Genomic DNA, 72,089 nt, shown 5'->3' with positions numbered 1-72,089 from the left:
TGCGCCCGTGCACAGGGGCGTGCCCCAAAATACCCCCACGCACCCTTTTCCATGGGCGCACACTCCCCATCCCCCTGCCAGCCCGCAGGTGTGTGTGCGGGGGCAGGGAGGCGCTGGCAGTAGAAGGAAAGGGAGCCGCGGCTGCCCCTGCCTCCCCACGGTGCCTCCGGCCCCCTCGCACCCCTGGTCTCTTGGCCCTGCCCCCCGCCTGTCCGATCCGCCCCTTCCCCTCCTCCGCCGCCTCCTGCCTTGGGGCGCGACTTCTCCTGCGGTGGTGGCAGCAGCTTCTCCTCCTTATCCTCATCCACGCTCCTGGCAAGAGGGATGGAATTGGCCAGGACATGGCAGCCCCACTCTTTGGGAGGGCAGGGCTGGAACAGAGGGGCAGCTGCGATGGGGCTGGTTCGGCAAAAGTGCTCCCAACGAAGGGGCTGTGAGAGGGTTTTCTCTGCACACTTCAGGAATGCCCACCCCGCCCCTCTTGCAGCCCCCTCGCTGAGAGTGCTTTCATCCCGGACTTTCAGCAAGGGGGCTGCAGTAGAGACAGGGCAGGCATTCCCAAAGCGCTCAGAGAACGCGCTCTCGCAGCCCCCTTGCTGACAGAGAGAGAGGGAGAGAGAGGGAAAGAGAAAGTAAGTGAGAAAGAGAGAGAGAAATAAATAAAGGGGGGAGAGAGATAGCAAGAGAGAGAACAAGAGAAAGAAAGAGATAGAAAGAGTGAGAGAGAAAGGAAGCAATAGAGAGAGAGAAAGAAAACAGAGAAAGAGAGAGATAGAGAGGGAGAGAGAAAGTGAGAAAAAGAGAGAGAGAGAAAGAGGGGGAGAGAGAGAAATGACTCTTTATTTAAAGCATATGGTAAAAAGCACCCAAATAATAACAGAGAAAAAAACCTCCAGCTGTTTGTGTGTGTGTGTGTGTGTATGTGTGTGTGTGAGAACTCTTGAACCATTTCCAATAGCTCATCTGTTATTGGAAATGGTTCAAGAGTTCACACACACACACACACCACACACACAAGGGGGGAGGAGACAGGGATGGAAAAGAGGAGAAGATAGTAATAATAGTAATAGATTTTGGTTTTGTTTTATTATTAATTTCTTTTAATAAAAAAGGGAATTTTTTCTTGTTTGTTTGTTTGTTTGTTTGTTTGTTTGTTCGTTCGTTCGTTCGTTCGTTCGTTCGTTCGTTCGTTCGTTTATTTATTTATTTATTTATTTATTTATTTATTTATTTATTTATAAGTAAACTGCTCCAAACTCAACTGCAGAAAATATGACTTTAGTAACCAAGTAGTTAATGCATGGAACTCACTACCTGTATGATACCTGTAGTATCATCACCTAGCCCCCAAAACTTTACTCTTAGACTATCCACTGTTGATCTCACACAATTCCTAAGAGGTCAGTAAGGGGCGTGCACAGGTGTATCAGCGTGCCTACCATCCCCTGTCCTAATGTTTCTCTTTTACTAGTATCATGCATATAAACATTATTATATCTTTCAATACTACCAATAGGTATTTGACTAAATAAATAAATGAATGAATGAATGAATGATTAAATAAATAAATGCATGCATGCATGCATACATACATACATACATACATACATACATACATACATACATACATTTGTTAGAGGATATAGCAGATAGGGGGGAAATGGAGTGGAATTTATCCTGGCAAACTTAGAGGGATGGAAGCTCAAGTTATTATTATTGATAGGATTAGTAACAATAGAGGAAACTACGTATTATTCTTAATTGCCAAAGTTCTATGAAACCATGTAATTTCTGATGCATAATGAAAGTCAGGCTGCCAGCCAAAATCTTAGAAAAAAATGAAAACAAAATGTGGGAATAAAAGACACCCACTTCACAAACACCTGTGAGCTGCATTCACTATCAAACTACCAAACTACCAAACCTATGAGATGCCCCTCTCATACATGTCAACTGCTTAAAGTGCTTGGGCAAATGCAACTTTTTTGTCATAAATTTTCAAGCCGAAAAGCTGAAATAGTCTCCTATCTTTATTGCATTTTAATTTCTCTGCCTTGAGCACACCTGAAAAGCTATTTGCACATAGTTGAAAATCCATTTTTGGATATGTATATCCATATTTTTGCTTATTCTTCAAAAGTTGTGTTTGTTAGATTTTGTCAGTGCTTTAGGTATATTCTGTTTAGCATTTCTTTTTGTTGACGTGGTTCTCAAGGCAGAAACATTTTCCTTGAAACAAAGAAACAAACAAATACACACACACACACATTTTCAACTTGTATCTTTCACGGTCTATTTATATATATTTGAATGTATGAGTCCTGTCATTTTACACAATATTCTAAATATTTGCTTTCTTCAACTATTTATATTTGGCAAATTAAGAGAAAGCAAGTTTCATTTTTCTGATTTTATCCCACAAAAGTATATAGCCTCACATAGTTTTATATATAACATGTGATAAGTAAATGAAATAATTGTCTATTCTGAGTTCTTAGTTCTTTTTTGATTAATTTCATAAGAGCAAACACATTACAAAAATCTTATCACAATACCTTATTTTGTCAATAACCACTACTATGTTAAAGACGGCATAAAATACAAGATGCAATTATATCCTTTATTTATTTATTTATTTATTTATTCATTCATTCATTCATTCATTCATTCATTCATTCATTCAATTTTTATGCCGCCCTTCTCCTTAGACTCAGGGTGGCTTACAACATGTTAGCAATAGCACTTTTTAACAGAGCCAGCATATTGCCTCCACAATCCGGGTCCTCATTTTACCCACTTCAAAAGGATGGAAGGCTGAATCAACCTTGAGCCAATGATGATATTTGAACCGCTGACCTACAGATCTACAGTCAGATTCAGTGGCCTGTAGTACAGCACTCTACCTGCTGCGCCACCCCGGCTCCTTGTACCACCTTATGAAATGTAATTGTCTGAGACATATTGCTCAGTGCAATCTTAAATATACATATTCAAAAACAAGCCATAAAGGCTTTATTCTAAATCATGGTTTCTCAAATATATTTCAATAAATTAATATTACTTGAGTTTGTATATTAAATTATGAGTCATGGTTACAAATCTGTAAGAAGCTAGTTTCATGCAAAACATCAAACGACATAATGGTTTCATGTATTAAGTATCACACCCTATTTCTCTAGCAATATAATTCATATAGTTTATGTAATTATAATTTCATTTTTTTTTCCTAGGTAGATTAGTTGAATATCAACTGACCAAGACAGCAACCAAGCTTTATGAATAGTCAAAGGTTATCAAATTTCTCCCTATTTTGTTATTGTTTTGTGGTTTTGTTACATTCAAATGTATATATTATCAAACATCTATTCTGCAATGTCTAAATAGAGTGCAAAATAGCATTATAGAGACTATTCATAGCTAAATGTAATTAAAAAGATCCTAGTAGAATGGACATTTGAACTTGGATCTACATAGCTTTATAGTAATATATATTGACAGTAGAAACATAGAAACATAGAAACATAGAAGACTGACGGCAGAAAAAGACCTCTTGGTCCATCTAGTCTGCCCTTTTACTATTTCCTGTATTTTATCTTAGGATGGATATATGTTTATCCCAGGCATGTTTAAATTCAGTTACTGTGGATTTAGCAACCACGTCTGCTGGAAGTTTGTTCCAAGGATCTACTACTCTTTCAGTAAAATAATATTTTCTCATGTTGCCTTTGATCTTTCCCCCAACTAACTTCAGATTGTGTCCCCTTGTTCTTGTGTTCACTTTCCTGTTAAAAACACTTCCCTCCTGAACCCTATTTAACCCTTTAACATATTTAAATGTTTCGATCATGTCCCCCCTTTTCCTTCTGTCTTCCAGACTATAAATATAGTAATGGTTGCAGCTATTTTCACAATAATTTAATTCCCTTCCCAACCTTAGCATGCTGGTTGTGGAATTCTGGGAATTGAAGTCCAGAAGTTTTTAAAGTTGCCACGGTTGGACACCCCTGCTCTAGGCAGATTCTAGAGGCAGAATCAGCAACAGCAAAGCTATCAGGCCATGGATTCCTTTGTCTGAGACTGTTTCATTGCAGCCAGGACTCATGGTTCATCTCAAATTAAGCATGAATAAAAGTTATTTTATACCAGAGAAAACCTGTGCCTTCTACAAGTTATGGATACCATTATTCAGGGAAAATCTAGCCTCTTTCAGTACAGGGAAAAATTCAGTGACTAGGATAAAAAAATAACTCTTTATCTTGTTTGGATTGAATTTCAGTTTATTGTTGAAGATTTGTTGTTGAAGAATAGACCAATAGCGTTTGATCAAAGCAAAAACTCAATATTTCATTTATAAATGAAATTGATAGTCACTTATATTTTCATTAACACCAATAAAATTGCTAATGAGTGTATGAACCTTGTTAAATAGTTTAAATATATCTGTTGTATAAATTGAATGACAAGTTGGCCATGTCACTTTTGCTTGGGGCAAAATTCATACATTTTTGAAGCACTGTTTTCCTAGTGGAAAATCACTCAAAGCCATGAAAAGCCTTAAATTTGAGACCAACACATAATGCATGTTAATTTTCTATTAAATATTCAAACTCGCAAAAAGTTCCAAAAATTGATAGAAATAAGCAGCCAGTCATTTACATGCATTTTGAAATTTGAAGGAAATATTTATTGTAGGTTTCTATGAAACAGATTTATTTTGTTTTTATTTCTATTAAATATCTATTAGATTTTAATCCCAAAGAGCATACGGAGTGGGATAGGATGGATAATATTTTTTAACAAATATTCTCGCAGCATAAAAAAATTGGCAGCCTATCAGAGTTGGTTGAAAGATAGATACAAACTGGAAAGTTTCTGTAGTTAGTCTTTTTTTAAAAAAACTGGCCCCTAACTGGGCTGCCTGAAAGGGCTAGCCAAGAGACGAGGGATAGAAGAATAACAGAGAATGCCAAGAAAAAGAGTAAGAGAGAATGCCACAGAAGCTCTCTTCACAAGTGATTTGGAAGAAGCAGTGTTGTCTCAGACACAACTTTCCTTTTGTATTCTTCTACTGTCCTATTGGAGCTCTGTGCTTGAATTATAAAATAAGAAAAGAAAATAGACAGTCTAGACAAAAATTATAAACATACCATTTAGTGCAGAGATCTCAAACTCAATTTACCCAGGGGCCGCTGAAGGTAGAGTCTGGGTGAGGCTGGGCCTCATCAGGTTTTTCACAAGAAAAGCTCTTACAAAAACATTCCAATGTTATCAAATGTCTTTATTTTTTCACCTTATTTTGTGTAAAAAAATACAAATAAATTAACAAATTCATAAGAAAAAAATAAATAAATCAGTAATAAATAAATAAAATGAAAATGATGATGATGATGATAATAATAATAATAATAATAGTAATAATAATAATAATACAGCAGATATAGAAGACTGAAGAAACCACATATAGTTGCTGATGAGAGAAATGTAATTATTTATATTCAGATTCAAATGTCTATATTAACAGTTCTTTAACATTTAACGGACAACGGACACATTTTGCTTTCTTAAATAAATAAATAAATAAACAAACAAACAAACAAACAAACAAACACACACACACAAATAAATAAATAAATAAATAAATAAATGTCACTTGACAGGTCAGAAATGCGCTCTGCTACGGTGTTGGAAGAAAGGCTGATGTTGCTAAACTGATCTTTCTTTTCTGGACAGACAATACTTGCAGCCTGTAATATGCACTTTTTTTTACAAATTCATCTTCTTTGAATGGCTTTCCTACTTTAGCAATCATCTCACTAACCATGCATCTAGCTTCGACTGCTGCATCATTCTCTTTGGTTTCTTTCTTAAAGAAATCTTATTGCCTCAGTAGATACTGTATGTTTTAATATTAGCAACCCGATTTGCTCTCTCATCTCTCTGGCATTTTGCATACTCCTCAGCATGTCTAATTGTGTAATGACATTTCAAATTGTATTATTTGTGCACCACAACTTTCTCTTTGCAAATAAGACACGTCAGGATGCCGCTGAGCAAAACAAAGAAATATTGCACTTCTCACTTTTCCTGAAATTGTCTGTGCTCATCACCAACCTTTTTCTTCACTGCAGGCTTTGAAAAAGACATGTTTGGGGCTGTGTAATATATAATTCCACTTGGTGTCACTGTTTCAGTGTTTAGCGGCTAAACTTTAGCCGATGCGTCTTTTCCGCTTTTTTTCTGTCCCGCTAATAGCAATTTCTGCCTCCACTTCTGAGCCCAGGGTAATGGCGTAAGTTCATAATAAGCCTGGCTGATGTCCCGCCTCCGAGAGCAATACACATCACCGTGATTGGTACATTCATTCAGCTCCGCAAACAACACTGAAAAGTGCCATTCGTATCAAACTTGGGCCGCACTAACATTAAACTTTGATATTGAGGTGGGGCCACAAACTATTGTCCCACGGGCCGCAGTTGGGCCACGGGCCGCGAGTTTGAGACTCCTGCCCTACAGGCTTTATCAGCCACCTGCGGACACATTGTGGACAGCCACAACCTGTTAGATATCAAGTTCTTCTTCGAACACATAGAAACATAGAAGATTGACGGCAGAAAAAGACCTCATGGTCAATCTAGTCTGCCCTTATACTATTTCCTCTATTTTATCTTAGGATTGATATATGTTTATCCCAAGCATGTTTAAATTCAGTTACTGTGGATTTATCAACTACGTCTGCTGAAAGTTTGTTCCAAGCATCTACTATTCTTTCAGTGAAATAATATTTTCTCACATTGCTTCTGATCTTTCACCCAACTAACCTCAGATTGTGCCCCCTTGTTCTTGTGTTCACTTTCCTATTAAAAACACTTTCTTCCTGAACCTTATTTAATCCTTTTAAAATGTTTCGATAATGTCCCCCCTTTCCCTTCTGTCCTCCACACTATACAATTTGAGTTCATTAAGTCTTTCCTGAAAAGTTTTATGCTTAAGACCTTCCACCATTTTTGTAGGCGGTCTTTGGATCCGTTCAATTTTATCAATATCTTTTTGTAGGTGAGGTTTCCAGAACTGAACACAGTATTCCAAATGTGGTCTCACCTATACAGTGGGATCACATTCTCTCTCTTCCTGCTTGTTATACCTCTAGCTATGCAGCCAAGCATTATACCTGCTTTCCCTACTGCCTGACCGCACTGTTCACCCATTTTGAGACTGTCAGAAATCACTACCCCTAAACCCTAAAACATGATGGACGAACATCATTAATTCATGAATTACTCTGATGAATGACTCTGAATTTTTCCAGAACAGATATTACTGGCCTCACCTACATGAACAGGTCAGTTGCACACATACAGAAAGGTGACAGATTCCTTGATCCCCAAGAAGCTGCCTTCATTCTGTTTATGCTACTGATTAAATTAACATAAAAAAATACTACATAATGAGTCCCCAAAACAATGGAATAAAATAAAACTGGAAATTTGTGTACATTGCAATTTTAATTTGATAATAAAAATCTTGCTTTTTTAAATAAGGAATGTCAATGTTATCATTTACAAAAATATGCATTCAGAAACGTTATTTTCTGACTGCATATTTATCTCTACAGTATGTATTTTATAGAAATATTCAAGAGGCAGGAAATTGTGCCTTGGACAATTTTTTGGAGAAAAATTTATCCTACACTGCTTTTGCATAGATGGGAAACTAATTTTCAGGACAGGGAAAAACTCACTGGAACATTCATTCTACTTTTAGAGTGGTGATTTTGGTTACTGTTTCAGATCTCTCAAAATCTTATTTTTAGGACACTTTAGAGAGGCAGAGCTTGACTGTTATACAGAGAGATCCTCTAAAGATAGGACTTGCTAGGGACTTATATAGATAGAATTGTATAGATTTTTAGGATATTCATAGTTTGGGGTGCAAAGTTTATTTTCCTTTTGGCTACTTGAACGATTAAAGATAAGTAAGGCAATGGGTCCAGATGGCATCCACCCCAGAGTTCTTAGAGGACTCAGATTTGTCATTGCTACCCCGCTGACTGATTTGTTTAACCAATCCCTGTTAACAGGAGATGTTCCTGAGGATTGGAGAATGGCCAATGTTGTGCCTATCCACAAGAAGGGCAGTAGCGAAGAAACTGGTAACTACAGGCCAGTTAGCTTGACATCAGTTATAGTTAAAATGATGGAAACTCTACTCAAAAAGAGGATAAATCAGCACCTAAAAAACAATAATTTATTGGACCCAAATCAGCATGGCTTCACTGAAGGCAAATCAGGTCAGACTAATCTTATTGATTTCTTTGACTATGTCACAAAGGTGTTGGATGAAGGTGGTGCCGTGGATATTGCCTATCTGGACTTCAGCAAAGCCTTTGATATGGTTCCACATAAAGAGCTGATAGATAAATTAGTGAAGATTGGACTTAATTGCTGGCTAGTTCAGTGGATTTCAAGCTGGCTGAAGAGTAGACAACAGAGAGTTATTATGAATGGCGAATATTCTGAGCAGAGACAGGTTACAAGCAGTGTGCCACAAGGGTCTGTTCTGGGTCCTATTCTTTTTAATATGATTGTGAGTGACTTAGGGGGAGGTTTGGTAGGGAAGGTTTGCCTATTTGCCGATGACTCTAAAGTGTGCAATAGGGTTGATATTCCTGGAGGGGTTTGTAATATGGTAAATGATTTAGCTTTACTAGATAAATGGTCAAAGCAATGGAAACTGCAGTTTAATGTTTCCAAATGTAAAATAATGCACTTGGAGAAAAGGAATCCTCAATCTGAGTACTGTATTAGCAGTTCTGTGTTAGCAAAAACTTCAGAAGAGAAGGATTTAGGAATAGTGATTTCTGACATTCTCAAAATATGTGAACAGTGCTTTCAGATGGTAGGGAAAGCATGTAGAATGCTTGGCTGCATAGCTAGAGGTATAACAAGCAGGAAGAGGGAGATTATGATCCCGCTATATAGAATGCTGGTGAGACCACATTTGGAATACTGTGTTCAGTTCTGGAGACCTCACCTACAAAAAGATATTGACAAAATTGAACGGGTCCAAAGACGGGCTACAAGAATGGTGGAAGGTCTTAAGCATAAAATGTATCAGGAAAGACTTAATGAACTCAATCTGTATAGTCTGGAGGACAGAAGGAAAAGGGGGGACATGATCGAAACCTTTAAATATGTTAAAGGGTTAAATAAGGTTCAGGAGGGAAGTCTTTTTAATAGGAAAGTGAACACAAGAACAAGGGGACACAATCTGAAGTTAGTTGGGAGAAAGATCAAAAGCAATGTGAGAAAATATTATTTTACTGAAAGAGTAGTAGATCCTTGGAACAAATTTCCAGCAGACGTGGTTGGTAAATCCACAGTAACTGAATTTAAACATGCTTGGGATAAACATATATCCATCCTAAGATGAAAATACAGGAAATAGTATAAGGCAGACTAGATGGATCATGAGGTCTTTTTCTGCCGTCAGTCTTCTATGTTTCTACTCAGTCTTTATAACTGAGTAATTATTGTCTTAATATAATCAATGAAGAAAGTTTAGATGTGGGAAAGAATGAGATAAATATAATGTGATGACTATAAATGCTGTTCTCATGAGTGAAAAGCTTATTTGCATGAAAAAACTGCACAGCAACAATTGATAGTTGTGGGAGCCTATAGTAGGAAACATTTGCTCTTTCCTTTCAAGAATAACAACTTTCCCAGTTATTGACTCCTGTTTGAGATAGATTGTATGTGGGAGACATCTCCTCTTATCAAAGTAAAATGCTTTGGGTGGGAAAATTTTCCATAAAGTGAGTGTCATAGCAGAAAACCCCTCTGTCTATGACTTACTAAGTATAACTCCCTAGTTGATGAGACATGTAGCAGGTTTTCTCTGCTGAATCTGATAGGGCTGAATCTGATAGATGAAATTGAAGAGAGTTAGTCTCTCAGGTATCAAGGTTCTACCATGTAGAACTTGAATTTAGCATCTTGAATTTAGTCATAGCTGAGAGAGATATTACAGACCAACCTGGGTGCCTCCATTCTTTTTAAAAATTATTTGTAAATTACATAGAAACATAGAAGACTGACAGCAGAAAAAGACCTCATGGTCCATCCCTTATACTATTTCCTGTATTTTCATCTTAGGATGGATATATGTTTATCCCAGGCATGTTTAAATTCAGTTACTGTGGATTTACCAACCGTGTCTGCTGGAAGTTTGCCAATGCAATACTCAGATTGAGGATTCCTTTTCCCCAAGTGCATTATTTTACATTTGGAAACATTAAACTGCAGTTTCCATTGCTTTGACCATTTATCTAGTAAAGCTAAATCATTTACTATATTGCAGACCCCTCCAGGAATATCCACCCTATTGCACACTTTAGAGTCATCGGCAAATAGGCAAACCTTCCCTACCAAACCTTCCCCTATGTCACTCACAAACATATTAAAAAGAATAGGACCCAGAACAGACCCTTGTGGCACACCGCTTGTAACCTGTCTCTGCTCAGAATACTCGCCATTAACAATAACTCTCTGATGTCTATGCTTCAGCCAGCTTGAAATCCACTGAACTATCCAGGGATTAAGTCCAATCTTCACTAATTTATCTACCAGCTCTTTATGTGGAACCGTATCAAAGGCTTTGCTGAAGTCCAGATAGGCAATATCCACGGCATCCCCTTGATCCAACACCTTTGTGACATAGTCAAAGAAATCAATGAGATTAGTCTGACATGATTTGCCTTCAGTAAAGCCATGCTGATTTGGGTCCAATAAGTTATTGTTTTTTAGGTGCTGATTTATCCTCTTTTTGAGTAGAGTCTCCATCGTTTTATAACTATAACTGATGTGAAGCTAACTGGCCTGTAGTTACCAGCTTCTTCTCTACTGCCCTTCTTGTGGATAGGCACAACACTGGCCATTCTCCAATCCTCAGGAACAAATTAATTTCTTTCTTTCTTATGAGCATATGCAAAAGCCATTTTCAGTACTGTGTATACAGTTGCCATCTTGTTTTTGTCTTTTCTTTTTTGAACTTTTTTATTTTTAATTTCTTATGAGCATGAGCAGAAGCCAACTTCCCAGTATGTGCATGTGGTTGCCATCTTGCTTTTGGCTTTAAAAAAAAAAAGCTTTAAAAAACCTTTTTGGCAATGTGAATGCACGTACCCACAAAGCATACACGTGCCCTCGAGACGCAGCCACACAGCGTGGGAGAAAGCAAACCAGCAGCAAAGTAAATTAGAACCCATCCCTGGTACAATGGTTTTCCATGAGACCATTGAATATGTTTGAACATGTGTTTCATCATCTCCAGTAAACCTCCAGCACACAAGTAATGCCTCCACAGAGTTGGTGTTGCAGTGTCTAATGCAAGTTTGAAACTTTGCTGTTGAAGGTGACAGCTGAAGAGCTACTTATACACATCTCCTTTCTCCTTGGGAAGGAAAAGTACAGATTCAACTAAGCAGTTGCAAATCCATGAAGTAGTTTACTAAGATACACTCTTCCACGCACCATACCTCAGTTTCTTCAGATATTGAGGGAAGAACAGGTATTTTCTATATCTTCCTAATTCCTAGATGAACCAGTGGTGGGTTGCTACCAGTTCACCCCGGTTTGGGTGAACCAGTAGCGGCGGTAGCAAGAAGTTCCACCCACCCACCCAGAGTGACCTCATGGACAATCAGCACTTGTGCAGAAGGTATGTGTATGTGCAGAAGCACCATGCATGAGTGAAGTAAGTAACCACACATGTTCACAGTTCCAGACTAGTAGCAAAGGTAAGTGAAACCTGCTACTGAGTTGAATCACTCAATGAGAACAAAGAAGAGCACTTACATTATTTTTATTCCTCTCATAAAGCTGTCTCCACTCCGCCCCCATGTTAGGCACTGTAACATCTAATTTCCATGTGTGAGTATGTTTTCACAAATGAATAATGATCTTATGGACACATATTAAAACATGTCTCCATATGGCTTAAAAACTACATCTATAGAACCTCAGTGATCAGATATTGCTAGGCCTGAGCATCCATGGCTGAGAAAATAGGGCTGATTGGACAGCTTAATCTGAATAGTTGCAATTTTGCCACTCCCTTTCTCTCTGTGGGGTAGAAATGTTTGTTTCTTTGTTTGTTTGTTTTGTCCAATACACAATAATACACAATGAATGTTATAGAGGATATAGTAGAGAAGAAATACAAGATATAGGAGAGACTATAGGACAGGGGACGGAAGGCACTCTAGTGCGCTTACTGACTCTTAGGAATCTGGAGAGGTCAACCATGGATAGTCTAAGGGTAAAATGTTTGGGGGTTGGGGATGAATATTCCGGTTGTGCTGGGGAGAGGTAGATATGGCAGGAGTCACGGGGTGAGCCATCCTGGAGGAAAAAGAGATCGCTGCCTAAAAGCGATCCCTTGTTCCGGCCCCATGACCTCAACCCGGGATCCTTGTGATGAGTGTAATCCGGGCCCTGGGCTCAAGCTGCTGCTACTCAATGCCAGATCGGTCGTGAACAAAGCTCTCCTCATTCGGGATTTGATCCTGGATGAGGAGGCAGATCTGGCATGTGTTACTGAAACCTGGCTGGGCCTAGATGGAGGGGTGCCTCTCTCGGAAATATGCCCAGCCGGGTTTCAGATATGGCATCAGCCTCGACCCCAGGGAAGGGGCGGAGGAGTGGCTATTGTAGCCAGGGAGAGCCTCCATCTGTGTAGACTAGTTGCTCCTGAGATTGCGGGTTGTGAGTCACTCCTTGTGAAGTTGGACTTAGGGGTTCAGGTGGGCTTGTTACTCACGTACCTGCCTCCCAGCTGCGTGTCAACAGCCCTGCCTGTGCTGCTTGAAGAGGTGGCCGGGTTGGCGGTGGAGTTCCCCGGACTCATTGTCCTGGGGGACTTCAATCTACCATCATTTGGCAGTTCCTGTGGATTAGCACAGGAATTCATGGCCACCATGACAGCCATGGACCTGACTCAAGTAGTTCAGGGTCCGACTCACGAGGGTGGACACATGGTATTTCTCTCGGAGCAATTGAATAATGGTCTGAGACTAAGGGGCTTAGAAGCATTGCCTTTGTCATGGTCAGACCATTTTCTACTGCGGCTTGATTTCCTGGCTCCAATCCTCCACCACAGGGAGACGGAACCAATTAGGAGATTCCACCCCAGATGCCTGATGGACCCTGAGGGATTTCAGAAGGCGCTTGGGGTTTTACCAGATTCACTCATCTACAACTCGGCAGAGTCTCTTGCTGAGGCCTGGAACAAGGCTGCAGCCGAGACTCTTGACTGAATTGCTCCACTGCGACCTCTCTGTGGCACTAGACCCCGTAGAGCCCCATGGTTCAACTAGGAGCTCCGGGAGTTGAAACGCCAGAAGAGACGTCTAGAGAAGCAATGGAGGAAGAGTAAGACTGAATCCAATCGAACACTTGTAAGAGCTTTTGTTAAGACCTACAAAGTGGCGCTTAAGGCGGCAAGATGCGCGTACTATGACGCCTAATTGCATCAGCGGAATCCCACCCGGCTGCTCTGTTTAGGGTGACCTGCTCCCTTCTATATCAGGGGGGAGTTGGGAAACCTTTGCAGGGTAGTGCCGAGGATTTTAACTTGTTTTTTGCTGATAAAGTCGCTCGGATCTGGTCAGAACTCGACTCCAATTGTACAGCATTATCGGCAGACAATGAGTCAGTCGAGGTGACCAGGGCTAAATGTCTTTGTCCATCTGTCTGGGGGGAGTTTGACTTGGTGACACCTGATGAAGTGGACAAGGCCATTGGAGCTGTGAGTTTCGCCACCTGTTTACTGGATCCGTGTACCTCCTGGCTGGTTTCGGCCAGCCAAGAGGTGACACGGAGCTGGGTCCAGGGAGGGGGTCCTTTCCGGCACTTTATAAGGAGGCATTTTTGTGCCCCCTCCTCAAGAAGCATTCCCTGGACCCAGACATGCTTATTTTCCCTTTATGGGGAAGGTTGTTGAGAAGGTGGTGGCGCTCCAACTCCAGCGGTCCTTGGGAGAAGCCAATTATCTAGGTCCTCAGCAGTCTGGTTTCAGGCCCGGCTACAGCACGGAAACTGCTTTGGTCGTGTTGATGGATGATTTCTGGCAGGCCCGGGACAGGGGCTTGTCCTCTGTCCTAGTGCTTCTTGACCTCTCAGTGGCTTTCGATACCATCAACCATGGTATCCTTCTGCACCGACTGGAGGGGCTGGGAGTGGGAGGCACTGTTCTCCAGTGGTTCTCCTCCTACCTCTCCGGTCAGTCGCAGTCGGTGTTAGTGGGGGGTCTGAGGTCGACCTCTAGGTCTCTCCCTTGTGGGGTGCCTCAGGGGTCGGTCCTCTCCCCCCTGCTATTTAATATCTACATGAAACCGCTGGGTGAGATCATCCGAGGGCATGGGGTGAGGTATCATCAATATGCGGATAATACCCAGTTATACATCTCCACCCCATGTTCAGTCAACGAAGCAGTGGAAGTGATGTGCCGGTGCCTGGAGGCTGTTGGGGTCTGGATGGGTGTCAACAAACTCAAACTTAACCCAGACAAGATGGAGTGGCTGTGAGTCTTGCCTTCCAAGGACAATTCCATCTGTCTGTCCATCACCCTGGGGGGGAATTATTGACCCCCTCAGAGAGGGTACACAACTTGGGCATCCTCCTCGATCCACAGCTGACATTGGAACATCATCTTTTGGCTTTGGTGAGGAGGGCGTTTGCCCAGGTTTGCTTGGTGCACCAGTTGCGGCCCTATTTGGACAGGGAGTCATTGTTCACAGTCACTCATGCCCTCATCACCTCGAGGTCCAATTACTGTAACGCTTTCTACATGGGGCTACCTTTGAAAAGTGTTCGGAAACTTCAGATCGTGCAGAATGCGGCCGCGAGAGCCCCTGTGGGGCTTCCCAGATTTGCCCACATGTCTACAACACTCCATGGCCTGCATTGGCTGCCGATCAATTTCTGGTCACAATTCAAAATGTTGGTTATGACCTTTAAAGCCCTACATGGCATTGGACCAGAGTACCTCTGGAACTGCCTGCTATCGCACGAATCCGAGCGACTGATAAGATCCCACAGAGTTGGCCTTTTCCGGGTCCCGTCGACTAAACAATGTTGTCTGGCGGGACCCAGGGGAAGAGCCTTCTCTGTGGTGGCCCCGACCCTCTGGAAGCAGCTCTCCCCAGAGATTAGGATTGCCCCCACCCTCCTTGCCTTTCACAAACTTCTTAAAACCAACCTCTGCCGTCAGGCATGGGGGAACTGAGACATCTCCCTCTGGCCTATATAATTTATGAATGGTATGTTTGTGTGTGTGTCTTGTTTTTTTAAATAAGGGGTTTTTAGAGAGTTTTTAATATTAGATTTGTGATACATTGTTTTTTGCTATTGTTGTGAGCTGCCCCGTGTCTGCGGAGAGGGGCGGTGTTCTGTCAGGCTCTCTGGTAGAATCCTCTCGAAAATTCACAGGTACAAATTTCAGACACACACATTTGAAAATTCAAAACAATGTTCTTTATAATGAAAGTTCACTTAAACTAACCTCCTTGTCTTTTGTAAACTACTCAAGACCCAACTATACCGCCAGGCATGGGGGATTTGAGACATCTTTTCCCCAGGCTCCTTATAATTTATGTTTGGTATGTATGTGTTGTTTGGTTTTAATATGATAGGGTTTTAGTTATTTCTTTTAATATTAGATTTGTGATACTATAATATTGTTTTTATCATTGTTATGAGCCGCCCCGAGTCTTCGGAGAGGGATGGCATACAAATCTCATAAATTATTATTATTATTATTATTATTATTATTATTATTATTATTATTATTCTACGGAGTCAACAACTCAATTACTAAAGTCGTATTTTTTACAGTCAAGTTTGGAGTGGTTAATATTAAGCTTGAATCTGTTGTGTGCTCTTGTGTTGTTATGGTTGAAGCTGAAGTAGTCTTTGATAGGCAGGACATTGCAGCATATGATCTTGTAGGCAATACTTAGATCATGTTTAAGGTGTCGTAGTTCTAAGCTTTCAAGACCCAGGATTGTAAATCTAGTTTCGTAGGTTGTTCTGTTACGGGTAGAGGAGTGAAGGGCTCTTCTGGTCTTTGGACATTTTCATGGTTGTTAATGTGAGAAATGTGGTATGGGTTCCAAACAAATGAGCTGTATTCTAGGATGGGTCTGGCAAAAGTTTTGTAAGCTCTGGTAAGTAGTGTGAGATTTTGCTGATGTGTAGGACAGAGCATTTGCTGGTTGATATTTGGAGTTGCCATGTGTTGGACCAGTCAGAAACTGAATCTAGGTCTTTTTGTAGAGTAGTTGTGTTTTCAGTGGTGTTGAAGAGTTTTACATCATCTGCAAAAAGAACACAGTTGCTTGTGATGAGATCGCAAAGGTCATTGATGTAGAGAATGAAGAGCATAGGTCCCAGCACGCTACCTTGGGGGACACCATTTTTAACAGGGACGGGTGTGGATATGGCGCTTCCTATTTTGACCACTTGTTGCCTGATTGATAGGAATGCCATAATCCAGCTGTGGAGGGATCCTGAGATGCCATAGGATTTGAGTTTTAGAAGTAGTTTGTCGTGGACCACTGAATCAAAAGCTTTGCAGATGTCAATATAAATTGAATCTATAGTTTTTCCTTGGTCAAGATGAGTTGTCCATATGTTTTTGTAGTGGAGGAGCTGTAGGTTGCAGTTTTTTTCTGAATCCAAATTGTTTGTCAGAGACAAGATTATTAGTTTCTAGGTGGAGAGTAATTGATTGGTTTATAATTTATTCCATAACTTTACATGGGACGCAACATAGCGATATTTGTCTGTAGTTGTCGACAAGAGAGGGGTCTCCTTTTTTGAAGATGGGGATGACCATAGCTTTTGACCATAGTTTAAGAAGTGTGCTGGTTCTGAAGGATTTTTCGGAAATTATGCTCAGTGGTTCTGCTATAGCAGAAGAGAGATTTCATAGGAAATCTGCTTTTATTTGTTTGCATATGCTTTTATAATGGCTTTTGAAGTTTACTACTTGTCCTTTTTTGTTTTTATGCCAGAGAGATTTTTTTTAATTGTAATTTTCTTATTGAGATGGGGAAGTTATTTTTCTTGGTTGAGGTAGATGCAAATGGTATGTAAAGTCTGATGATTATTTTCATCTCAAACAAGAATGTGTTGTAGAGGTCATCCGTAGAGTTGCAGTTAGAGAATAAAGTTTGCCAGTTTAATGTTGAAAGATGGGCATCAATGAGTTTGTAGTTCGCTTTTTTGAAGTTGAATTTCGGAATTGCGTTATTTGGGTGAATCTTAGTGTGGCTTAGGTTGAGACTGAAGTTTATCATGCTGTGGTCACTGTTGGAAAAAGGTTCTTTTATTTCTAAGCCATATATTGTATATTTGCTGTTGCAGAAGATGAGATCCAGATAGTTATCTAATCTAGTATTGTTAGTTACTACTAGGTCCCAGAATGTCCAGTTAATATGTGGTAGGTTGTGGTCACCAAAGAAGATGATGGTGTGTGGGCAGTGGGTAGCCCACGTTAGTAGAGCTGATAATTTATTTGCATGTGCGATGTCATAGTCAGGAGCTCTGTAGCAGAGTAAGAAGCGAATTGTGGTATTTAGGGATAGATCACAGACAATAGTTTCAGGGAGTAATAGATCCTGAGGAACTTTGATGTTTTTTAGGTTTAGAGATTTTTTGTAAAATATAGCTACCCCGCCTCCTCTGCGGGATTCACGGTCATAACGCAAGACAAGATAGTTCCTTGTTGTAATAATAGAGTCTGGGTAAGATACATTAAGCCATGTTTCACAGACAAAGATAATATCAAAGACTGAGGAGTCAAGAAGAAGGAGGAATTCTGACATCTTATTGACTATACTTCTAGCATTTAACAATTTGCATTTGAGATTGGTTTTGTGTTGGGAGCAGGTTTTGGGTTGGTTAGCGGTAGTAAGGGGCGCACGTTCCTAGTCTTTGTTTGTGGTGTTAGGGATGACATTTTGTTTTTGTTGTTGTGGTTCTGGTTGGTAGGTGTCGATTTGTTGTGAGCTGGTCGGTTGGAAGAAGTAGGGTGGATGATGAGAGATGTTAGGCTGGAAGATGTAGGGAGGATTGTGGGTCCTGGATGTGATGCATTCTGTGCGAAAGTCGATGTATAAGTTAGTTTCACCCAGGTCAAGGCGTCTCTTTAGTTCCGCCCTTAGTTCATGTGAGCGGATGCGTTGAAGCAGCGAAAGGTTGGTCTGGATCTGAGTTTGTTTAAACTGGTGTTGTTTCTGGATATGTGGTTAATGGTCTTGATAAAAAGCTGTTTCGCAGGTTCATTTTTGGAGACAACTCTGCAGAATCTTGGTGCCACTGCATCATCACTGAACTTGTGCTCTGGTCCATTTCTGGAAACTTCTAATATATCTTCTGGGGTGATTGTCTGAGAGATTGATTGTTGTTGACGGATAATGTTCTGTATTTTTGTTATATCAGGTTCATCATTTTCTTCAAGGCCAAAGAGGATGGCATTTCGGCATTTTTGTTCTCTCTCCATTGCATCTTTGACAAGAGTAGAGATGTCTCGAGAAGAATTGGTCTGTCTTTGTGTTATGGGTGGCAATTGAGGTAGACTTGTTGAGTTGTAGACAGATGGAGCTGGAGTGGTAGAGGAGATTGGGTTTGGAGGTTTAGTGTTTAATAGTGCCTGGATATTTTTTTCAATGGATATTAGGCATGGTTCAATGTTTTCAATGAATGTTTGATGGATTTTGGAGGTTGCTTTCAATGTATTGATATCTTAAGAAAGGCTATTGAGGATCTCTAATTTAGGGGTACAGATAGAACATAGGTAGAAGAATGAGTTTCCATGGAGAAAGGTGGCAATATGATCAGTTATTTTCAGGCAAGAGTGGTGTGTAGAATTTTTGCAGGCTTGGCATTTGATGTATTTATCAAAATCATTTATATTGTCTTTGCAGGGAATTTTGCTTGTATCTTGTAAATGAAGATTTTGAGGTTGTTGTTTCTTCTTCACTGGCATGACTGTTCTCTGGGATTGTAGCACTGTTGTTTGTAGTTTTATTGTTTTATGGTATGGTGAGTAGAGGGGGGCAATGGAATGTATAGAGCTGAGGAGCAGAAATGGAAGTTTGCTGCTTGAGGATGCTTTGAAAACCTGGCTACCCCTTTATGATGCTTATAGATCCGTGGATAATCACGTGGGATGGTGCTTTGTATTTTACAGTAATGGTGGAGAATCCACGAATTGATTGTTGCGTTCAGAATAACTCTTAACTAATAAATTTTGGCTTGATTATTCCATTTATTAGTGTACTTTTGCAACTTCAGTCAATTAGCCTTGATTTATTTTGATTTAAGATTATTTTGCTTCTTTCGTCTCCTAACACTGGATGTTTGCAGAGCCGGGGCTGTCCTTTCCCACTTTCTTTTTCACTTTCTTTCAGTTGCCTGGGGGGAATTAGGGCTTCAGAGCAGTCCCAGTTGGGCTGGGGAAATAATAGCAGCCACTACTAACAGTCCCCTGTGACTCACTCCTTTCTATTCCTTTATTAGAAGTTTATTTACTTTGTGGGAGTCTTAGTTACTCTGTTTCTAGGATCCACCAAACGGATCAACTGTAGCTCCAAGCCTCAGAATGCCTTGCTTGCTGCTTCGGCAGGCTGGAATCACTTTCGTTGCAATCACAGTGGAAATGGTGTGGAAATCAGCTGGGAAGCTTCTTTAGCAGGGAAGTAATTTAAATCAGCTGGGGAGCGGCGGAGCTAATCAGGTTGCCTCAGCTGGATAGTGGCAGGGCTACACAGGTTGTCTCTCTCTCTCTCTGGTAATGTACACCCTCTGTTAGGTATTTTTAGGTTTTGCCTCTCTTACTCTTTAGTAAACGGCAGCCCAGTTTTCCTCTCTCGCTGGTAATACGTTCCCTGTTTTCTCTCCCCCCTTCCATTCTAGAACGTACCTCCGTTTGCTGCTTTGTAGTCTTACGAAGTTGGAGAGGTTGTTTGAGCTGCTTGTTGTGTCTTGTCACTCCTTATTGTTAAATTGAACCTGGTTTGCTGATTTTGCTGATTTTGATATATCTATACTTGGGTTTGTTCTGCCGGGCTCTATGGTATGAGTCTCCCAAAACTTCAAGGGTACAAATTTCAGACACACACACACTTGAAAGTTCAAAAACAATGTTCTTTATCACAAAAATTCAAAAGAAACAAAGCACCCATTTTGTATTGCAAAGAGCACTCATCCCAAAACAACCTGGTAGTCTGTACAATCACCTTAATCAATCCTTAAGTACTTAGCTAGCAGCTGTGAAGGAACATCAAAGCCCTCCTTCTTCCACAAAGTGAAATGCACACACTTTGCTCTGCTTTGGTTTCAAAGTCGTGAAAAATCAACAAACAAAGTCCGGAAACAGCAAGGCATGGTCCTGAAGAACAACGATCAGATAATCTTCCACAACGGCCAAGCCAGCATGCTGCTATTTATATCAGCAGCTCTAATTACTGGAGCCCCACCCAAACACAGGTGGCCTCTCTTATCTCCTGTAATATTTCTTCAATTGGTCTCTTCGATGCATAATTCTGTGCATGCGTGGGTCTAACACTTCCTCATCCGAATCGACCGAAGATAATGGAGATTGGCTTCCTGGGATGTGTGCCAAGCCCCCCCTCTTCTAAGTCACCCCCGCTTTCTTCTTCGTCCGAGGAAACTGCACTACCTGACTCTGTCAGCAATAAAACAGGCCTATGACATGTTGATGTTTCCCCTGCATCCACCTCCACATTTCTTGGGGCAGGAGCTGGTCCACAGCCAACCACAACAGGGTTATTTTAACTTTTTTTTAAACTTTCACTGCCTAGCGATGTGATTAAACATGTGCACCAATCGCCATCTTCAAATAGCAGCTAAAGAGCTGTTCCAATCCCTACAAATGTTCATGTGCATGCACACATATTTCTGTTACCATCCATCCAAACTACTACAACACAAACACGGAGAGGGGTGGCATACAAATCAATCAATCAATCAATCAATCAATCAATCAATCAATCAATCAAACAAACAAACAAACAAATCATAGAGGCATTTTATGCATGTTCTATGACTTTACTGGACGTAATAGCTTCCAAATGGCAAATGACCGTAGATCACTTCTGAGTGTGTGCCCAGACTATCTTCAAGTCATAGGAAAGTTCCACTTCTAAATTTACAGGGTGCAACAAATCAATACAGAGAACAGCTTGTGCTGTTCTTGATGAAACAGGAATTTACAGGTATAGTGAGGGACAAATTGAAAGCAATGTCCTTGGTTCTCTTAAGTATGGTTGTTGACACATTTTCACTCATTAGTCAATTATGTAAAAGATCCCTATACAGAAATTCTCTTTACAATGTTTATTGTTTGTTGTAGCAGAATACAGCAGTGTTTTGGATTTGATTCCAAAATGGTGGTTAAGAGTGCACAGAAGAACAAACATAGCACGTTAATCTTCACAGTACCTGTATCTTTTCACAGGATAGCACAGTTCCTGTTGCAAAATGCACAAAAAAAAGATGTTTTCAAAGTCACCTCTTTGGAATCAGCTCTGGAATCCTACACCTGGTACCTTATAGCTGGTATCTAGATCCGTGGCATTCAAAGAAAATAAAACGACCATGTTCTAATTAATTTGAAATATCCTTGAATTTATTTTATCTTATGTATTTATTTTAAGATATAAATTGAGTAAGTAATAAAACAACCTCCTATACCTACAAATCTAAAGGCATGAAACAATTAAATAAGAAGAAAAAGAAAGGACTAAATATATGTGAAATGCTCCTGCAGGTTGAAATAGGAAGTCTTTTATATGGTCCCAGGATAAACCAGGAGTTGGGTTTATGAGAAAAGAAGTATGATGGGTCTTTTTATCAATTGTTTGTTGTTCTTCTCTGCACTCTTTCTAGAGTCTCAAAATCCAGACCAAGACTGGATGCAGTATTCCAAAGGTGGTCTGATGAAGGCATTATAAAGTAGCATTAACATGTCACGTGATTTTGATTCTGTCTGTCTGGTAACACAGCCTAGGACTGCATTGGTTTTTTGGCAGTTACAGCACACTGTTGGCTCATGTTTACTATCTACTAGCAATCCAAGGTCTTTCTCATGCTTACTATTATTGAGCCAGGTACCACCTATTCCATGGGTACCACAGGTGGCACGCGGAGCCATATATGCTGGCACCTGAGCCATTGCCCTAGCTCAGCTGATTTTTGGCTTGCACAGAGGCTCTGAGAGGGCATTTCTGGCTTCCAGAGAGCCTCCAGGGAGGCGGGGGGAGGCACTTTTACCCTGCCCTGCTCTGGGGAAGTCTTTGGAGCCTGGGGAGGACGAAAGAAGAGCCTACTGAGTCCACTAGATGGAAAACATGCCATTTCCAGCCTCCAGAGGGCCTCCATGGGGCGAGGGAAGCTGTTTCCGTTCACCCCAGGCATTGAATTATGGGTGTGGGCAGTCGTGCATGCACGATAGCATGCACACACACTCTTTTGTTACCCGAGAGAATAAAGGTTCACCATCACTTACCTATTTTATACCTATCTATTTGATTTTTCTTGCTTAAATGTAAAACCTCCCTATTCTCACCATTGATTTTTTTTTTAAGAGAGGGTCTATCTGCATAACTCTGTGCTCCTACTTGATCCAGAGAGTCTTTTATCATTCAACCAGATTTGTGCACTCAAGCTGCCATGCCTTACATTTGCTTGGGGATGCAGTTCTGTGGATTAAATTGTCTGTATGATGTGGCTTCACGGAAAACCCACAATGCTACTGGGAGTTGTTTTACACAAATGGCTTGCCACACAGCTGTGCCTCTATCTTCTTACATTTTAAGCAAGAACTGTCCTACAGTTGAACGAGCACATGAATTGAACTCCAGTGTACAAGCAATTGATTTACGTACTTGCAGGTGTTATTTTTGTCTTCTTTTTGTAGTCAGAGCTTTGCGACTATGTTTTGTGACCAGCAAAAGATTTTACTTTTGTTAACTACCCATAAAAATAATACTTTTCCTGATGATTCAGGCTCCAGAGCAAGTAAACACAGGAGGAAAAAGAGTAAAACATTTCCCTTCTTATACAATATTTTAAAACATATTATGCCCTGGGTCAAAGGATCATCTCTGAAAAGATGGCTCCTCTTTAAATAGGCCAGAGTATTTCACTGAAGTAAACTTAAAGTAGATATTTCCATATGGAGCATAGGAACCCACTGTCTGGGGTCAACATATCCCAGAATTTGGCATATTTTGACATAGTCTGGATAATAGAGGCCAGAATCTTAGTCATTACAATATTTTGAACTTTCCACAAAATATTTGATATTGCAGCATTTAATAAATTAATATAAAGCAAAATTGCTATATATATATACATAAATCCAGGATTTCATAAAAAGGTTATAAAGAAAAGATGGTGACATTATCATACAATGGTAAATACATGACACATTCTTCTGACATTTAAAAAGGCTTTTTTTGTCAAAGAATTTCTTCTGCGGTAACTACCCTCATTACTAAGAAGATTGCATTAATTAGATGAAAATGTCTCTAAGTAATGGAAACTTTTGTTACTGAGTTCTCATTTATATAGCTGAGGTGGCCTACTATATAAAATCCTTTTTTGTGCCAGATGGATTCATTTAAGGCAGAATACTTCAGAATGAGTAAAATATTTTACACCTGTTATTCTGGACCATATAATTGTCATTTTAGACTATTCAAGTGTTTACAGCTTCTTTTCTAACAGGGAAAACTTTTACATTTTAGCAGGAATTATTCAACAGCTTGCATTAGATGGACTTGGATTTTTATACCATGTTTATTTATTATTCATTTCTATTAAACACTGCAGAAATTCAGGGAAGCAATCACACACAAACTTATCACAAGATGAATATTTTAGATGATCAGCTTGTGAACAGGAGCATAAGATGGAACTTGTTCAGATTACGCCCTTGGCAAACACTCCAACATGCACACATGGGGAGAAAGGGAGGAAGGGAGGGAGGAAAAACACCTACATTTTAGACACATGCTAACATGTCTATTACAGGATACAGATTTCTTTTTAGAAAGCATTATTAAGGTTTTTCTGATGACATTAGGGTATTGCATAATTGATCTGTATTTTTAACCCTGCTGTTATGTTTCGAGTCTGTGAGACTCGAAATTGAAGTTTGAGACCCTGTAAAAAAATTTCCCTGCATTTCTGAAACTTGAAATTTCATGACTTTTCATCATTTCAGGGGTTCTCTCTATGAGAATTTTTTTTGGGGGGGATTAGTTTTTGCTGGGCAAAAAAAGTCACACTTGTACTGTTTTTGAGTCTGTGTGACTCAAACAGAAAATTCTTTATTTTAAGTGCTTATATTTGGTCAATTTGAAAACTTCTTTCCCTTGGAAACTAGGTTGAACATTTCTGCACACAATGAAATGAAAATTGAAATAAAAAAATAATGCTTAAGCATAAAATGTATCAGGAAAGACTTAATGAACTCAATCTGTATAGTCTGGAGGACAGAAGGAAAAGAGGGGACATGATCATAACATTTAAATATGTCAAAGGGTTAAATAAGGTTCAGGAGGGAAGTCTTTTTAATAGGAAAGTGAACACAAGAACAAGGGGACACAATCTGAAGTTAGTTGGGGGAAAGATCAAAAGCAACATGAGAAAATATTATTTTACTTTTTAAAAAAAATTCTGTATTGTTTCCCCCCCAAAAAAAGGAGTAAAAGAAAATATTTCTCACATATTTTGTTCTAGTTTAACAGATCTTAATCTATTTCTATTGCTTTTTCGATACATTTCTTCATATATATGTACATTCAAATATAAATATCGTAAGTAGAGTTTACTATTAGGGTAGAAAGAAATACATAGAAAGAGAAATCATACATCTTAGGTGTTGTGATTCCGTCGGAGGCTCCTCAGGGAATGGCTGAACCTCTGCCGGCTCCCTGCTCAGAGGGGGAGGATGAGGAACAGGAGGAGGAGGAAGAGGCCCAGGCAGAAGGGGAGGAGGAATATCAGGCCAAGGGAGAGGGAGAACAGCCAGAATCCCCCGGGGTGGAGCTCTCCCCAGCAAGCAGCCTGGAGTCCTTAGATGAAAATGCTCAAGCCATCATCGATCACAGGCAGAGAAGAGCAGCACAACGAAGGGGACAATTAGCCAGGTACTTCCAGTCCTAAATAGGTAACAGTTGGGTTTGGGTGTGGTTCTCCCCAGAAAGGCTGAAAAGGCAGACCCACCCTTCCTGTATTGTGGAGTATTATCTTTGGGAGTCCTGGGACCTGGCTGTGATCTTTGGCGTCTCTGATTCTGGCTTGTGGCCTTGAAGGCTGAAACCTTGGGGGAAAAGGCGTGGGGGCTTATTCTCTACAGTGGTGTGTGTGCCAGCAAGAAGTCTGCTGTATTGTCTGGCCGTCAGGACTTTACTGTGAAGCCTCATAGCCTGCCTGTTGGGAAGAACAGGTTTTTCTCTGTGTTTATTTTTCAAACTATAAAGTGCTTTTGCTTTTACCAGCGTGTCTGGATGCTTTTTCCAGTTGGTGTTGAAGTCTGGGGGCACCCAGACAGAACATTAAGGTAATTGTTATCTTTCTTATGTATACTGGTACTTTGTCTTGTTACATTTTTAATCTTTGTTTTGAATCCATTTGTGCCATTTGTACCATAATTGTTTGGATTTTTTGCTTTTGGTCCCCTTAATTGAGTTTGTCATTTCATCCATCTCTATACATCTATATATTTTATCAATAATTAAACTCTCTAATGGGGTTTGTTCATTTTACCATGTTTGTGCCAATGAGATTCTGACTGCGGTGTTTATGTGTGTTATAAGGAAAAGCGTTTGCTTGGTATAGGGTCTTTTCCAAATTCCTAAGAGCATACCTTCTGGTGTGTATTCTATCTCCTCTTTTGTAATTTCTGTGAGCCATTTGTGGGTTGTTTTCCATATTTTTTGAATTTTGGGGCAGGACCACCACATGTGAAAAAAGGAACCTTTTTGTTTTTTACATTTCCAGAAGGTGTCTTGTAAGGTCGGGTAGATCTTCACTAGTCTTGATGGTGGCATGTACCATCTATAAAAGAGTTTGTAATAATTTTCCTTATATGCTGCTGACAATGTGATTTTAGATATTGTGTTCCATGATTTCTCCCAGTCTGTTAAGTGTATGTCGTGTTGGACATTTTTAGCCCATGCTATCATAGGGTTTTTGATTGTGTCCTTTATTCTTTCTTGTTCAAGGAGTAATTGGTAAATTTTAGTGATCTGTTTGTCCTCATAACCTGTCAAGATTTTGTCTAGGGGTTTTGTGGAGATTTCAATACCGGGTGTATGTTTATCTTTATTATATCTGGATTTTATTTGTGTATAGGTCCACCAATCTATTTTATAGTTTTGTGATTCAAGCTCTTATCTAGTTTTCAGGTCCCCATTTAGATATAGAATATCTGCATATTTTAACGTTTTTGTTGGGTCTATCAAATTTGGATAGATGATAGCTTCCATGGTAGATAAACATCTAGGAATTTTGGTGTAATATTTCCTTTTGATTTCATACCAGGTTTTTAATAAAGATTTTCTAATCATGTGTTTGTGTTTTCTTTTCATTTTTCCAGAGATGGGCATGCCAGCCCATTTGTAAGTCATGACCCTCCAGTAACAAAATTCTTTTGTTGGAAAGATTAATCCATTCTTTTATCCATACTAGACTAGCAGCATTATAGTATAATTTTAAGTCTGGAAGTCCCATGCCCCCCCTACTTTTACTATGCTGGAGGTATGAGAATTTAATTCTGGGTTTTTTGTTTTGCCAGATGAATCTTGAGAAGTTCTGCCTAATATTGAAAATTGTAAGTCCTTCCACTTTTCCAGGTTTATTTTAGTTTCCTGTGCTAATTTCTCATAGTTGTCTTTTTTAAAGGATATAATCTTATTGGATATTGTTAATCTCAAATATTTGATCTTTTTTGTGGTTTGGAGATTTGTGACCTCTTCTAAATTTTTAATTTGTTCTGTTGTCATGTTTTTTTGTCATGAGCATTGTCTTTTATTTGTTGATTTTTAATCATGAGAATTCACCAAATCTTTCTATTTCTTTGAGTAGTTCTGGGCCCGAAATTTATAGGATCTTCCAGAAAAAACACTATATCGTCTGCATATGCTTTCAATTTATATTCTTCATCTTTTATTTTAATTTTTTTATTTCTTTATTCTTTCGTATTTTATTTAACAGTAATTCTTGTGTTAATATGAATAGGAGAGGTGACATTGGACAACCCTGATGCACCCCTTTTCCTATGGGGATTAGATTTGTCATGTCGCTGTTTATTATTGCCCTGGCTGACTGAAAAGTATATATATTCCGAATGATATTTTCAAATTTGCTGCCAAATTTTAGTTCTCTAATTAGTTCTTGTAGGTATTGCCAGCTAACATTATCAAATGCTTTCTGCGCATCCAGGAAGGCAAGAGCTACTTGCCTTCCTGGATGTGCTTCGCAGTACTCCAAAATGTCAATCACCATCCTTGTACAACTTGAAATTTGTCTAGATGGTAAGAAACCACTTTGATCTGTATTAATAATTTTGTTTAGAATTCTTTCAGTTCTTTCTGCTAGTATGGACATGAAAATCTTGTAGTCTGCGTTCAGCAGTGATATTGGTCTGTAATTCTGTATTTTTTCTTTGTCTAATCCTTCTTTCCATATTATTGTTATATATGACTCTCTCCATGAATCCAGGATTTTTGCCTGTTCTAGTATTTTATTGTATGTCTCTAATAGAATGGGTTCAAATATTTCATTATTCTTTTTATAGAATTCCCCAGGGAAGCCATCCGGACCTGGGGATTTGTTACTTTTTTGTTTTTTTAGGGCTAGTTGTATTTCCGGTATGGTTATTTCATCATTTAGCATTTCTTTATCAATATCCTCAATTTGCAGTATACTATTCTCTATTATGTATTTTGTTATTTTTGTTATTTCCATTAATTCTTGTTTGTATAGATTTTTGTAATAATCATGTATTATTTCCTTTTTCTGTTGTTCTCTGTGTTGAGCTATTCCATTTTTGTCTTGTAATTGGTACATCAGTTTGTCACTTTTTACTTTTTTGATCTTTTGGGAAAGCCATCTACCTGGTTTATTGGCTGTTTCAAAATAGGTTTGTTTTGTTTGTTTTATATTTCTAATTAGTTCTTGTTGCTCAGTAGCATTTATTTTATATTTGGCTTCCCTTAGTAGTTTCAAAATCTTACTGTTTGTTGGGTCTTGTTGGAGATTCTTTTCTAGATTTGTGATTTTATTTTTATAATGATTGTATTCTCCCTTCTCTTCTTTTTGTTTTTTTGCTGTGGATGCTATTGTTAGTCCCATATGCTTTTAGTGTATCCCAGAGTGTTTGTATTGAAGTAGGTTGTTTTTTATTTTCTATGAGGAATAATTCTATTTCTTTATTAATCATCTTCATGTAGTTTTCATCATGGAGCAAATTTGTGTTTAGTGACCATCTTCTGTATTCTTTTTTTTCTCCCTGCCATATAATCTTTAGTGGGTTGTGGTGAGTCCATGTATTTGGCTCTATCTCAACCTGTTTTATTTTTTTGTGCATTCCTTTGTTTAGCCATGCCATGTCTATTCTGGAAAAGGAGTTGTGTGGTGCTGCGAAAAAGGTAAATTGTTTCTCTTTTGGGTGTCTTAATTTCCAAATGTCTATAAGATCTAATTCCTCTGTCATTTTATTAAATGTGATGGGTAGAGTGGGTCTTTTAAGTTTATTTTTATTTCCTGTCTTATGATCCATATTTGAGTCCATGATCCCATTATAATCTCCTATTATACAGATGTTTTCAGAGTTAATTTGAAGTAGAATTTCGTGTATTTTTTAATAGAATTGTTTCAATTTTTCATTTGGGGCGTGTTCTGTCTGGGTCACTCCGGAAACTATGACCAACCCAAAAAGATAAGCCAGACATACCGGTTGAATCCAAACACAGTTTTATAATGGTAAAGAGAAAAGAAGCCAACAGAAAATGTCCTTACAAGTCAGGAAAACACTGGAACTCCAAATAGATACACGAAGGCAATTGTTCATACAAAAACACAGGATCCTTGATGACAAACAAGGCTGTTGCTAACAGGCACAAACCTCCCACGGGTCTTCAATACTGCTGGGCCACGAGCCAGGAACAAAACGCTGAGAGAAAAGGCAGATAACTCCAACTCCACTGTGATAATACTCCACGCTGCCGAAAGATTTTGCCTGCCTTATAAACCCTTCCCTGCTAATGAGGACCACACCCAACCCCCTGGTGTTCCTCATTCAACGCTGATAATATCTCTTCAGTTGCTGCCTCCTTTGATCTATGCGTCTCTGTCGCATACTAATGAGAGCTTGTGCATCGTCAACCAATGACTCCAAAGACTCCAAAGAATCCAAGCTACTTGCTTGCGAGAGTCCTTCCCCAGGGCTCCCAGGCCTTTCTTCCTCGTCACATTCCTAACTGTATTCTCCCCTGTCTGGCTGCCAAGAACTTTCCTCTTCGCTCTCAGCCTCCCCCGAGCATGGAGCCAGCAGAGACGCAGCTGGTCTTTGCTCTGACTCAGGCTGAACCACAACAGGGCGTAAATATTAACTATTAATAGTTTCTCTCCTTTGATTTCAATTTCGGTTATTATATATCTCCTTTTGAATCTGTTCTTATTTCTTTCGATTTTAGTTCTTTTTTCACATAGGTGGCCACCCCTTGTTTTTAAATATTTTCGTCTAATGATATATAGAGTTCTCCCAACTTGGGATATTCTATATATTTTTTGTGATGATTTAATGTATACTTTTTGCAAGCATATTATTTGGGCTTTTTGTCTCAAGAGTTTGGAAAAGACATTTCTTCTTTTGTGACTTTTATTAAGGCCGTTAATGTTTATTGAGATTAGTTTGATTTCTGATGCCATTTAATTAAAAATATTTTTCCTCTTTGGTACTGTTTTCTTTTTTATTTGTTTGTTCATTTAGTTTGGTTTTATTGTTATTGATTGTTTATTTATTCCCTGCTGCTGCTGTTTGTGATCTAGTCTTGGTTCCTTCTTCTCTTTCTCTCTCCCTTTCCTTGTCCTCTGATCTTCTTCTTCTTGCCTATATTCAATTTGTCTACCTGTCTCTACTTCGTCTTCTTTGCCTGAGTTTAGTCTATCTCCACTTTCTGTTTCTAAGTCTGGACCGACTATTTGTTCAAACATTTCTTGCGCTCTTTCCAGAGTATCAACTTTAACTCTTCTACCTTCCAAATTTATCATCATTCCTTCCGGAGTTATCCACCTAAACGTGATTTCCTTTTTATTTAACAATGAGGCAAGAGCTTTATAATCTCTTCTTCGCTCCCTTACCCTTCTGGGGATTTGTTTTAAGATATTTCTATGCTTATTGGTTTATTTTGCTCATAAAAGCCCCCCCCCCTTTGTGATTTTTTGTTTCAATTTATAGATAGTTTAGCCTGCAACATGCATACAAGTTTACTAAATTTGGTGTGGGATTACTAGTGTTGGAGAGTTTTACATTATCGACGAAAAGAATGCAGTGTCTTGTAATATGATAACAAAGATCATTTAAATAGAGTATGAAGTGTGTTGGTCCTAGTTAATTGCCTTCAGGATTAGATAGGGCACACCCTATTTTGACCACTTGTTATCTGTTTGTTAGGAACACAATTATTTAGTCATGTAGGGGTCAAGAGATGCTGTAGGATTTCAGTTTTAGAAGTAGTTTATCATGAACCACTGAAGGCTTTACAGAAGTCTATGTAAATTGTATCTATTGATTTTCCCAGATTGAGATGTGTAGTCCATATGTTTTTGCAGTGTAGGAGTTGCATGTTACAGGATAATTGTTTTTCTGAATCCAAATTGTTTGTTAGAGAGTAAGTTGCTAGTTTCTAAGTGGAAGGTAATGGATTGATTTATGATTGATTCCATGACTCTGCATGTGATGCAGCATAGAGAGATTGCTCTGTAGTTTTCTACTAGACTATGCTTTCCTTTTTTGAAGATGGGGAGGACCATGGCTGGTGACCAGAGGTTTGGTAGGAAGCAGGTCCTGAAGAATTTTTCAAAGATTATTCTTAGTGGTTCAGCTATAGCTGTAGAGAGCTTTTTTAGGAAGTATGCACATAGTCATAGTCATCAGGCCCAATTGACAGAGAAGGTTTTAAGCCGCGTAGTGCTTTTTCAATGTTGTCTCCAGTAAAGTCTATTTGTGTTAAATTGTTGTGAGTATTTGTGGTACAACTGGGGAATTTGGGGCATGAGCCATTGCTGTTTACAAAGACTGAGGCAAAGAATGTGTTGAACAGGTTAGCTTTGACTGCTTCATCATAGTATGTTTTGTTGTTGGGTCCTTTTAGTGGTTGAATGCGTCGCGAGTCCTTGAATTTGTTATTTACAAAATTGTAGAAGGAACAGTTGGATTTGGTGCGCAGAAGGTTTTTCTCTTGTTTACTGTGATAGTTGAAGCATTCTGTCTTTATTTTGGTGGCATATATTTTTGTAACCGTTTTTGAAGTTGAAGTTAGCCTGTTTTAGTTTTTTGCCAGAGGGATTGGGAGGGGTGGGTGGGTTGGATTGTAGCTTCCCTATTGATATGGGTAGTTTATTTTTCTTGATATGGGTAGTTTGTTTTTCTTGGTTATGATGGTTATTAGCATGTGTAGTCTGGTAGTTCTTTTGACTTTGAGTAAGAAGATATTATAGAGGTCATCTGCAGTATTACATCTAGAGAATATAGTTTGCCAGTCAGAAGAACTGTAAATCCAAAAAGATAAGGTCATGTCCTATTCTCTTTCTACCCTATATGATTCAGGTAGTGGTTGTAGGGTAAAACTCATCAATGATTTGAAGTTTTAGTCAAATCACTGATGTTTATTAATATTATTCTTGCTACTACTAAAGGTTGAAATAATGATCCCAGATGGTATGGCAATGTTGTTTGAGCCACTGAATCAAGTTCCTGAAAGATTTGTTTGGATTATTTACATCTTTAGTACCAAGAAATCTGTGACTAGTTTTGTTCCAAGATAGTAAAGGGAATTATATAGGTGCATTTTATGAGGAAAATAATATGGATGTTCACTCTTTCTCTGTACCATGTTCTTGCATGCTTTCCTTAAGATTGCTTTTAAATCAGTACTTGCTTTTTTTCACAATGGCGTTTATTAATTTTACAGCAGGGTTAACCATGGTCCAGCAAGGTCAAGTATCTTTTCAATACTCAAAAGGCAGTTTACACTAATTAAAGCTTATTCTGACTGTGAAATTCTAAACATCTTGATGTTTGGAAAAGAACAGTCAATATATAAAATCTAATGGGAGAAGCTGACACAGGCTGGTAGGCATTGCTATGCAGTAAATTGTTTATCTTTGTTGGTCTTTGTTCTTCACCCTCTGAACAATAAACCACAGTAGTAAGCCACAGTTCTATATACTGTACCCTGTCACTGAGCATAGTTTAACTTTACCAGAAAGAAATAAAAATAAAGCAATAGATAAAATATGGAACAGATGAAATAATTTTAAAAATTGAAGTATGATTTATTTTAATGATTTGTTGTCTTTTCTAAATAACACTTTTCCCTAGAAATGCTAATGTTTTATTCCATGAGTATTCAAAAAGCTAATCAAATATTCTAAGTATAAACACTTCCATCTTTGTTTTATCAATATTTATAACTGGAAAGCACATCATAGTTAGCAATACCTCAAGTCAATGGAAAATACCACTTACAAATACAACACACAGCATTTTAATTTGTTTCTCTCTGAATATCCCATATGCAATTGAGAACAGAACTCCAAGTAAATTATGAAGGTCACATCTTCCTGTGTAGAAATATAAAATGTTTTTATAAAAGAATCTGTTGGCAAAAATAAGCTACCTTTTGGAATGATGCCTAGCTTTTGGAATCCAAACAGAATTTGCTTGCCAATCTGCTGCTAAAGGACCAGATTACATAAATATTTTGTGGAGCATTTATTCTGAATCACTACCTATTCAACAAAAAATGGAGCAAACTTTTTAAAAATAGACAATTTGAGCAAATACCTTAGTCATACAAGTATATAAATAAAATTTAAAGCACTGAAGTACCAAGTATTTATCAAGTGATAAATATATGTAATTTTAATGTTGTTCCCAATGAGCACAATTAATAGCTCCCAAATATAGTGTATCAGCTCCAAGCCATTCAAGAAAGGTCTTAGCATGAAAATGATACTATATGTCAGATTACACAAACTTTTAAAAATACATCCTAATATATTAAGTGAAAAATATTATGATGTAAATTGCATCAAAATAAGTCAAGGAATTTAGTATGCATAGTTTGAATAGGTTTTTAATTAAATCATTTTAAAAATGCACAAATCAAGCATATTCCAAATTTACAAAGCAACCAAAGTAGAAGTCAAAGTGAGAATTAAATGAACAGCTTTCTAGACTTTGAGCCATGTTTTAACTCTGTAAATATAAAGTATATTCCCAGTTCTTACCTGTATATCCAAAGAGGACTAGACACAATTCTCCCTTAAGAGAGCATCATAAATGCATTTCATCCCTGCCAGATGGTTATCTTTTGCATGAGAGACTTGCTATGCATCATAAAGCTCACAAATAGACAAATATGGACCAGGAATTAGAATTGAGCCTCACAGAGTGAGGAATCTGAAATATGTTGCTATTCATTTTCAGATGTTGTAAATTATTTACAACACATTGATTATTTTCACTAATCTGAAAAATTTTAATGACAGAGATGAATTATATGTTTATAATACAAGAAAACTGTTAATACAGGAGACACTAAGGTAGGGGTCCCCAATCTTGATAACTTTAAGACTTGTGGACTTCAGCTATGGCTGTAGAAAGATTTTTTTTAGGAAGTATGCACATAGTCCATCAGGCCCGATTGACAGAGAAATTTTTAAGCCGCGTAGTGATTTTTCAATGTTGTCTTCAATAAAGTCTATATGTGTTAAATTGTTGTAAGTATTTGTGATTTGACTAGGCAAGAGTTGTTGCTGTTTACAAAGACTGAACCAAATAATGTGTTGAAGAGTTTAGCTTTGACTGTTTCATCGTAGTATGCTTTGTTGTTGGGTTCTTTTAGCGGTGGGATGGGTCTCGAGTCCTTGAGTTTGTTATTTACAAAGTTGTAAAAGACACGTTTGGATTTGGTGCGCAGAAGGTTTTTTTTCTCTTGTTTGTTGTGATAGTTGAAGCATTCTGTCTTTATTTTTTTGTAGCAGTTTCTGATATTGGCTACATAGCTTGTTTTTTCTCCAGAGGGAATTATTTTTTTTGGGGGGGAATTATAACTGCCTCATTGATATGGCTAGTTTGTTTTTCTTGCTCATGGTGGTTATTACTGGTACGTGTAGTCTGATAGTTCTTTTGACTTCAAGCAAGAAGATGTTATAGAGGTAATACTTTTGCTAGCATAGAAATCCAGCTCAGAATGTCTTTTGAGGCATAAATCATGATTTTTAGAACTTCTTTTCAAGCGCACCACAGTTTCTCAGTTCTTCCATGGAACGAACATTGAGAATCCACATTCCTATTTCCCACAACCCCTTCATTTATATTGCCTGGAAGTGACATCACACCTCAAAAAGCTAAGGCTGTGAAATAATATCTTTTACAGGCTCAAACTCAACCCTGACAAGACAGAGTGGCTGTGGGTTTTACCTCCCAAGGACAATTCCAGCTGTTCATCCATTACCCTGGGGAGGAGAATTATTGACCCTTTCGGAGAGTGTCCACAACTAGGGCATCCTCCTCGATCCACATCATCATTAGAACATCATCTCTCAGTTGTGGTGAGGAGGGTGTTTGCCCAGGTTCACTTGGTGCACCAGTTGTGGCCCTATATGGACAGGGAGTCTCTGCTCACAGTCACTCATGCCCTCATCACCTCGAGGTTCGACTACTGCAACAGTCTCTACATGGGGCTATCTCTGAAGAGTGTTAGGAAACTTCAAATCATGCAGAATGTGGCTGCGCAAGCAATCATGGGTCTTCCTAGATACGCCCATGTCTCGTCAACACTCCGTGGCTTACACTGGCTGCCTATTAGTTTCCAGACACAATCCAAAGTGTTGGTAATGATCTATAAAGCCCTTCATGGCATCAGACCAGAATACCTAAGGGACCGTCTTCTGCCGCATGAATCCCAGCAGCCGATAGGTCCCATAGAGTTGGCTTTCTCCTGGTCCGGTCGACCAAATAATGTCATCTGGTGAGACCCAGGAGAAGAGCCTTCTCTGGGGTGGCCCCGATCCTCTGGAATCAACTCCCCCCAGAAATTCAAGCTGCCCCCACCCTCCTTGCCTTCTGCAAGATGTTGAAGACCCATTTATGTCACCAGGCATGGGGGATTAATCGCCCCCCTTCTGACTTGTAGCATTTGAGTGTGGTGTAATTGTGTAGTATTGATTGTTTTTAGTAATAATGGGTTTTAACTTGTCCTTTTAATATTATATTTGTATTATATTGTATTGTTGTTGTTGTTGTGAGCCACCCCGAGTCTTCAGAGAGGGGCGGCATACAAATCTAATAAATTATTATTATTATTTTACTCTGGATGTCATATCGCCTTCTAGCCATTCTTCTATAAGGGGGATTATAATGGTTGATGATAAGGGGCAAACTAATAATGAAAATAATGTTCTTCGGGTAATGTGCATGAATGCTCGAAGCTTGAGCAACAAGCTCTGTGAGTTAATGGCCATAATATCTAGAGATAATTTGGATCTGGTTGCCATAACTGAGACATGGTTTAAGGATCCTAATTAGTGGGAAATATCCATACCAGGATATACACTGTATAGGAAGGATAGAGTAGAGAGAAGGGGAGGTGGAGTAGCCATTTATGTTAAAGAAAGTCTAAAAACAATACTAATTCAAAATACATGTAAACATCTGGAGACCCTCTGGATTTGCATGCAAAATAAAGACGGTTCTGTCATTAGAATTGGGGTGATCTATAGGCCTCCAGGGCAATCTGAGGAACATGACAACAAGATGGTGGATGAAATTACCCTAATGGCAGTAAAGGGAGATATTGTGGTTATGGGTGATTTCAACATGCCTGATGTTGACTGGAATATCCCCAGTGCCCTTACATGCAAAAGTAAGAATATAGTAGAGGCCTTTACAGGAGCAGCTCTGGCACAGCTAGTTAAGACACCAACTAGAGGGGAGAATATTCTAGATTTAGTTTTTACAAATGGGAATTGGGTTTCAGAGGTCAAGGTGGGAGAAAATTTAGGTTGCAGTGACCATCTATGTTTGTGGTTTGATGTAAAAACTGATTGTGAGAAATCCTATACTGCAACCAAAGTATTGGATTTCAGAAGAACAAATTTTAATGCAATGGGGGAATATTTAAATAATGAATTAAAGGGGAGGGATAAAATGGCAGGAGCGAGCACCCAGTGGACTGTATTAAAAAAGGCCATCTTAAAAGCCACAAGATTTTATGTAAAGCAAATAACTAAAGGTAAAAGAAAGAAGAAACCGCTATGGTTTAGCAATGATGTAAGGGCTATAGTCAATGAAAAAAAGGCTGCCTATAGGAGGTATAAAGAGTCTGGAAGTATAGCTGATAGAGAGCTGTATAAAATGAGACAGAAGGAGGCGAAACAGATAATATATGCTGCTAAAGCCTCAAAAGAGGAAGAAATTGCAAAATCAGTAAAGAAGGGGGATAAAACCTTCTTCAGATATATTAGTGATAGGAAGAAGAAAAACTGCAGCATCACAAAGCTTAGTACCGGGAATAATACATGCATTGATGGGAATAAGGAGATCGCTGACCATTTCAATAGCTACTTCTGTTCAGTTTTCTCAAAAGACACCTTACAAAATAATACTATAGAGGGATATAGCATTGCTTCCAGCTGTACGGATTCACTCCAGTGATCTTAGAAGCCGATGTCTTAGAAGAACTTGAACGATTAAAGATAAATAAGGCAATGGGTCCAGATGGCATCCACCCCAGAGTTCTTAAAGAACTCAGATCTGTCATTGCTACCCCCCTGACTGATTTGTTTAAACAATCCCTGTTAACAGGAGATGTTCCTGAGGATTGGAGAATGGCCAGTGTTGTGCCTATCCACAAGAAGGGCAGTAGAGAAGAAGCTGGTAACTACAGGCCAGTTAGCTTGACATCAGTTGTAGTTAAAATGATGGAGACTCTACTCAAAAAGAGGATAAACCACACCTAAAAAACAATAACTTATTGGACCCAAATCAGAATGGCTTTACTGAAGGCAAATTATGTCAGACTAATCTCATTGATTTCTTTGACTATGTCACAAAGGTGTTGGATGAAGGTGGTGCCGTGGATATTGCCTATCTGGACTTCAGCAAAGCCTTTGATACGGTTCCACATAAAGAGCTGATAGATAAATTAGTGAAGATTGGACTTAATCCCTGGATAGTTCAGTGGATTTCAAGCTGGCTGAAGCATAGACATCAGAGAGTTATTGTTAATGGCGAGTATTCTGAGCAGAGACAGGTTACAAGCGGTGTGCCACAAGGGTCTGTTCTGGGTCCTATTCTTTTTAATATGTTTGTGAGTGACATAGGGGAAGGTCTGGTAGGGAAGGTTTGCCTATTTGCCGATGACTCTAAAGTGTGCAATAGGGTTGATATTCCTGGAGGGGTCTGTAATATGGTAAATGATTTAGCTTTACTAGATAAATGGTCAAAGCAATGGAAACTGCAGTTTAATGTTTCCAAATGTAAAATAATGCACTTGGGGAAAAGGAATCCTCAATCTGAGTATTGCATTGGCAGTTCTGTGTTAGCAAAAACTTCAGAAGAGAAGGATTTAGGGGTAGTGATTTCTGACAGTCTCAAAATGGGTGAGCAGTGTGGTTGGGTGGTAGGAAAGGCAAATAGGATGCTTGGCTGCATAGCTAGAGGTATAACAAGCAGGAAGAGGAAGATTGTGATCCCCTTATACAGAGCGCTGGTGAGACCACATTTGGAGTACTGTGTTCAGTTCTGGAGACCTCACCTACAAAAAGATATTGACAAAATTGAACGGGTCCAAAGACGGGCTACAAGAATGGTGGAAGGTCTTAAGTATAAAACGTATCAGGAAAGACTTAATGAACTCAATCTGTATAGTCTGGAAGACAGAAGGAAAAGGGGGGGACATGATCGAAACATTTAAATATGTTAAAGGGTTAAATAGGGTTCAGGAGGGAAGTGTTTTTAATAGGAAAGTGAACACAAGAACAAGGGGACACAATCTGAAGTTAGTTGGGGGAAAGATAAAAGGCAACATGAGAAAATATTATTTTACGGAAAGAGTAGTAGATCCTTGGAACAAACTTCCAGCAGACGTGATTGGTAAATCCACACTAACTGAATTTAAACATGCCTGGGATAAACATATATCCATTGTAAGATAAAATACAGGAAATAGTATAAGGCAGACTAGATGGACCATGAGGTCTTTTTCTGCCGTCAGTCTTCTATGTTTCTATTAATCCAACTGCTTTCTACTAATATATCTTCACCACTGTTTGACAGAGACCATTCTCCCATTGTCACATCAACCCCCTTAGGCTCTCCCCAGTCACTGTCTGCCTCATCTTCATTCTCAGCTTCCTCTGGCAACCCCCCTGGTCCAGGGTATCCTTAGGGGCCTGGTTCATCCTCTTTAGAATCAGACATGACCTGAGGTGGACAAGAAGCGCTCACAACAGTAACTAATCAAGAAAAAAAAAAACCATAAATGAGGCTTCTCAAATTATCCAATAATATTATCAATTTGTAATTAATCAAAAGCAAAAAACATGGAGGGGGTAGTGTAATAAGAGGAGTAAGAGGGTTTAGTAAGCAGGAAAAAAAAGGCTTTTGAGAGTCAGAGTTCAGGTTGTTACAAAGTTCCTTTCTGTTGCATGTAACAAAAGTCCTTTCAGTTGCAATTTGCTATTGAAGTGCATAATAAGTTGGTTTTGCTATTCAGATCATAGGCACCTTCAGTCCTGGAAATGTAGCTTGCTTTATTACCAGGACTAGGAATGTTAACTCTGTGAACAGAAATTTTGGCAACCTTCCAACTGAGGCAAAATTTTGAGTAGGATGGAAGAAAAAAAATCCTTTCGCTTTTAAAACAGCTTCTCCATTGTTGACAGATCTGAGAGAACTCAGGAAAACAACAGACTTTTGAATTGTAAATAGTTTTGCTGCTGGCTCTTTGCTTCTTTAGAAACATAGAAACATATAAGACTGACGGCAGAAAAAGACCTCATGGTCCATCTAGTCTGCCCTAATACTATTTCCTGTATTTTATCTTACAATGGATATATATGTTTATCCCAGGCATGTTTAAATTCAGTTACTGTGGATTTACCAACCATGTCTGCTGGAAGTTTGTTCCAAGGATCTACTACTCTTTCAGTAAAATAATATTTTCTCATGTTGCCTTTGATCTTTCCCCCAACTAACTTCGGATTGTGTCCCCTTGTTCTTGTGTTCACTTTCCTATTAAAAACACTTCCCTCCTGAACCCTATTTAACCCTTTAACATATTTAAATGTTTCGATCATGTCCCCCCTTTTCCTTCTGTCTTCCAGACTATACAGATTGAGTTCATTAAGTCTTTCCTGATACGTTTTATACTTAAGACCTTCCACCATTCTTGTAGCCCGTCTTTGGACCCGTTCAATTTTGTCAATATCTTTTTGTAGGTGAGGTCTCCAGAACTGAACACAGTACTCCAAATGTGGTCTCACCAGCGCTCTGTATAAGGGGATCACAATCTTCCTCTTCCTGCTTGTTATACCTCTAGCTATGCAGCCAAGCATCCTATTTGCCTTTCCTACCACCCAACCACACTGCTCACCCCATTTTGAGACTGTCAGAAATCACTACCCCTAAATCCTTCTCTTCTGAAGTTTTTGCTAACACAGAACTGCCAATGCAATACTCAGATTGAGGATTCCTTTTCCCCAAGTGCATTATTTTACATTTGGAAACATTAAACTGCAGTTTCCATTGCTTTGACCATTTATCTAGTAAAGCTAAATCATTTACCATATTACAGACCCCTCCAGGAATATCAACCCTATTGCACACTTTAGAGTCATCGGCAAATAGGCAAACCTTCCCTACCAGACCTTCCCCTATGTCACTCACAAACATATTAAAAAGAATAGGACCCAGAACAGACCCTTGTGGCACACCGCTTGTAACCTGTCTCTGCTCAGAATACTCGCCATTAACAATAACTCTCTGATGTCTATGCTTCAGCCAGCTTGAAATCCACTGAACTATCCAGGGATTAAGTCCAATCTTCACTAATTTATCTATCAGCTCTTTATGAGGAACCGTATCAAAGGCTTTGCTGAAGTCCAGATAGGCAATATCCACGGCACCACCTTGATCCAACACCTTTGTGACATAGTCAAAGAAATCAATGAGATTAGTCTGACACGATTTGCCTTCAGTAAAGCCATGCTGATTTGGGTCCAATAAGTTATTGTTTTTTAGGTGTGATTTATCCTCTTTTTGAGTAGAGTCTCCATCATTTTAACTACAACTGATGTCAAGCTAACTGGCCTGTAGTTACCAGCTTCTTCTCTACTGCCCTTCTTGTGGATAGGCACAACACTGGCCATTCTCCAATCCTCAGGAACATCTCCTGTTAACAGGGATTGTTTAAACAAATCAGTCAGGGGGGTAGCAATGACAGATCTGAGTTCTTTAAGAACTCTGGGGTGGATGCCATCTGGACCCATTGCCTTATTTATCTTTAATCGTTCAAGTTCTTCTAAGACATCGGCTTCTAAGATCACTGGAGCTGAATCCGTACAGCTGGAAGCAATGCTATATTCCCCTATAGTATTATTTGGTAAGGTGTCTTTTGAGAAAACTGAACAGAAGTAGCTATTGAAATGGTCAGCGATCTCCTTATTCCCATCAATGCATGTATTATTCCCGGTACTAAGCTTTGTGATGCTGCAGTTTTTCTTCTTCCTATCACTAATATATCTGAAGAAGGTTTTATCCCCCTTCTTTACTGATTTTGCAATTTCTTCCTCTTTTGAGGCTTTAGCAGCATATATTATCTGTTTCGCCTCCTTCTGTCTCATTTTATACACCTCTCTATCAGCTATACTTCCAGACTCTTTATACCTCCTATAGGAAGCCTTTTATTCATTGACTATAGCCCTTACATCATTGCTAAACCATAGCGGTTTCTTCTTCCTTTTACCTTTAGTTATTTTCTTTACATAAAGTCTTGTGGCTTTTAAGATGGCCTTTTTTAATACAGTCCACTGGGTGCTCGCTCCTGCCATTTTATCCCTCCCCTTTAATTCATTATTTAAATATTCCCCCATTGCATTAAAATTTGTTTTTCTGAAATCTAATACTTTGGTTGCAGTGTAGGATTGCTCACAATCAGTTTTTACATCATACCACAAACATAGATGGTCACTGCAACCTAAATTTTCTCCCACCTTGACCTCTGAAACCCAATTCCCATTTGTAAAAACTAAATCTAGAATATTCTCCCCTCTAGTTGGTGTCTTAACTAGCTGTGCCAGAGCTGCTCCTGTAAAGGCCTCTACTATATTCTTACTTTTGCATTGGGGACTGCAGCTGAGACTAAATCCAATCTGGTTTAAAGTGATATTCAGGAGTTAGAAGGCAGTTGAGTAGACCATTATACTCTAATTCTGATGGGAGATTAGTGATTTTTCAATTAGAGAGTCTTTTGTTTCTTTTTTCCTTTTTCTTTTTGGTATTCAGTCTCACGTCCCTTGTAAAATCACGGAATCAATTATAAATAGATCAATCACCCTTTACTTAGAATCTAATAACCTACTATCAAAAAAACAATTTGGATTCAGAAAGAAACTATCCTGCAACCTTCAACTACTTCACTGCAAAAACATCTGGACTACCCACCTTGATCAAGGAAAATCCATCGATGCAATCTACATCGACTTCTGCAAAGCCTTTGACTCAGTGGTTCACGACAAACTTCTCCTAAAACTCAAATCCTATGGCATCTCAGGACTCCTCCACAACTGGATTACTGCTTTCCTGTCAAACAGGCAACAAGTTGTCAAAATCGGAAGCACCAACTCCTCCCCCGTCCCTGTCAAAAGCAGCGTTCCCCAAGGCAGCGTACTAGGTCCTACTCTTTTCATCCTATACATCAATGACCTCTGTGATAATATCGCAAGCAACTGTGTGCTTTTTGCCGACGATGTGAAATTTTTCAACACCACCGACAACACACGCACTCTCCAAAAAGACCTCAACTTTGTCTCAGATTGGTCTAACACCTGGCAACTTCAAATATCAACCAACAAATGCTCTACCCTCCACATAGGCAAAAAGAATCCAAACCACACTTATGAACTGAATAAACAAATTCTCGCAGCCAACCCACACTCAGTAAAAGACCTTGGAATACTAATATCAAATGACCTAAGTGCTAAAGCCCACTGCAACAATATCACCAAGAAGGCTTCCAGAGTTGTTAACCTGATCCTACGTAGCTTCTGCTCTGGCAATCTCTCACTACTGACTAGAGCCTACAAAACCTATGCCAGACCCATTCTCGAATACAGCTCATCTGTCTGGAACCCACACCACATCTCAGACATCAACACTCTCGAAAACGTCCAAAGGTACTTCACCAGAAGAGCCCTTCACTCCTCCACTCGTAACAGAATACCTTACGAAAATAGACTAACTATCCTGGATCTTGAAAGCTTAGAACTGCGACGCCTAAAATACGATTTAAGTATTGCCCACAAGATCATATGCTGCAACGTCCTTCCGGTCAATGACTACTTCAGCTTCAACAGCAACAACACAAGAGCACGCAACAGATTCAAACTTAACATCATCCGCTCCAAACTTGACTGTAAAAAATATGACTTTAACAATCGAGTTGTCGAAGCGTGGAACTCATTGCCAGACTCAGTGGTGTCAGCCCCAAGCCCCAAACATTTCTCCCTAAGACTCTCCATGATTGACCTCTCCAAGTTCCTAAGAGGCCAGTAAGGGGCGTACATAAGTGCACTGATGTGCCTATCGTCCCCTGTCCAATCTTCTTTCCTTATCTCATATATCATACATTTTCTCTCCTTTCCTCCAACCTCTCTTCTTTCTTACTTTCTATCATTATATATATTACTTAATGTCTATTCTCCTTCATATGTATTGTATATTGGACAAAGAATAAATAAATAAATAAATAAATAAAAAACTTACCCCTTTCCAAGGCAATGAAGCTGTAGCCTCTCGGAGCTTGGTGACTCAGTCCCCAGCCAGTCTTTTAGGAAATTCACATGGCGCTTCCCAATGGCTGAGCATTCTGGGATTCCAGCGATCTCAAGCGATCTCCCTGTGTTGCCCTTGGGTGTTTCCGAGGTTGCTCTGATACATTAGGGAAATCTGTATTGGATTACAACCTGAATTGATTCAAATATATACCCATTACCTGATAATATCCAGAGACCTGCAGGGAGAACTGATGATAGCAAGAATGCTATCAGTTATAAAAAAACCTGGACTCTAGAACTGTAAAACTATTAAAATGGTTGAATCAGTGTTGGTATTAGCAGAGTGGTGGGCTATGGAGGCACTTTTCCCTGCCTCAGTCAATTTTGCCTTCTGTTCTTTCTAGAAAATGGAATTAAAATGCCTCTTAGTACCTAATTCTAACCCTTCTCTTGGTTCAATGTGATTGAGTTTTATGGAAGGTTCCAATCTTTAGGAATTAGGGGAGATGCAGTTTTGGGGAGATATGGGCAGGTCAAAAATTTTATTGCAGTGATGGGCATTGTCACTATGGTTAGAGATGGGGAGTGGGCCATTTTCAGGGAATGTGGGTCAAATGTCTTATACTGGTTTTGCATTCAATCTCTCTGGTTTTAGTCCTTTTATCAGAGCGCTTTGCTTTTAGCTGCTGTCTCTAAATACAACAACTGAAATGGTTCCATGATGTCATCATAACATCACCAGCAAGATCAGTTCAGGTAAACCAGTCCGAACTGGGAGGAACTCGTCTCTGCATTGTACACATCTCAGTTATTGTAATACTGCAATAGCTAATCTGAAAATAGAGAGCAAGCAGCTTTACTGGAGGGGGGAAAGTGGCAGCAGGGGTGAAAGTGCTGTCATTATTTCATTTCTAGAGAATGGCCAGGCACATAAAAAGCTGTTTTGCTTCTGCAACCTTGGCTTACAAAGAAAAGAAAAGCACGAATCCCAGCGACCAGTTAGGTCCCACAGAGTGGGCCTTCTCCGAGTCCTGTCAACTAAACAATGTCGTTTGGCGGGACCCAGGGGAAGAGCCTTCTCTGTGGCAGCCCCGGCCCTCTGGAACCAACTCCCCCCAGAGATTAGAATTGCCCCCACCCTCCTCGCCTTTCGTAAGCTCCTTAAAACCCACCTCTGCCATCAGGCATGGAGGAACTGAGATATTCTTTCCCCCTAGGCCTCTACAATTTATGCATGGTATGTTTGTATGTATGTTTGGTTTTATAAATAAGGGGTTTTTAGTTGTTTTAGTATTGGATTGTTACATGCTGTTTTTATCACTGTTGTTAGCCACCCCAAGTCCACGGAGAGGGACAGCATAAAAATCCAATCAATCAATCAATCAACCAATCAATCAATCAATCAATCAATCAATCAATCAGATTCCACTGATGCTAGTTCTCCAAACTCCAAATTCTGTTCTCTATGGGCTCAGAAAACTGACTCAAAAATTTGTTCCCTACTCTGCCTCTCTCATTTCCCTACTTCATATACAGACAGAACCTGATATTCTGCTTGTTGAAATAGGCAGTCTATTTTTCTGCCAGCTTTTAAGAAGTAGCAGTTTGAATCAAAGCTGCAAATGTCAATATATTAAATGCATGCATAATAATATCCAAACCCCTAGCTTCATGTAATTTGCTGCAGATAATTGAAACAAACTAAACTTCTGGCTTTATTTCAAACGTATAGAATTTGATCTTTCATATTTTATAAAATACCATATTGACATTTTGCAATTGTTTCTTCACCTTTGGATAATAGAGAAATCTCCCTTAGGGTGATAGAACTAATAAATGATTTATCTGAGCACTCTGGAAATGTATGATCTGATCTGCGGCTGACTTTGCATTAAACTCAAGGCTATTGTTTATTCTCTTTAACAATGAGTCAAACAGTGGGGTGATAGTAGCACTTGTCCTCGAGTTCAAATTCTACTACAATGTCAAAACAACAGTGATGTATCATTTATAGACATACACAAGAAGAACTGGATTATAAGGAATATCAGACTACAGGGAATGAAAACTGAGCAGAATATCTTCATCAAGTATGAAAGAAGCATGGAAGGAATTTCTAGAGTGAAACACACTAAGAGTTATCATCTGACTTAGCTCAGTAATAAAGTGTCTCCATTCTTTCCTCATATCTTCAGGTAAAAGGGTCAATAGCAGCTAGTGGGTGATATGAAAAACCACTGCCTCATAGCTAAGAATCACATAAATTATAATTCCCTCTAATTTTTTCCCGGTGTGGGCAGAAAAGTATAGTGTCTGAGCGGCAGTCCCTTTGGGACTGGGCAGCATTAAATAAATAAATAAATAAATAAATAAATAAATAAATAAATAAATAAATAAATAAATAAATAAATAAATAAATAAATAATGAATGAATGAATGAATGAATGAATGAATGAATGAATGAATGAATGAATGAATAATTAAATAAATAAATAAATAAATAAATAAATAAATATTCATGCCTGAGCAGTGCTATGTATTTTGTCAATAGTTAATGAATCTAACCATAGAGGTTCTCAAATTCTGAAACAGATTCCTAAAAAGATAAACCAATTTATGTAACCCACTTTATGAATAAATTAATCCTTTCACTGGCATAAGGGCTAGGCAAGGAAATACTTTTAAATTTCATGTTATAATATATGTTAAATAAAACAATTACATAATTGTATAATTTAATTTTCAAATATTTATTTTATTTAAAATATGATATTTATGACTATGTTTTGATGGGATGAATGAACTTGCTTACTTTTGTTGACATCTGAATCAATGTCTGATAATTGCAAAAAAACTTGAGTCACAGAAGTAGAAATGCCACAAACGTTTATCAGCACTGTCAATGAATTGATTATTAGGATTGGGTAAGAAGCTTTTTGAAAATACCTAAAAATGTTTCCATGCTAAAAAGCCAAAAATGTAAAAAATGATTTGGAATAGTAAATTTCACTATTAAAAAGTCATTCAAAAGATTATGGAATTACCAGTATGCTAGTGGGGATATATGAAACAAACATTTTCGACAGAAGCAATGCACAGTAACATTTGTTATCATAATTTAAATGATTTAGTTGGCAGCTCATACACTTCTTGCCCTTACTAAAAAAAAGAAGCTGAAAATTGGTTTGTAAGCATAGCAATGCCCACAATTCCAAATTTGATTATCATGTCTGAAACAAATATTTTTTTAAATTCCTACATACCACTTCCAAACCAATGTTGAACTTCTTACTTTATAGAGAAGAAAACAATTTCTAGCTTTGTTTTCCAAAACCCATAAACATTGAAAGAATTGCTATCTCCTCTTATAAATTCTGTGCAGTATTAGGAGAGCAATATCTAACATATATGGGAACAGAGAGAGGGAAAAGGGAAGAGACCGAACCGCCACCTTCTCCCTCAGCAATTGTCATGGCACCCATCGCCCGCATAGAGACACCCCCTCCCCTCTGAGGAAAGCGACTCCCTGCCCTCTGCCGTTAACAGTTTAAAAGAAGCCCACCCGCAGAGAAACCGCCGGGCTCGAGATCCGCCACCCACCTTACAGAGAGATACTGGTGCTCCGCCCCACTCCTCCTCCTCCCCCGGGATTTCCTCTTTCCTGCCCCAGACTTTCCCTTATTCCCCCTGCAAACAACATGGGGGGAACTAGGCATCTCATCTCCCGCTTGTTCCTGGCTGTGCTTGTCCACCGGCTGTTCTCTCCGGCACATGGGCCAGGCGGCTCAGGGGACGGCGTGGTGCTTTCCCCTGGCCCCAGCCCAGCTTGGCCTTCATGCCAAGCGGTTTCTCAGCCGCTGGTGAGACTGTTCCCTTGGCATGGGTGGAGTGGGGAGGAGGAGGATGACTGGCTGCCCGGCACCCCCCCCCCCCCAGGAAAGAGTTGCAAGAAAGCAGCGCATTTGAAAAGCGCGCTGCTTTCTCGGAAAGCCGGCTTTCCTGGCTGGCACAGGGCTTTCCCGCCGCTCCCCCCCGAAAACACAATGGAGGATGACAGGCAGGGCAAAGCGGGGTGGAGCTACGGGAGGCTCAAGAAGGCAGCCCCACGCTTTTCTTTTGGCGGAAAAGGAGGAGAGCGGGCGGATCGGGCAGGCGGGGGCAGCGCCTTTTACTACCAGCGCCTCCCCGCCCCCCGCGGGCTGGCAGGGGGATGGGGAGTGCGCGCCCATGGAAAAGGCTGCGTGGGGGGGGTATTTTGGGGCGCGCGCTTCTTCCCCCGGCCGGACAGGCATGCTTGTGCTGCCAAAGGCAGCGTGTGGGTGAGCCTGCGCTCTGCAGGCTCGCCCACATGGAAGGAGGAAGGAGGCAGCTGGGAGGCGACCGCGTGTCACCGAAAATGGCTACGTGTGTCAGTGCTGACACGGGTGTCATAGGTTCGCCATCACTGGTCTAGGACTTACCCTCAAAATGAAAGTGATAATGAATCAAATGTCTTGAAAGAAGACGTAGAATGGGCCATGGAAAAAATTTCAAACTAGAAAGTCTCAGGTATTGATGGAATACCTGCAGAATTACTAGGACCAGTGCCAGTTAATTATTTCCCTGTGTCAGGTGATATGGTTTACATATCAATGGCCTCAGGACTGGAAAAGATCTAAAGGAAGGGGATGCATCTTTGTCTTGCTCTCAGCATGCTTTCTGTATAATTTGTAATTTTTCAGTTCAAATGACAAAAATAGGAATTGGCTGAGAATTTTTTAAAATTTTTTAGATTACTAAAGAAAATGAAAATTGATTTTGCTGATATTATCCTTTTATCAAGCAGATTAAATTGATGTTGAAACTTGAGGTTTATTTATTTTTTCTTTCTTCGTTGAGGCTTTAATTGCACTACTAATCAGTGAATTAGTTTTGGAATAATTTAAATTCATCTCCATTATAAATCCTCGCAATCTACCGCCTACCATCCTTTTAATTTTTATTTTCTTCTTTCTGGTGACACTGTCAACTGGAAAAGCCAATACTATGCTATAAAGAAATGGATGATATTAATGCCTTAAAACTTAAACTTAAAAAACTCAAATGCTATCTTTGGTAAACTGGTTAAAATTGGGTTGGGAGGCTTTACATAACCTTTTACATAAGTTGTTCCGCCCCAGGCACCTGATGGATCCAGAAGGCTTTCAGAAGGCGCTTGGGGCTCTTCCAGATGCACTCATCCACAGGTCGGCAGAGTCTCTGGCTGAGGCCTGGAACAAGGCTGCAGCGGAGGCCCTTGACCGAATTGCGTCACTGCGACCTCTCCGCGGCACTAGACCCCGTAGAGCTCCATGGTTCAACAAGGAGCTCCGGGAGTTGAAACGCCGGAAGAGACGTCTAGAGGAAGAGTAAGTCCGAATCCGATTGAACACTTGTAATATTATGACTTACAAAGTGTCACTCAAGGCGGCAAGATGCGCATATCATGCCACCTTGATTGCATCAATGGAATCCCGCCCGGCCGCTCTGTTTAGGGTAACCCGCTCCCTTCTTAACTAGGGGGGAGTTGGGGAGCCCTTGCAGAGTAGTGCCGAGGATTTTAACACATTTTTCGCTGATAAAATCGCTCGGATTCGAGCGGACCTTGACTCCAATTTTAAAACAGAGTCAACTGACAATGAGTCAGTCGAGGTGACTGGGGCTAAACGTCTTTGTCCATCTGTCTGGGAGAGGTTTGACTTGGTGACACCTAAGGAAGTAGACAAGGCCATTGGAGCTGTGTGTTCCGCCACCTGTCTACTGGATCCGTATCCCTCTTGGTTGGTTTCGGCCAGTCGAGAGGTGATGCGGAGCTGGGTCTGGGAGATTGTCAACGCCTCCTTGGGGAGTGGGTCCTTTCCAGCTCCTTATAAGGAGGCACTTGTGTGCCCCCTCCTCAAGAAGCCTTCCCTGGACCCAGCCGTACTCAATAACTACCATCCAGTCTCCAACCTTCCCTTTATGGGGAAGGTTGTTGAGAAGGTGGTGGCATTTCAGCTCCAGCGGTCCTTGGAAGAAGCCAATTATCTAGGTCCTCAGCAGTCTGGATTCAGGCCTGGCTACAGCATGGAAACTGCTTTGGTCGCGTTGATGGATGATCTCTGGCGGGCCCAGGACAGGGGCTTGTCCTCTGTCCTGGTGCTTCTTGACCTCTCAGCGGCTTTTGATACCATCGACCATGGTATCCTTTTGCACCGGCTAGAGGGGTTGGGAGTGGGAGGCACTGTTCTTCAGTGGTTCTCCTCATACCTCTCTGGTCGGTCGCAGTCGGTGTTAGTAGGGGGTCAGAGGTTGACCTCTAGGTCTCTCCTTTTGGGGTGCCTCAGGGGTCGGTCCTCTCCCCCCTGCTATTTAATATCTCACCGCTAGGTGAGATCATCCAAGGGCATGGGGTGAGGTATCATCAATATGCCGATGATACCCAGTTATACATCTCCACCCCATGTCCAGCCAACGAAGCAGTGGAAGTGATGTACCAGTGCCTGGAGAATGTTAGGGCCTGGATGAGTGTCAACAAGCTCAAAGTCAACCCAGCCAAGACGGAGTGGTTGTGGATCTTACCTCCCAAGGACAACTCCATCTGTCCGTCCATTACCCTGGGGGGAGAATCACTGACCCCCTCAGAGAAGGTTCGCAACTTGGGTGTCCTCCTCGATCCACGCTCACATTAGAGAAACATCTTTCAGCTGTGGCGAGGGGGACATTCGCCCAGGTTTGCCTTGTGCACCAGTTGCGACCCTACTTGGACCGGGAGTCACTGCTCACAGTCACTCATGCCCTCATCACCTTGAGGCTTGACTACTGTAACGCTCTCTACATGGGGCTACCTTTGAAAAATGTTCGGAAACTTCAGATCGTGCAGAATGCATCTGCGAGAGCAATCATGGGCTTTCCCAAATATGCCCATGTTACACCAACACTCCGCAGTCTGCATTGGTTGCCGATCAGTTTCCGGTCACAATTCAAAGTGTTGGTTATGACCTATAAAGCCCTTCATGGCACTGGACCAGATTACCTCAGGGACTGCCTTCTGCTGCACGAATCCCTGCGACCAGTTAGGTCCAACAGAGTGGATCTTCTCCGGGTCCCATCAACTAAGCAATGTCGCCTGGCGGGACCCAGGGGAAGAGCCTTCTCTATGGCAGCCCAGGCCCTCTGGAACCAACTCCCCCCAGAGATTAGAACTGCCCCCACCCGCCTTGCCTTTCATAAATAACTTAAAACCCACCTCTGCTGCCAGCCATGGGGGAATTGAGATCCTCTTTCCCCCTAGGCCTTTACAATTCTATGCATGGTATGTATGTATGTATGTTTGGTTTTTATATTAATGGATTTTTAATCATTTCTAATACCAAATTACTATTGTACACTGTTTTATTGTCGCTGTTAGCCGCCCCGAGTCTCTAGAGAGGGGCGGCATACAAATCCAATAAATAAATAAATAAATAAATAAATAAATAAATAAATAAATAAATAAATAAATAAATAAATAAATAAATAAATAAATAACCAAGCTGTTCCAAATTATACACCCCGTAACTGGAGTTTTCAAATTACAGGAACAAATTAATTAACCAGATATCTTCAAGTTGAGTTGCAGTTTTCATGGATTTTTGCATATGTAAACATGCACATTTTAAAATTAAATTTCAGATCAAATAAATTATACCTTTCAAATATATAGTGCAGATGAAACTGATTCAACTTTTGAATCAAATCACAGTTCTGAATCACATAAACTCTTTGAAATTATTTTACCTAATTCATGCTGATATTCTTACCCTCTAATAATTTACTGTAAGTTTGTTGTATGAGCCCAGCTAAAAAACAAGTAAATCATATTCTAAAATAGCAGTAAAGTAACAGAAGTATTGGTTGATAAATTTCTTCTTGCATTATGAAGACCTTAAATTCACACAACTAGTGTCATAAAAATAGGTTATAAATGTCATATAAATTTTCTTATATGAAAGCAATTAACGTTCACTTTAACTATTTTCTTGGATGGTTTCACCTGGTCCTAATTAGTAGCATTAATATTCATTAACATGTATGTGATTAAATCAGTCTGCATAATTTCGCATCTGAATGCATATTCACCCCATACTAATTAACACATATGTATAACAATTTTTCAGTTAATGGCCTTCAGTGATCTGATACTTGTTATTTAGTAAGTTATTTTATATTACTATTAAATCTATTAACAAATGCAACAAAATGATTGCTTTAATTGGAAGCTTTTAAGGGACAAATGTGATTTTAAAAAATATTATTTTATTGTAAAGTGCCTCTATGATTTCAGGGTTTAGAAATTTGTATAATAATATTAGATAGATAGATGATGGATATATAGAGAGGTGCGGAGGTAGAAATATAGATGATAGATAGATGGATAGATAGATAGATAGATAGATAGATAGATAGACAGACAGACAGATAGTATTTATTTATGTATTTATTTTTAATCCACCCTTTATTAGGTAGCTCACAAGGCAGTGAATAAACCTAATATTTCTTTGTCCTCCTGTTTTCCCCACAGCAGGTTTGTGAAGTGGGTTGGCTTATGAAGGAAGTGACTAGTCCAAAGTTACCAGCTGGCTTTCATGGCTCAGGCAGGACTGGAAGTCATGGTCTTCTGGTTTCCACTTATTGGCTTAAACAATAGACTAAATTGGCTTATTAGAGTATTCAATCTTTTTATTAACATATACTATCAGGTAAATAATGATATAGGTAGTGGCCCATCAATTGCGCAATTTGCACGCAACAGCTCCAGCACTGTCTCTCCTGGTCTGTGCACAGCACCATTGGTTTTTTTTTTTACTAATTTTTGGTTATTTTTTGCTTCTGCGCATGCACAGAAGCAAAATCTTGCAATGGGACACATGTGTGTATGAGTGTAGCAATCATGCAAATGCATGCTACATTGGGATGTGCACACAGCACACTGGTATGGACAAAAGAAGGACCCGCCACTGATATAATGACCAAATTGATGCTGCCATACATGAGTTTCAGATTGGATAATTTATCATTTCAATGATTGACTACTTAGACTCTGCATAACATTTCATTTAAATGAATTTTGATTAATAAAAGATGTTTAGTCAATGTGTAAACTGCATACCCTATCATGCTTTTTGCAACATTAATCAGTGTTCATAAAATGTTATCTTATTACAATGTAATCAAATTTAACCACTTGACCTCTTAATTCCCTTGATTCAGTTATATTTTCAGGCATATAGTACATTCTTAATTCTCAGAAATATTATGATTGTGTATCATTTCAAAACTTCTTTTATCTTAATTTAGACTGTTTCTTTAATCAACCTGTGAAATCTTTTGCCCACGTTTTCAACTTAAAAAAGCAAATAAACAAGAGATCATTTAACATGCACTGAGACAGCCCCTTCTATAATAATGGAATCCAAATCCAATTTAAAAAGATGGGAAAACAAAACATATTTCCTAATGCACTAAACAGATAAAAATGGAGAAAATCAGTTTATTTTTCAGTTAATGTACATTTAGATTATACTGTTATTATCAACTTAATAGAACTGCTGTGCTGGCATCTGAAATGAATTTGGTAAATGTAGCCAAACCAAACTTTATTTTTTTAGTCTTTTTTTTTGTATTCTGTTTAAGCTTATACCATTGGCCAATACATAAATATTTTAGTTCAATCATATGCTAGCTAGATTACTGCAATATTTGATAGACACTGGCATGACAGCTTCATAAATCTTTTCATAATTCATCAATATCATGTTTTTAAAAGAAAATTTAACAGCAACATAGAAGTCCAGAATTTCAACCATCCTTGACATTCAACTATCTCAATAATCCTTTCAGTTCAATTCAATTCAATTCTATTCAGTCTACGGAGAGGGGCGGCATACAAATTTAATAAATAAACAAACAAACAAACAAATAAATTCAATTCAATTCAATTCAATTTACCTATATCCTGTGAGACTCAGAGATGCTTATAACAATATAAAAAAATACAATAATAAAAAAGTCAAATATTAATAGTAATAATTACAGTAAAACCCCACTATAAACCCCAATAACTGTCCAATCAAAACAAACATACATACCAAATCACAATTGCAATACTGCCATGACATTATGTTAGCATTCACAGCCCCCAGACCTGCCAGTAAAGCCAGGTCTTCACAGCCTTTCTGAAGTCCAGTAGGGTGGGAGCAGTATGGACATCGTGATGGGGGGGTTGGTTCCATAGAGCCTAGGCAGCCACAGAAATGGGCCTCCCCTGCAGTCCTGCAAATCTGCATTGCTTAGTCAACGAGACCTGGAGAAGGCCAACTCTGTGTGATCTTATTGGTCTCTGGGAGGTATGTGGCAGGAGGCAGTCCCATAAGTAGTCTGGTTCTAAGCCATGTAGGGCTTTATAGGTGATAACCAACACCTTGAATTGTGACCAGAGACTAATTGGTAATATGGAGCATTGGTGTTAAGTGGGTGTAGCTAGGTACACTAATGATGGCTCGCACGCCTGCATTCTGGACTATCTGCAGTCTCCAGACACTCTTCAAGAATAGTCCCATGTAGAGTGTGTTACAATTGTCAAGACGGGAGGTGATGGGGACCTTAGTGACTGTGCACGAAGCCTCCTAGTCCAAACAGGATTACAACTAGTATATCAGGCGAACCTGGGCAAAGGTCCCCCTGGCCACAGCCGAGAGATGGTAATCAAGGCCCAGCTGTGAATCCAGGAGGATTCCCAAGTTGCAGACAATTTCTGAGGGGGTCAAAGTCCCCTCCCCTAGAATGTTGGATGGAGTGGTTCCTCAGAGGAAATTCCCAGAGCCACTTGTCGGAGTTGAGCTTGAGCCTATTAGCTGCCATCCAGAGCTTGATTTGATTTGATTTGATTTGATTGCAGCCCCCTCCAAAGACGTGGGGCAGCTCACAGGATACAATATAAAACAGTGAATATAAAAACAAATCTAATTAATTAAAAACCTATGTAAGCTAAAAACCCACTATATTAAAATCAATCAAACAAATGCAATCACAGTCTTGCATCACATTTATTGGCCAGGGGGTCTAGATCTAATTGCCCCTGATAACATAAGTGAGTCTTGAGACTCTTGCAAGCGAGGAGGGTGGGGGCAGTGTGAATCTCTGGGGGTAACTGATTCCAGAGGGCCAGGGCCCCCACAGAGAAGGCTCTTCCCCTCGGCCCACCAAACAACATTTTCTGGTTGATAGAATCTGGAGAAGGCCAACTCTGTGGGACCTAACCGGTCACTGGGATTCATATGGCAGAAGGCAGTCCTGCAAGTAAACTGGCTCAATGCCATGTAGGCACTGCAGCTTCCAGGCACTGGTAGATCACATCAACCGCTTCATTGAATTGGCATGGGGTGGAAATGTATAGTAGGTGGAGCTAGCCATAGTAGATGAAGCTACCCTCCAAGGATGGGAAAACACCACCTTTAGCCTATCAGAACTGAGTCTGGAAAAGGTATAAATAGCACCCCCTGCGCTAGAACCCTCTCTCTTCAAGACTCAGTCATCAGGTTTTTCCTACATTTTCCTTTGTCTATAAATGCCAAAAAAGGGCTCTGATGAATGAAGCCATCAAGCACCTGCTGGACATTAGAGCCTGAAGACCAACAGGGACTGGGGTTCTATTTCATATTGTTCATATTACCGAAATCCTTGAGTGGATGGAGAGCTATTGCAGATTTTAAATGCCTCAACAAATACATAGTACACACAAAATTTAAGATACATATCCTGCAATCAATTATGGCAAATGTTAGAAATAGCAGGGGGTGCTATTTATACCTTTTCCAGATTCAGTTCTGATTGGCTAAAGGCAGTGCTTTCCCATCCTTGGAGGCTAGCTCCACCCTACAAAAAAGGGCATATCAAATAATTACAATGCCCCTTTTAAGTGTCAGAAATCAGGTATCATAACTAGAGTATCTTTTGAGAATATTTGGTCAAAGAATTTTGAGAGAGAACCCTTCATTGATGTTTCTCAGATTAGTTTGACTTATTGGGTTACGTTACAAGGTGATTGGTTTGCTTTGAGTTCATTCTGAAATGTGAATTCATCCATTAAGGTAAAGAGAAGCAAACTGAGATCTAGAATTAAGTACATTTCTCCAGTTAATTTTTTTCCTTTTTTCTTTTTTGCAACCCCCCCCCCCCCAAGATGTCCCCAGAATACAAAACTTTCAGGAACACAGTGTTGATTATTTAGCCATAGGGTTTAATGCATCTATTTTACTCTTTATATTAAGACTGGCATTTTAAATAAAAATCATGCACAGAACTTTGTAAAAGTCATTAAACTGACCAGTTCTACCAGTCCATCCATTCTTCCTATAGAAGCCAGGGAGAGTTAATATCAGGACTCACATCATAGATGACATCTCTTCAGAGATTTTGACTGAGTGGAATGGAAAACAGTCATTATAATAGAATAGCATTGTATTAAAAGTCAGCATGAGTCAGTTATTTTTTCCTGAATTTTAATTGATATAGAGAAAGTCCACAGGAGTGATTATCTAGCACAATGTTTACCCATCTTCATAGTTCCCTCTAAGCTGAGCAGTGAGCAATCGCTCACTTAAAAATCATCATCAACTCAGAGTTTTTCAAACCTGCCCAGAAGCCGAGAGGGAAAGAGTGAGAGGGAAGGAGAGAGAGAGGAAGAGAGGAAGAGAGGAAGAGAAAGAAACAGATAGAAAAAAGAGAGGAAGGAAAAGAAAAAGAAAAAGAATGGGAGTAAGGAAGAGAGAAAGAAAATCAAAATCTAGTTTGAAACTAGCTCAACTATTTAAGTGGCATTTTGATATTGATAGAGTTGCCCTATTATGAGCTCACTGTTATAGACACACAGTACAGTATTTTATTTTGAAATTATCTGAGGCAAAACAGGGTGGGGTTTTTGTTTGTTTGTTTGTTTGTTTGTTTGTTTATTTATTTATTTATTTATTGGTTTATTTATTTACTTACTTACTTACTTACTTACTTACTTACTTACTTACTTACTTACTTACTTACTTATTTATTATTTCTGTGCCGCCCAGTCCCAAAGGGACTGCCGCTCAGACACTATACTTTTCCGCCCCCCCCGAAAAAAAAAAATTAGAGGGAACACTGCCTTGGAGTACTCATATTTAATGATTTAAGCGCCAGAGCCCATTGTAACAACATTGCCAAAAAGGCACTAAGAGTTGTTAACCTAATCTTCTGTAGCTTCTTCTCTGGCAATATTAAACTTCTAACCAGAGCATACAAAACATTTGCCAGACTAATATAGCTCACCTGTCTGGAACCTGCACTACATATCGGACATTCATATAATTGAGAGAGTCCAGAAATATTTCACAAGAAGTGTCCTCTACTCCTCTGCTCGCAGCAGAATACCTTATTCCACAAGACTTGAAATTTTGGGCTTAGAAAAGTTAAAGCTACATCACCTTTGATCTGATCTAAATGTAGTTCATAAAATCATCTACCGCAATGTTCTACCGGTCAATGAATACTTCAGCTTCAACTAAACAATGCACATGCACAAAATAGATTCAAACTCAATGTAAACTGCTCAAAACTCAACTGCAGAAAATATGATTTCAGTAACAGGGTGATCAGTGCCTGGAATGCACTACCTGACTCTGGTTTTTCCCCAAAACCTACAAAACTTTAATCTTAGACTGTCCACAGTCGACCTCACCCCATTCCTAAGAGGTCTGTAAGGGGCATGCATGTGCACCATCGTGCCTACTGTCCCTGTCCCACTGTCCTATTGTCCAAATTTACTTATACCTACTTTGCTTTTGTTTATGTTCATACCATATCTATTATCTTGTACATGTTTTGACAAGCAAACATATAAACAAGCAAACAAGTCTTTCCATTTGTTCTTTCCACCTATTCTTGAACTTCTGCTGTTCACTTATTACATTCCCATTATAGTCTTTAACTTAAAGAAAAAGTTGTCACAATTCCCTGGAAGGACTATGCTTGGCAATTTGATTTTCAACAGAAGTCAGGAGAATTAAAAACCTCCATTATATTAGTTCACACAACTTTACAATTTGCTTTTGGACATTATAATCTATCTATCTATCTATCTATCTATCTATCTATCTATCTATCTATCTATCTATCTATCTATCTATCTATCTATCTATCTATCTATCTATCATCATTTATCTATCTATCTATCTATCTATCTATCTATCTACCTACCTACCTACCTACCTACCTACCTACCTACCTACCTATCCACACAAACACACAAAATCTAGAGTCCATTTTGGAGTGAGCAGCATATAAATGCAACAAATAAAATATGCTACAATAACATAATTGTTTTTCATTCCTTTACTCATTTTAACCCAGATATTTTTCTAATAAGTAAATAAGTCTTTATTGTGAGTTTTGGCCAGTTTACGTTTTATCTGAAATATATAGTAATTAAAAATTACTTGAATATTGGGACCACACATAGAATAATATAGAGTTAGTCCACTTTTAAAGTAAGGTTTAATTAATGTTTTAGATAGTTTGATTCATTACAGACACATACACACACATATACATACATGGGGGAGGGCATAGGGGGAAGGGGAGAGTGAAAGAAAAGACCTGTTTTTATTTAGCAATTATTTGCTGGAAAATAATCCTCCCAAGTTTGTCAAAGTCATATGATTTCCTAAGGATATGACTATGATAGGAGAAATTATAACTATTCCCTATTATTTTGGGGATATTAATGGTTTTGTCTATTTAACTGTAAATGAAGGCCAAAATTAGTACTTAGGAGTCAAGATGGAGATGTATAGTTCAATTTAAGATTCATATATATAGTATGAAGTATTGTGGTTAGCTCTGGCCCAGCTCCTGCCCCAAGGACTGTGGTTGTGGGGGAGACATCCACATGCTGCAGGCCTGTTTTGCCCCCGGTGAAATCTGCTGATGAAGGCTCCTCTGATCAAGAAGACATGAGTGACAGGGAGGAGAAGAGTGGGGCAGACAGCTCAAAAGGAGATCAATTATCTAGCTCCTCCTTGGATTCAGAACAAGAGTTAATGATACAGCCACGCATGCGGAGAGCGATGTATAGGCAACAACAACTGAAAGATTATTATCAAAGAAAATGAGGCCACCTGTGGTTGGGTGGGGCTGGGGTAATTAGTGTGGCTGCTATAAATAGCTGCTTGTGGGTTTGGCCATTGTGGAGGATTATCTGATCGTTTGTTGTTTTTCGTGACTGCTTTACTGACTTTGACCTTTTGTGTGCTGATTTTTCCCCGCTTTGAAACTAAACCAGGGCAAAGTGTGTTTCACTTTGTGAAAGAAGAAGGACTGTGAATTGCCTCACAGCTACAAGCTAAGTATCACAGAACTGATAAGGGACTTGTACAAATTACCAGTTTGTTTGGAGACGAATGCTCTTTGCTATACCAAAAGAGGGCTTGGTTTAAGTGAATTTTCATTATAAAGAATATAGTTTTGAATTTTCAAACGTGTGTGTGTCTGAAATTTGTACCTGTGAATTTTTGGGAGGATTCTATCAGAGAGCCCGACAGAACACGAAGAAGGCTTTTTAAAGTTTCAGTTGTTTAATTAAATTATTGATAGTGTGAATGGAAACTACTTGAGAAATGGGGCCTTTCCAAAACCTGAATTGTACAGAAGGAAGGTTTTGTTGCAACGAGCTGTCAAAATAAGTCTCCCAGAGTATTAATGGAATATGGAAAACCAGATAGAAAGTCTGTGCATTTAATTCTGGAACAACTAAAGACCAAAATTTGTATGAATCTTGGTAGTTGGTTGTTGCCAGCTAAAATAATATTTTAGGGTATATTATTTATTTCTTTATGACTTATCTTTAAACAAGATCTGTAAGTTGGATCTTGTCTGTAAGTCTAGTAGCTGGCAATCACCTCTGTTCTAGTTCAAATAATTTGAATGCAATCTCTGTGGAACCATTGTTGTGGTCTACACAGTTTGGGTTTATAGGATTTTATGTCATATATTTAGGACACAAATAGTATATAGATTAAATTCTAATACTGAATGAACAACTGTTTATATAAATGGTTATTAGCTGATTGGAATGTAAAAGGAGGGGCCAAAGTTTGGTTCATTTTAAATAATCACAGTGTTGAATATAAATATCTGAATCTGCTTGAGAAAATTTTGTAATTTTTTGGTAAATTATAATTGCCCCAACAAGAGAGTATAAAATAGTAAAGATTTTGAGTCCATTATGTTAAAAGATTATCTTAAAAGACCTCTCAAAACTGCAATATGCAATACTTGAGTTGGATATAATATAGAAAAAACTAATTCCCTGTGTATGTCCCCCCAAATAGCTCCATTTAATATAAACAATCATTGGTTTGCATAGCGAGACATAAACTGACATAATTAATGTTTCAATATTTTGAATGCTCAGTTTGAAGTAATGGAATCATACATTAGTTTGATTAGCTCTGATGAAATTGTGTGTACAGAAATCTTTCACATGGGTCCTGTGGGTATTAAAATTTCTATCTAAAATCTGCTGCACTTTGAATATGGTTTTTATTGAAGTGATAATATATTTTTCCAAGTCTTTCCTTATTTTTTGAATAAATCCTTAAAGGAGATAGGTAGACATTTGCCGTAGGTCATATTTTTAGAAATTTATTATTATTATTTATTTTGTATTAGTTTAATTTTTATGCCACCCAACTCCCTAAGGATTCTGGGCAGCGCACAACAAATTAAATAGTTGTGCTATGGCTATTTGGTGGTATTTATTAATAGAAATGCATATCTTCAATATACACAAGCTTTGTCTACTCCTACCTGAAAAATATTTTTATAATAATTATAGGATAATGCCATTTATAGGATTTATATCATCTAAGTAAATGAGAAGGGACAAAATTATATTTGGAAATAAAATATCATCTATGTTTTTAGTTTTGGAACTGCAACCTGTTATATTCCAAAGTAGCAAGGTTAAAATAATTATCAATCTTCCACTTGCTATATCCACTTTCTTTCCCCCAGTGGATAGGTTTTCTACTTGTTAATGGCAGGCTATTTGATTGGGTGTTATGCTCATATACAGTATTTTGAGTTTTGAAGAACTCTCAATTTTAGTTCTTAGGTGGCTAATCATGTTAGGTCATTTCATTTTTGCTTTCCAGCTGTAGCCCATAAATTTCCCCTAATTCTTAAGAATACTTCTTAAATTCAAGTCTTTAATGTGAAAAGACCAATATGTGGAGAAACCCTACAACAAGCAATCTCTGGATGTTGAAGCCAATCATCTTGTAAGGTTATACTTACAAGCATAGTTCCCTCTAAGCTGAGCAGTGAGCAATCGCTCACTTAAAAACCATCATCAACTCAGAGTTTTTCAAACCTGCCCAGAAGCCGAGAGGGAAAGAGGGAGAGGGAAGGAGAGAGAGAGGAAGAGAGGAAGAGAGGAAGAGAGGAAGAGAGGAAGAGAGGAAGAGAGAGAAACTGATAGAAAAAAGAGAGGAAGGAAAAGAGAAAGAAAAAGAATGGGAGTAAGGAAGAGAGAAAGAAAATCAAAATCTAGTTTGAAACTAGCTCAACTATTTAAGTGGCATTTTGATATTGATAGAGTTGCCCTATTATGAGCTCACTGTTATAGACACACAGTACAGTACTTTATTTTGAAATTCTCTGAGGCAAAACAGGGTGGGTTTTTAATTTGTTTGTTTGTTTGTTTGTTTGTTTGTTTGTTTGTTTGTTTATTTACTTACTTACTTACTTACTTATTTATTATTTCTGTGCTGCCCAGTCCCGAAGGGACTGCCGCTCAGACACTATACTTTTCCGCCCCCCCCAAAAGAAATTAGAGGGAACACTGCTTACAAGTATCATAATGAATTTTGTAAATTTATCTTTCCATTATTCAATTAGACAGAATCAAAATATGATTTATTCCTAAGGAGATCTTTCATTGCAAAACAGTATTATCTAGATAAAATAAGATTTCATGATTAATAAGCAAAGTACATCCTAGTTTTATAAACTAAACATGTAAATCAACTTTCATAGTAGCACCACGTTCATTCAACTGGATTTCTGTGCAGGTGTAGATATTGTGTTTTCTTGAAAATAAGACCTTTTCTTATATTTTCTTGAACCCTGAAATGAGCACTTGGCCTTACTGCCATGCACTCAAAAGCCCAATTAGGCTTATTATCAAGGGATGTCTTATTTGGGGGTACTAATATACCAATTCATTCTGTCTTGCATTTTATTTGCTTTTTCAAAAATGAATTCTTATTGATATATGTTGATAAAGAATCTTTCCACTATACAATATCTAATAAAATAATTCTTCCTGCACTAAAAGTTCAACTTCTGTATTTGGACAATGTGCATTTGTTTCCTGATACAAATATGGTACATGCTTAGCCATAAAGGCTGAAGAGGTTTTTTATATGTCACATTACAATCACAGTGGCAAGGGAAGCCCTAGATTTCTCAATACAATATAACACATACCAAGAGCTTGTTAAAATGTGACATCTCTAGAACAAAGGAATAATATCCAGGAAATAGTAAGGACTCATCCTGATAAATGAGTTAGAACTTGACATTTATTGCACAAAAAGTGAACCATGACCTGAATATGGTGGTAGAGAAGTCAGTAAATTTTCAGCTCTATTTCAATTGCCTGCAGTAAGATCAAAACTAATGTTAGCTTAGGAAGCAGGTAGATAGACAAAGATGTAATCTTTCTTTATCTTTCTAGGATTGAAATCCAAAGAGTTTCTTTAACATGCCCATAAATCAGATTTTTCTAATAGATTTTTAAATTATTATCCATTTATATGATTCTCTCCTCCTTTCCTTGTTCTTTCTCATAGTACAAACACCAGAACCACAAAACAAATTGGTTTAAACATTTATGTGTAAGGTGACTATTTGGAACAAAAAAAAAAATCAAAGCTCTCTTAAAAAATTGGAACACATGATATAGTTATTCAAGATTATATTGCCTACATATTTATTTAGAAACTATTCTCACATATTTGCATTGAAAATATTTATCCTGATTCTGGGCACTATCCAATCTCTGTCATATTTAGTGTATTCTACACTCATTTAAGTTAGTCCCTTTTTTTTGCAGGAAACATAAATCCAGTCCTTAGAAACTGTATTTACTATAGATAAATACACAAGTCTGTTTCATTTTCTCTTGAGTGTGTCATTTTCAGGAATATTCTAACTTCATTCTACTTTATTTCTGTTTGTCAATGCTTGTAATGATTTGATGATGTGTCTGTTTTCTTTGTATTTTCTTTCTGTGAGTTAGTTACCTGGAAGTTGGTAAAATATAAATCATGTAATATAGTAAATTGAATTTAAAGAAATATAATAAAATAATTTCAGAAACTCTAAATGACATCAGTTTATAACACTACCAAACATGGCGTCTTTCTTGGCAAAAATTACAAAATAATGTAGTTTTTGGGTGGAGAAGAAAAAAGGTGGAGAGGATCCCTTCCTTGTCTTTTAAAGGACCATGGAGATTAAGATTTTTTAGTTAGTCTAGAAAAAAACCCTACCACCATAAAATGAATATTTTTGGGGGAATGTTGATGAATGCACAGATTTTCCCTTTCGGAATAAATGTGTCAAAGCTCAGTATGCATTCCTATAATCTGGATGTCCTGTGCATAAAAGGATCAGCTGCTGTGATCTCAAGAGTCCATTTTCTTTTCCAGCTGTTTGGCAGAAGTCCTCACATTTCTCAAGGTAGTGTTTTATTATCAAGCTGTATCATAACCTTTTACTTTTACAAAATAATTGGATGAAATATTTGTCCCCAGAAGAAACCTGAGGTGAGAGTTCAGTTGTTTTTCTAAAGCAACAGTACATACTACATCCCAGGAAGTCTATTAATTGTATAGACAGCTTCTCCTCTTTTTTCTTATACTGCACCACTGTTCAATTTGATCCTTCATACTAGCCCTTAACCTTGTTTTGCCATCTGAACTCTTATTTCTGACCTCACAAAGGATATTATGAAGGCTGAGAACCAACCTTTCAAAACATTTGTCTGAGAAACACTGCCTTTCCTTCACAGCATGGCTACACTAGAGTTCAGTCTGCAAGCTTAATGCAGAAGCACCATAACTTTACTGAAGCACTTCAGATCCCTCCAGCTGTTTCCTTTATCATGTCCAGTAGCTGGAAGAAGCTTTTGTGCATGTCTTCTGAATACTGAATGTGATGGAACAGACATTGGATGAAAAGCAATGAAACTGCTGTGCCCTTCAGAAGCGGGGAGATATGTAGCTTTGTGAAGCATCTTTTAAAGGTGGCTTTGCTTGAAGCATCACTAAAAAAAAGCCAACAACTTTTGTAACCACATGAAATTTCAAAGATTATGAAAGAAATGTATAATTATTTTTCTTTGGCTGTTCACTTTCTAGTAATGCAATCAGGAATAAATGTGTATGAAAATAATTAAATTTAATCATAATTTATCCTTCAGTAATACTGCTGGATAGTTTTCACAAAACCTAAATTTAGACTGGAGCAGAAGTATATTATTAAGTGCATCATTACCACCTATCTTTGCATTCATTTAGGAATCTCTTCCTGCTTGTTATTGGTCACTGTCTGGAATCATAATTATTGTACTTTGTGTTATTATTTTGTCACTGAGATACTGACATTGCACCACTGAATTTTCTAACTTTTGAAGCATTTCTTTGAAAATGTTTCTAATTATCTCAAACTGAAAACATAATTCATTTTAAAATCTTTCTTCGCCACTGTCCAATAGATTGTATTTTGGGTAGATAATAAGAGGAAATCTTTGACTTACAGCCACAATTGAGCCCTGAATTTTAGTTGCTAAGTAATACATTTGTTAAATGAGTTTTGTCCATTTTAACATCAAATTCTTGCCACAGTTGTTAAACTGACTTTGTTTGTCAGAAGTTGAAAAAAGGGGTCCTGGAGCACTGCAACCGTCAAAAATATGAATCATTTGCCCAGTGTCTGAATTTTGATCATGTGACCATGACCATGAGTATCATTGTAATTTTTAATGGTCATTAAACAAACTGTTGTTTAATGTTCTTTACCTAAATGTTATGTTCTTTACTTAAATTTCAATAACTTGAAATTTTATTATACTTTTCTTTGACAATATAGCCTTTCTTACCTCTGTGGATACTTCACGAGATGTTCAGTGAATGGACATTGCTATCCACCACCCTCATTCTGTATTGAAAGTTTGACTGTAAAGTGTTTGTCAAAGTTAAGTTTTGTGACAAAATTTGATGTAAGCAGAAATGTTGCCTTTTTATGCTTTGAAAGTATACTTTTTAAAGCCCTATTGTAATGTATGCATTTATAACGAAGAAAAAATTCATAGTCAAATGAATAGAAAATAAAATGCAAATAGAAGAGCTTATTCTAACCCCAATCTCCAAATACTTGGAAGCTTCCTAAAAAGTGAAAGGCCAGCATCAAATGCAGTGATACTGTGGTTTTGAGAGTACATCATTTTATCCCATTTATTTATTTATTTATTATTTAGATTTGTATGCTGCCCCTCTCCGCAGACTCGGGGCGGCTCACAACAGAATACAACAATTCATGACAAATCTAAATTATAGTTTAAAATATTTTAAAAAACCCATTTACTAAGCAAACATACACACAAACATACCATGCATAAATTGTATATGCCCGGGGGAGATGTCTCAGTTCCCCCATGCCTGACGACAAAGGTGGGTTTTAAGGAGCTTACAAAAGGCAAGGAGAGTAGGGGCAGTTCTAATCTCTGGGGGGAGTTGGTTCCAGAGAGTCGGGGCCGCCACAGAGAAGGGGGCCCGCCAACCGACATTGTTTAGTTGACGGGACCTGGAGAAGGCCCACTCTGTGGGACCTAATCGGTCGCTGGGATTCATGCGGCAGAAGGCGGTCTCGGAGATATTCTGGTCCAGTGCCATGAAGGGCTTTAAAGGTCATAACCAACACTTTGAATTGTGACCGGAAATTGATCGGCAACCAATGCAGACTGCGGAGTGTTGGTGAAACATGGGCATACCTAGGTAAGCCCATGACTGCTCTCGCAGCTGCATTCTGCACGATCTGAAGTTTCAAAGGTAGCCCCATGTAGAGAGCATTACAGTAGTCGAACCTCGAGGTGATGAGGGCATGAGTGACTGGGAGCAGTGAGTCCCGGTCCAGATAGGGCCGCAACTGGTGCACCAGGCGAACCTGGGCAAACGCCCCCCTCGCCACAGCTGAAATATGGTTCTCTAATGTGAGCTGTGGATCGAGGAGGACGCCCAAGTTGCGGACCCTCTCCGAGGGGGTCAATAATTCCCCCCCAGAGTGATGGATGGACAGATGGGATTGTCCTTAGGAGGCAAAACCCACAGCCACTCCGTCTTATCCGGGTTGAGTTTGAGTCTGTTGACACCCATCCAGGCCCCAACAGCCTCCAGACACCGGCACATCACTTCCACTGCTTCGTTGACTGGACATGGGGTGGAGATGTAAAGCTGGGTATCATCAGCGTACTGATGATACCTCACCCCATGCCCTTGGATGATCTCACCCAGCGGTTTCATGTAGATATTAAATAGCAGGGGGGAGAGGACCGACCCCTGAGGCACCCCATAAGGGAGAGACCTCGGGGTTGACCTCTGACCCCCCACTAACACCGACTGCAACCGACCGGAGAGGTAGGAGGAGAACCACTGGAGAACAGTGCCTCCTACCCCCAACCCCTCCAGCCGGCGCAGAAGGATACCATGGTCAATGGTATCGAAAGCCGCTGAGAGGTCAAGAAGTACCAGGACAGAGGATAAACCCCTGTCCCAGCCCACCAGAGATCATACACATTAGTCTTTGGTATTAGAAATAGATAAAGTACCATATGAGTGGCCAACTCATGTAATATTCATTTATTCTATATATTTATTAATACAGTTTCTGTGCCTGCCCATTTACCCAAGAAACTCTGGGTATTCCTATATGTAATATGAATGTAGGGAGAATGAACAAAATGCTATTAAATGGTTGGGTTAAAAAAAGATACTGTAGAATCAACTCACACCTAATTTTCTCCCCTAATATGAGCTTGGGGAAGATGGCAGGTGGGGGGCCATGGAGAGAATAAGAAAAATAGAAAATGCCAAGTTAGTGGCTAGCAACACATTTCAAGATAACATTATAAGATGCAGAATCTTTGAACATAAGTCAAATTTTAGTTAAAAAACCATATTTTTGGCCACTTTATATTTCCTCTTATTTATTCTTTCTGTCCTGAGCTTACAACTTTGTGTTCATTTTCAGTAATCTATATTGAATTCAGTCGGGCTTGCCTTTAACTCTGAAAGTTATAGAGTTGTAATTCTGTTTTACATTTTCTTCTTGATTATTGATGTGCATTATTCTCATTTAGACTTTAAACACAAAAAATGAGAGAAGGAAGGAGATAAAAGATATTACAGATATGGATATACTTCAGCAAGCTGCCTCTTTAAAGCTAATGTGGTCTTATTTATGCATAAACCATTTTATTGCCGTGATTTATTCATCCCTCTCTCTCAGATGTACAACAACATTAGGATCCAGATGCCAAGCTGCATAAATATACTTCCAGAAGTAACATATGGCCTTTTGGCAAAGTTATCAAGCATCTGAATTGAAGACTTAGTCTCTTCTGAGTGTGTAATACTCTTGGCTGGTAAAAGGCTACCCACACTGCTTTTATCTCCTTGAGCTATATTTTCTCTTCTCCAGTGGGGCGGAGCTAGCCTCCAATAGATTGGGTTATGATTGTCGTGTGACATAATAAGAACTGAATCGATAGTACAAAAGTAGAAGACACTCCATGATTACCCCTCTTCGATTCAGTCCGTGACTTTAGGACATGTGCTTTCTCCTTCACTGGACTACAGGCTTAGACCTAACTTTCTCATAATTTTCTCATAACTCAACAATCCATTGAAACCTACTACAACTCAAGGATATGTTATTTGGATAAAGGATTCTGGACATCAGAGCATAAATGACACCAGCACCAAGCCAATCAGTCCGGCAGGGCTTTGATAGTCGGCAGGGTCCCTCTCCCCCTCTTGCTCCTAATGCAGCACAAGTAAGGTAAGCCACATGCTGAGGAGGGGATGGAGAAGCGATACCCCTGAGGGACGGCACAGCCATATGCCTATTCACCCCTTCCCTCATCCACGTCCTTCACAACAGCTGCTGGGCTGAGCCATTGCGGGGGATGGTTTGGTGCCCCCCACCCCTTTTTTGCCAGCCATGTTTCTCTCCCGGGCTGAGACCGGCGAGGGGATAGGAAAAGAAATGCTCGCTGCTGCTCGCCGATACTGCCGAGGGGGGATGGATTTATTCCTTTTGTCCCCCCCTCTTCTCCCCCCACTGCTGCTTTGCCAGCCACTTTTACCCATCCTGGCTTTAACTGGGCGCATGAACACGGAGCGCCATGCTTCCTTCTGCTTTCTTTACCGGGCTCCAGAAGGTCTTTTAAAATGCCCATGGAGGCGTTGCCAGAATCAGTCTCAGCCAGTCACCCATTGGCCACATTTTCAGGCTCATCTGGTAACTTGCCAATAGCCACTTAAGGGGAACATGATCCGTGAAAGCTTGCTTTTTGTTCCACAGCCTCTTCCGGGCTTTAGAATGATGACATGGCGAACAGGGGAACTTATTCCCGAAACAGCCTTAGACCGACTACTAAAAGCACTTCCCCCCTCTCCACTTGGTTTCTTCCTCTAAGGAATTCCTTTGTCCTCAACCATGCGGTTGCTGAACCGGATGTGGCTGGAGGAGGGAGGAGGAGGTGAACACAAGGGGGATTGCAGGGTGGAGGTTCCCACCCATTTCTCCCATCTTTCCTCCCTCACCCCCACACACATCCCCATCCTCCCTCCTATCATATTATCATTATCATCATCATCATCATCATTATTATTATTATTATTATTAATGCTATTGATATCATTTTAACTATTAATTGTACTACTATAGTAATTCCATTAATTATTGACCTCATCAAGGTTAATTAACACTATGATTGATATATTTCCTTTTCAAAAAAAGAAAAAAGGAGAAATTCCTTCAATTAAAGAATATTAAAGGAGGAGAAGAGGGGAATAAAGTGAGAGTGCACTACTTTTGCATACTGCAGTGGGGGGAGTTCTTAGCATTCTTCCTCTAATGCTTCAACCACCTGAGTTTTATCCACTTAACCCTGCTGTTCTGTTCGGGTCGTATGTGACCCGAAGCCAAGTTTGAGTCCCTGTAAAAAATTTTCCCTGCATATCTGAAACTTGAAATTTCATGACTTTTCATCATTTCAGGGGTTCTCTCTATGAGAATTTTTTTTGGGGGGTGGGGGGCTTAGTTTTTGCTGAGCAAAAAAAGTTACAAATCTTATGTTCGGGTCACATACGACCCGGACCGAAAACACTTCATTTGAAGTGCTTATGTTTGGTCAATTTGAAAACTTTTTTCACTTGGAAAGTAGTCTGAACATTTCTGCACACAATGATATGAAAATTGAAATGAAAAAATTAATCCTTATTGGTTTATTTTGCACATAAATGTGCCCCCCCCCGTTTTTGTGATTTTTTTTCAATTTATGGATAGTTTTGCTTGCAAAATCCATTCTATTTTACTGGAGTTGGTGTGGGATTGGTAGCTTGAACATTTCTGAATATAAGAAAAATATAAAGGAACTGAAAAAAATGATTCTTACTGGTTTTTTAACATCAGAAATAAGGCCTCCCCCCCCCCTCGGCTGCTTGCAATCATTTTCACTTTTTATTTTTTTATGCTCCAAATCCGAAATATTCTTTAAAATCTTAGGCATTCATTTACTCAATTTAACAATGCTGGTCATCAAAAAATATTTTTGGGGTGGTGGCTAATTGTTTTCTGGGCAAAAAAAAATCATAACTTCAAATCTGTTTCTGTTCGTATATGACAGGACCAAAAATATTTTTTTTAGGTACTTGAATTTAATCTTTTTGAAAACTTTTTCAACTGGAAAACTAGTTTGAACATTTATGAACATAATGATATGAAAATTGAACTGGAAAAATTGAGACTTATATTTTTATTTTGATCAAAAAGCCCCTCCCTCCCCCCATCCTTTCTGAATTTCGTGTCAATTTATATTTTTTAAGGCTACAAATCCCTAAGGAATTTTCCCCCAAAAGGTTTGATATACTAAATTGAACATTTCTGAACATGAGAAAAATATAAATGAACTGAAAAAAATGGTTCTTATTGGTTTATTTTTGCCACAAAAGGGCCACCCCCCCCCGCCTTGCTGTGTGCCATTATTGTCACTGTTTATACATATTTGTCTATAAATATTTGGAATATCCTTTTGAAAATCAACCACATTGTAGCCAGATAACTAATTTTATGAAAGAAATCCATTTTACTAAAAAAAAGTATGTAAGTTTGAAATTAACAGCATAATTTTTATATAAATTGAAATAAATTTATATGCAAAATAAACCAATATGCATCAATTTTTCCAGTTCAATTTTCATATCATTATGTTCAGAAATGTTCAAGCTACAAATCCCACACCAACTTTAGCAAAATAGAATGCATTCTGCTAGCAAAACTATCCATAAAGTAAAGACTATTTCACAAAAACGGGGGGAGGCACATTTATGTGCAAAATAAACCAATAAGGATTAATTTTTTCAGTTCAATTTTCATATCATTGTGTGCAGTAATGTTCAAGCTACCAATCCCACACCAACTTTAGTAAAATAGAATGCATTTTGCAAGCAAAACTATCCATAAATTGAAAAAAAATCACAAAAACGGGGGGGGGGGCGGCACATTTATGTGCAAAATAAACCAATAAGGATTAATTTTTTCATTTCAATTTTCATATCATTGTGTGCAGAAATGTTCAGACTACTTTCCAAGTGAAAAAAGTTTTCAAATTGACCAAACATAAGCACTTCAAATGAAGAGTTTTCGGTCCGGGTCGTATGTGACCCGAACATAAGATTTGTAACTTTTTTCGAACAGAACAGCAGGGTTTTAAAGGCTAACCTTCTATTCCTTGGCAATATTTATTGCATCTACTCCAGCCTACACCTTTCTGGGGTAGGACCAACCCCGTATCTCTGAACCTGCATACATGGTACCTTATCATGGGGTAACACTGGTAAGGATTCACCATCATTATTGCTGTTTTTATCTGGAACAACTTAGCCATCATGTGCCATTTCCTTTTCAATAAGAGGTTGAGTTTTTACTGTAGCTAGCAAGGCAAAATTTAATATGACATATGAAATATTAAAATAGGAATAACAGCATGGGTATATGTAGGGGATATATTCTTCTTTTTCAGCAAGAATGTTACTTTCCTTGACATTGATCAGGGTTCTGGGGGACAATAGTTATTATTTTCAAGGTACCTGACAAGCAAAGAGATATACTTTGTATTTATCAAAACAGTTAGACACTTATTCATGAGGGGAAACATGAGAAGTTGACTATTTGTAAAGGACAAATTATGCATGAAAATAAGGGAGCTTGGGATGTTTATGCCTGAGGGTTGGCTGTAGGATTCATAAAAAATAAGAAGTAGTTATAGTGGATAACAAAACACTGTGGGAATGAGCAAAATGCAGAGATGCAAGATAAAAGCAGAGATGAGAACAGAGAGGGAAAAGTAAAGAAATTAAAAGTGAATCAGCTGAGGATACCTTGAATGGCTAAAAACTAGAAATAATTCTGTGAAACAGAAATTAGAAAAGACTAGTGTACATAATTCCAGAAATTTTGAATGAAGAAACCATTTTAGGTTCACAATAAATGCTCATCAGACAGACTTAGGTACATAAACTGTAAAATATCCATGTTTTTCAAAAGAACTAGGCCTTTTCTGGACAAAGCATATTCCTAATTATGTATTTTACTACCCATGATCATGCTGGATTATATGGAAATATATTCACTGAAAATATTCTGTATGCATTAAACCACTTTTCATTGAATTAAAATTGTTTTGTGTTCTTTGAATTAGCCTTTTCACTTTTAGCATTAAATTGGGTCAAGTGCTTCATATTTCTCTCTCTCACACACAAATTTTATTTATGTATGAATTTTAAACAACTCCAATAATGACTGTAAGTGGGGTACAAAAGTACTTGGTGTACAAAAGAGCAACAAGTCTTTTTTCCCCTCTCAACAGCTATTTTATTTACTTTTGGCTAAAATAGTGACTGTTAAAAATAAAATAACCCATTATTCAACCTTCCTGTTCTTCAGGGGGGGGGATCATCCTTTCATTAATAATGCATAATTAAGGCAATCCATTTCATCCTCTCTTTGAGACAGACCTGAAGTATCCTGCAATACATGTTGGTCAAGGATCCCTTTAAGAGCATTGGCTGAATCTCTCTTCCTTTCCCTTCCCTTCCTTTCTATTGAAAAATTGAAAGATCCAAAAATTGAATCTGTAAATAGTTCAATACTGTGGCAACTGCAGGCATGAAATACTGTGGTGACTGCAGGCATGACATGTTCAATTAGCAGAATCAACACATTTAGAATAATAAGAGATGATCAACAAAAATATTGCATAAGGGATACCTAATGTAAGAAGGGAGA

Source organism: Erythrolamprus reginae, chromosome 7 (assembly GCF_031021105.1).
Source record: "Erythrolamprus reginae isolate rEryReg1 chromosome 7, rEryReg1.hap1, whole genome shotgun sequence".
In the NCBI taxonomy this organism is placed as follows: Eukaryota; Metazoa; Chordata; class Lepidosauria; order Squamata; family Dipsadidae; genus Erythrolamprus; species Erythrolamprus reginae.
This window is presented reverse-complemented; position numbering follows the sequence as displayed.